This window comes from Neolamprologus brichardi, chromosome 3 (assembly GCF_056152115.1).
Source record: "Neolamprologus brichardi isolate AB-2024 chromosome 3, ASM5615211v1, whole genome shotgun sequence".
Taxonomy (NCBI): domain Eukaryota; kingdom Metazoa; phylum Chordata; class Actinopteri; order Cichliformes; family Cichlidae; genus Neolamprologus; species Neolamprologus brichardi.
The window spans coordinates 52,795,165-52,867,253 of record NC_142106.1 but is presented as its reverse complement, the minus strand read 5'-3'; the positions used below and the strand labels follow the sequence as shown (position 1 = coordinate 52,867,253).

The following is a 72,089-nucleotide window of genomic DNA, read 5'->3' as shown; positions in this document are numbered from 1 at the left end:
TGCAAACCACAACACCACAGCGCACTAGCTGCAAGCTGCAAACCACAACACCACAGCGCACTAGCTGCAAACCACTCACATGGCACTCTGGCCCAGTGCTCACCTTTCCCTGGGCTTAAATACTTTTAATTACTGATGTGAGTCAGCTGTGTAAAAGGGAAAGGTGGCACCTCAGGCAGAAGCGATTGAAGGACACTCCCACACAGGCACCTTCAGGAGGAGGACCTGCTAGGGCTGTAACAGCCCGAAGAGTAAACTTTAAGTAAGTACTGAATATTATGTCACTTATTTATGTGCAAATGTTTAATAACGAAGAACATTAAAACATTACTGTTGGCCACATGTCGGCAAAGTTATGTAACATTAGTGACGTTTGTACTAACTTGGTTTTAAAGCCTTTACTTTAAAATATACGCCGTCCAATAGCTGAGCTTAATCTTACAGAGAATGATCAAAGCTTATGTAGAAAGAAACAAACAAATGAACAAAATATGTTCTCCTTCATTTCTGTCAAACAAAGCTGTATGAAACGTTTCCAGCTGTTAGTATCATGGTTGCTAGACAACCTGGGCAGCGCAACGGAGGCTAGACTGTCCCATTTCACAAGCCTCGCACTTCCGGCCTTAGAGGTCTTTAAGTACACAGCCCTTGAGAATCGTTGACTCTGCGTACTTTAAGGCTGCAGACCCTGAATTGGGATACAGCCTGAGTGTCTGTAGGACTCCTTTGTGCTTTGCTTCAAACACAGTGTAGGGAGGAGCTTCCACTCAGGTGTTTCAGGTGTTGTTGGATGGAGGAGGACAAATAGTTTTTCCCTTCAGTGACACTTCAGCAGCTCAATGTTCTGGGGAGATGTTTGTCTTTATGGAGGTTTATGGATTATTGTTCTTACTTTGGTTAAACTGAGCAATATATTTTCCATCTAACATTTAAAATAAATTTCCAGGTGAAAAAAAGATCTGCAGCTGCAGCCTCTGTGATGTTTCAGTCTGAAAGTAACAAATTCAACCAGAGTTCAAACAAAGGCTTAATATACGTGTGTATTTGATATAATGCCAACAAGTACAAATAGGTGTTCTTACAGGTCTTAATCATAGAGGTCTGATAAGTCTGGTGATTTTCACAGTCATCAATTTTGCTGCCTTTTATTTTATATTGGCCTTTTTAAAGCCCTTCAAATGCTCCCACATTCATACAGAGCTTTTAATAGCAAACTCCTTTACAGTCCTTCTCCTCTCAAACACGATCACATGACTGATTTGTCTGCAGCAGCTGTGTTACTGCTAGTATTTTATTATGTGTGTAATCTCCTCATATTGTTCCTATGGTTTAGTTTGACTTCCTTCTGCAAACTCAGCTGCTCTGTTGCTGATACACGTCTCCATGAATATGATTGATCAGATGCTGCCAACACCATGTGTTTCATGTGAACGCTCAGCTGAAACCCTGGGTTGACTTATCGAGTTAATAACAAGCTTCACGTGACTGTGAATGCTAAAGTGAATCCAGATAAAGGAAAGAGACCCTGCTAATGTTGGACTCACTTCTTAGTGTAGATCCCAGGAGGAAGTTCAACATAGCCAGCCATTCTTTGTGCTAGCTCGACCAAACCTGAGACCACAGGGCAGGATAATGATTATCATCTGTCTCTGTCAAGGATATTTAAAATCCACAAATAACAAAAATAATAATATTTGATCATTAAAAATATGTTTTCAATTAAAAAAGCATGAGCACACTGGTGGATTACAGAAACATGAAAACTCGTTAACAGTAAAGTTAATTTAGGCGTAAACAAAGTGTCAAACATACTTACAAACAAACAAAGACAGTAAAGGAAAACACGTCTCTGCCTAGTCTTGAAAATCTAATCTTATCATCCATTGTTCTTCTAGGGCCTCTTCTTCTTGTGGCCTCAGCTAACTGCTAATATTTAAATGGCTAACATTAACATGTGTGCCAGCCAGGTTAACATTTATGATGAACTATGATTAATTAACTGATGTTGAAACTGGAGATTTACTGACCTCTGAAATTCCTCCTAAAGTGTTATTCAGTGTTGTGACAGTCAGCTGCTTCAGCTGCTGCTGGGATGGGCTGTGGCAAAGAGAACAGAGAAAATCAGAGTTTTTCTCTGAATTAAAAGCAAGGAAACAACAATATATTCTACATGGTGAAACTGATGGTTTATGGTGTTTGGGTCTGTTTTTCTGTATTTATGCAGATAAAGTGTAAACTCAGATGAATTATACCATCAAATGTTAAAGGAAAATATCAGGATGAGTGTCTGTGAGCTGAGAAGGACGTGAAGCGAGCAGTTTATCCCAGAGCTGAAGCTGCTCTGTGTGCAGAGATGAGCTGTGATTGATCAAGACTCACAGAAATCTAGACTTGTAGTTATTACTGCAGTATGGTCAAAGCAGATACTGATAAACATGTATTATGAGGATGGATGATCAAATTTCTCACTCTCTCCTTTAAATCTCAGTTGTTTTCTTCTTCACAGTTTATCTGTTAATTTATTAATGAATAACACTGAAAGAGTTTCTGTTATATTTCCCCTTGAACATCACCTTATTAGGGCGGCATTAGGAAATAGCCCCCCTCCAAAGAATGAATAAATGAATGATGATAATAATAAAATGATTAAAAAGCAGAGCTCAGAGTGGTAGAATGGTCAAACATGGATCCACGGGTGGTTCAACTGCATTTGATGACGTGACTAAAGCAAATCTTTCAAATAATCCCACCATCAACGGGATGTTGTCTCCTTTACTACGGTTACTTTACTTGGTCACCGTGTGAATTTCTTTGAAATGAACCAAATTCTTTTATTTGTTGGTTGTTGCATATTTAACCTCTACAGTCAGGAAAGGAGGAGATGAGGCCTCAACAATGTTGGGTTGTAGCTGTGGTTCAGGTTAGAGTGAGTGTCCATGGAATAAATGTAAGTCAGTGAAGTGGAAACATGACTGTGTTCAAACTTTTTTCCTTTTTATAATGAGTCTAATCAAAGGTGGACAGAAGTATCTCCACTTTGACTTTTCTGTGTCACCATCAGAGCTTCTGCACAGTGTGGAGAAAGATCCAGAAGCAGACCTGGACTGCAGACAGCCAGTCAGAGCAGCTGTGTACAAAGTAAGACTGAACATCTGTCTGCTGATGGACTCATTTCTGAAAACTGGACTTCTTGTGTTGTTCAGACATTGAAGAGTTTTCTTTCTCTTTAGTCTCATTGTTTTTCTTTCTTTCAGCAGATGTTGGTCTGCAGGAGGTTTTAGATGAACATAAGATCAGTCTGAGGAGGAGATGTGAACGTGTGACTGAAGGAAGTGATGAAACAGGAAGTAGAACCCTCCTCAACAGGATCTACACTGAGCTCTACATCACAGAGGGACAGAGTGAAGAGGTTCATACCCAACATGAGGTGAGGCAGCTGGAGACAGCTTCCAAGATGGACGCCCTCCATGACGCTCCAATCAGGTCCAGGACATCTTTAAAGCCTTACCTGACCAACAGAGACCCATCAGAGTGGTTCTGACCAACGGCGTGGCTGGTGTTGGAAAAACCTTCTCAGTGCAGAGGTTCACTCTGGACTGGGCAGAGGGCTTGGAGAACCAACATGTCAGTGTGGTGGTTCTGCTTTCATTCAGGGAGCTGAACCTGATCAGAGATGAGCAGTACAGTCTTCTGGAGCTGCTCCATGTTTTCCATCCAACATTACAGAAGGTCACAGCAGAGAAGCTGGCTGTCTCTCAGCTTTTGTTCATCTTTGACGGCCTGGATGAAAGCAGACTTTCATTGGATTTCACCAACAGGAAGCTGCTGTCTGATGTCACACAGAAGTCATCAGTCAGCCAGCTGCTGACAAACCTCATCCAGGGGAATCTGCTTCCCTCGGCTCTCGTGTGGATAACTTCCCGACCTGCAGCAGCCAATCAGATCCCTCCTACATATGTTGAGAGGCTAACAGAAGTACGAGGCTTCACTGATGCCCAGAAGGAGGAGTACTTCAGGAGGAGATTCAGTGATGAAGAGCTGTCCAGCAAAATCATCTCCCACATGAAGACATGCAGGAGCCTCCACATCATGTGTAGTATCCCAGTCTTCTGCTGGATCACTGCTACAGTTCTGGAGCACATGTTGACTACAGAGCAGAGAGGAGAGCTGCCCAAGACCCTGACTGACATGTACTCACACTTCCTGCTGGTTCAGACAGAGAGAAAGAAGAAGAAGTACCACGAGGGAAATGAGACAAGTCCACAGGAGCTGACAGAGGCTGACAGGGAAGTTCTTCTGAAGCTGGGGAGGCTGGCGTTTGAACATCTGGAGAAAGGAAACATCATGTTCTACCAAGAAGACCTGGAGCAGTGTGGTCTGGAAGTGACAGAGGCCTCGGTGTACTCAGGAGTTTGTACAGAGATCTTCAAAAGAGAGTGTGTGATCTTCCAGAAACCAGTCTACTGCTTTGTTCATCTGAGCATTCAGGAGTTTCTGGCTGCAGTCTACATGTTCCACTGTTTCACCAACAGGAAGACAAAGGTGCTGAAGAACTTTTTGGGAGAAAATTACAACGACTTCTCTCTGGATGATTTCCTTAATCGAGCCATGTATAAATCCCTCCAGTGTAAAAATGGCCACCTGGACCTGTTTGTTCGCTTCCTTCATGGCCTCTGTCTGGAGTCCAACCAGAGACTCTTAGTAGGTCTGCTGGGTCAGACAGAGAACGATCCAGGAACCATCCAAAGAGTCATCAACAACCTGAAGGAGATGAACAGTGATGAAATATCTCCTGACAGAAGCATCAACATCTTCCACTGTCTGATGGAGATGAACGACCTCTCATTATTTCAGGAGATCCAAGAGTTCCTGAAGTCAGAGAACAGATCAGAGAAGAAACTCTCTGAGAGTCAGTGCTCAGCTCTGGCCTTCATGCTGCAGATGTCAGAGGAGGTTCTGGATGAGTTTGACCTGCAGAAGTACAACACATCAGACTGGGGACGACTGAGACTGATTCCAGCTGTGAGGAACTGCAGAAAGGCTCGGTGAGTCCAGATGTGATCATTAACATCATTGATCAGTGTAGGTTAGTAGTTTAATGTTGAAAATAAAATCAGATTGTAACCACAAAGTGTTTGTGTCCGTACGCTGCAACCTTCCACACCATTCCTTTATTGTACAGACTCAGCAGCAGCTCCATGGATCCCAAATCCAAGAGTGGAGAACAGATTTGAAGTGTGTCACATCCATGCAGTCACAGCTGTTTCCACCATGTTTCCACTGATATTAATCCTGTTCAATGACACGTTTCATATCAGTGAATATGTTCTTTAGGACGTCCACTGACATGTTTAAGTGTCCTGCTGAAAATCACTCAAATCATCCATGAAATCCATGAAAAATCATTTTAGTGTTTCTAACTTCACCCTCTGTCCTCTCTCTCTCTCCATCCTCCTCACTGCTTCTTTCACTGATAATCACACAAACATCGTATTCAGCAACAAAATAACACAATAATATCATCTGATGATCATTATTATAAGAGCAGGATCCATATTTGATAACAGAGTAACACACTGCTTGGTTATGTGCAGTCATCATCAGTGACTGTGGGTCAAACAGAAGCTCTCTGATTGGTTGCTGACCTTGGTCACCTGTCCACTCTCACCTGTTTGTGTTTGCTCTCTCTTTGCTGTCTCCATCCTCTCTCTCCTTTCTCTCCCTCTCTGTCTTTGTACCGTCACTCAGGTCCAATGGAAACAGTGACATTTACAAACCAATCAAAGACAAACTGATCCATGTCAGGTTATAACAATATTCAAAGTGAATACAGGCTGCTGCTGGACACAGACAGGTAACATAATTTTGACTTGCTGTCACCTGGATCTGGACTCATAAACACTGAAGCCCTGAACAGGAATACAAATCATTTTCTGCCAACTAGCGACACACCAGCAGATAATGGCTCAGAAAGCTAAAATGAGCCAATCATTTCTGTGTTTAGTTCCCCTGAAATCAGATCTGATATCAGCAGCTCTGAGTTCATTCATCATCATTGTCCAGAGATGAGATTTCTGCTCCATTTGGTAACAGTCAGCAGGTTTTTCCTGCGTGTGGATGTGAACAGTCGTACCTGACAGCAGGTAGCAAACAGAGATCATCTTTCCAGCTGGAACTCTTCACTGAGCTGAACTCATTCAAAATGTTCTGGAGTCAAAACAGGAAACAGTCCATGTGTGTCTTCACTCTGACTCTGGATCAGATCTCAGTGACAGACTGTGGACATTATGGAAGCCTAAATGTGACACCATCTTCCTCCTTCATCTGCAGATTAAAGCCAAACAACGATTCTCATTAAAAGTCTGCAGGTCTGAGAGAGACTTAATCGTTGTGTCATGTCAAACACAGTAAGAGGAGCTGAAGCACAGATGTGAAGAGCAGATTCATCAGATTATGACCTCACTCTGTTTTGTCTTCATATACATTCAGTCTGTGTTTATAATGCAGATTTTCTGCTTTTATAATAACACATTTTATATTTTCTATCATCACAGACTGACTCAGTGTCGACTCTCAGAGTCTCACTGTGAAGTTGTGGCCTCAGCTCTGAAGTCCAACCCCTCCCATCTGACAGAGCTGGACATGAGTAGAAATAAAGACCTGAAGGATTCAGGTGTGAAGCTTTTGTGTGCTGGACTGGAGAGTCCAAACTGTCGACTGGAGACTCTGAGGTGAGTTCACGGACTGCGGCTGTTGTAGTTTTTCTATATTTCAGGTCTTTGATTGATGTTTGAAACTTTCTTTAGTTCCTAAATGTTCAGGATGTGTCTGAAGACAAATGTGAAGAAGTTTGAGTGCTTTCAGAAATGTTGTGTCTTTCCAAACGACTGAACAACAGTTTATCCTTTTGGCTCCAAACAGAAGTGAAAGACTTGGGCAGGGTTCATTTAAAGGCTGACAGAAGTGGAGTGGTGACGGGGAGATGTTTGACAGGACAGTGTTTCAGCCTCCACAGGTTCATGTTGTGCTCCATCAGTCAGTGAAGATGAAGTCAGTGCTGATGAGGCTGTAGAGTGTGTGAGGGATGTGAATGAGGATGATGAAGATCTGATGATAGCAGATAAAAACAGGCTGCAGAGACTTTGAGCCATACAGGGCACACAGTGTGTGGAAAATGGAAGCATCACAGTACAGCTTCAGTGAATCTTTAAAGTCTCTGATATGCAATGAGAAATGAAGCAGCCAGAGCTTTTTCATGTGTGGAAATCCACTGTGACTGTGAGCTGCTGCTACAGCCTCCAGATTAGCCAGCAGCTCATCCTGCTCAACATTTTCTCACCAACTTTAATTGAAGTGTGATGTTTTCAGCTGGAGTGATGGTCAGGGTGGCCACACTCCCCTCTTCTTCTCCTCTTCCTCTTTCATTTGTAAAGCCACTTCTGCTGCTTTCATTCATTTGGAAGTCCTGTAGCTGAGTTTGGGAGAGACTAACAGCCTCGGCAGCAGAGGGGAGAAAGGCTGTAACACCACCACTTTACTCTGTTCTACCTGTCACATCATTTTATCAGGAAACAAATATGCTCATGTTTTTACTATGTTTGTCTTGAAGATGTAAGAAGATCACATGGTGCTTTTTATTATTGTGTTGGTTTGTTTCCTGTCTCTTGGATGGAGCCCAGCTGTGCGTGGTGGTCAGAGTGTGTGCTTGATAATCCGGCCCAGGATGAGGCCAAACTGACATGGGATGAAATGTCTGTCACATAATTGAGCTTAGTGTAGTTTCATTTCTGCACAATTTAAAAACAACCAAAACTTTGTTCTGTCTTTTCTATGTTATACTGTAGACTTTCTTTGATACTGTGTCCAAAAGGAGCAGCTTTTACTTTGAAGGGGAGGCGTCTCTGTTTCCTCTTCAGGTTGGATGATGGAAGCAAATTAGTGTGTGATGTTCTTTCAGTGTTGCACTTTGTAGACGCTCCCTGAGCACTGGTCTCACAGCCAGCTGCACATAGAAACCAGTGTTGTTAGTCCAGGTCAGAAGATGACTTGTTGGAATGAAAATGAGCTTGTAGTTTGTCTGCTTTAATAATATGACTAGAAAAAGGTGTTGGACTTCAAATATGTCCATTTCTTTCACACTTCACCTTTAAAAGTGAAGCCTTGTGGTTCCTGGAAGGAAAAACACGACTTTTCAAGTCTTTGTCCTGTTTTTATGATAAATGTACGACTTTAATGTGAAACATTCAGAGTTTTTTCTCTTGTTGTGTTTGTTTGAAGCTGCTTCCTGTTGGCTTCAGCTGTTTGGAGTTTCCATTTTCTAAACTTCTACATTCTGAACCTTCTTCAGCTCTGAACAGATGATGAAACACTGAATGATTTCAAGCTCACACTTTGTCTAATAAACTTACATCTTTCATTCTTTACACAGATTGAAGGACTGTGGTTTGTCAGAGATCAGCTGTGATTATCTGGCAGCAGCACTGAAGTGCAACCCCTCCCATCTGAGACAGCTGGACCTGTACAACAACAACAAGCTGCAGGATTCAGGAATGAAGCTTCTGTGTGGTTTCCTGGAGAGTCCAGGATGTGGACTTGAAACTCTGAGGTCAGTCAGCATGTTTTAGTTGTGCTGAGATGAATATGATGTGAAAGTTGTGCTGACACTAAACTGCAGACATCAGGCTGATATTATACTGATCCACACTGAGGATCTTCATGGTAAAGTCTGTTTTCTTCTTCTCTGGTTTAGTCCATTGACTGGAGCAGAACAATGTTCACATTTCAAAGAGTGAGACTCAACGTATGGCCCGCGGCCCACATGCGGCCTGCCCACCTTTCCTGATTCAGAGAGAGGGGACCCTGATTAACTGTGTAGTGTTCTTCCTCAAAGTTCTAAGTATCAGACACAACAATGATTAATCCACAGCTGACTGTCTTTAGCAGGTCAAAGGTCACGGCACACAGCAGACAGTGGGAAATATTATAATTCTGATCATTTATCAGCACATATCCATGTGATTACAGACACAGCTGAGAGTTTGTAATCTGTCATCATGTTAAAAGGTTTAAATTTCTTCAGTATTGAACAGCAGAAATGAGGCTTTGTTTTCGGAGGCCGACAGCAGTGAACACAACAGCAGACTGGTGCGTAATAAGCAGTGAATAATGCAGAAAACAGATTTTTGAACGTTAACTGTTCTTGAAGTACACTGAGAGAGAGAGAGCTGTGCAGGAAGTAAACGTCAAAGTCAGAGAGAATTCATGACGATGTTCATCAAACGTAAAGCGTAGTTTGGATCTTCTTTTGCTGCTGGTTCAGTCAGTTTTGGTTGGAGACAGATGAAACCTGCAGCTTCAGGATCTGTGAGCTGTCCACTTTCAGCCCCGACGGCGTGTCCGTGTACGTGCCGTCGAGTGAACGATCCACGATCTGTGTTTCCATCTTTGTGTGTTTAGCTGCTCTCATTTACTGTTTTATCTATTTGGTTGTTGTTGAAATACTTTTGGGAGCTTTAACCTGAGATTCTGGCAAAATACATTTATATTAAAAATCGATTCAGGATTGAATGAATCAACATCGCTTTATTCAGATTAAAACCATTTAAATAGGAAAATACATTTTTTCACACCCGCCTCTAATGCTGGGTAATGTCAGCTGGTCCATGTGCAGCTGGCTGTGAGGCTCAGGGAGCATCTACAAAGTGCAACACTGAAAGAACATATCCATAAATATTGAGTAATATCTGGACTCTCATACAGCGAGACTCAAATGCCTTTAAACATCAACTTATCCTGCTGATCCAAGTCCAACACTGAGTTTGTAAAAACATGTTTGTCAATCATTTTGTTTGGTTTCTGAGGAAAATGATTCAATAACTTGCTGCTTATACACAACATTTCATCATATTTCCTCATAACCCTCTTTTGTCTGACCATTTGATCCCATTTGAATTTGCAATAAAGGATCCACAGAGTTTGGTGAAAATAATGACACTAGATGTTTGTGTAAAAGTACTGGAAGCAAATTAGTGTGTGATGTTCTTTCAGTGTTGCACTTTGTAGACGGTCCCTGAGCACTGGTCTCACAGCCAGCTGCACATAGAGACCAGTGATGTTAGTTCAGGTCAGAAGATGACTTGTTGGAATGAAAATGAGCTTGTAGTTTGTCTGCTTTAATAATGTGACTGGAAAAAGGTGTTGGACTTCAAATATGTCCATTTCTTTCACACTTCACCTTTAAAAGTTAAGCCTTGTGGTTCCTGGAAGGAAAAACATGACTTTTTCAAGTCTTTGTCCTGTTTTTATGATAAATGTACGACTTTAATGTGAAACATTCAGAGTTTTTTCTCTTGTTGTGTTTGTTTGAAGCTGCTTCCTGTTGGCTTCAGCTGTTTGGAGTTTCCATTTTCTAAACTTCTACATTCTGAACCTTCTTCAGCTCTGAACAGATGATGAAACACTGATTAATTTCAAGCTCACACTTTGTCTAATAAACTTACATCTTTCATTCTTTCTACAGATTGTGGAGCTGTGGTTTGTCAGAGATCAGCTGTGATTATCTGGCAGCAGCGCTGAAGTCCAACCCCTCCCATCTGAGAGAGCTGGACCTGAGTAACAACTACAACCTGCAGGATTCAGGAGTGAAGCATCTGTGTGGTTTTCTGGAGAGTACAGGGTGTGGACTTGAAACTCTGGGGTCAGTCAGCATGTTTTAGTTGTGCTGAGATGAATATAATGTGAAAGTTGTGCTGACACTAAACTGCAGACATCAGGCTGATATTATACTGATCCACACTGAGGATCTTCATGGTAAAGTCTGTTTTCTTCTTCTCTGGTTTAGTCCATTGACTGCAGCAGAACAATGTTCACATTTCAAACCTTCAAAGAAGAAGAAAAATCCTCCACTGGATAATTCACTGTGAAACTCTCCAAGTCTTCATTCCACCTTAAAGTCTGTCTGACACTGAAATCCAAAGCAAAATGTGTGTTTGCTCTACAGACAGCAGTCCAACACAAACATACACACATCATCCAAAACACAGTCCAACATCCAAATCTCCTCCCCTGCCAGCATGAATGATGGGAAAGAGAAGGAGGAACACTCTGACATTCAGGGTTAGAATGAGTTTCATAAAGCAGACTGTGAAGATCAAAGCAGCATTAGAAAGCTTACATGAATGAATGAGTGGACAGAAGTGGACAGATCATCTGAAGCACTTCAAAGGCTTTAAATCAGCACATTTCTCTTTATTCTTTATCAACTCTGTTAGTTTCTCTCAGTTTTCTGTGGAATGAACCTAAGCAGCATTTCATTGGACTGTGGGAGAACATCCAACCTCCACAGAAAGGCCAACAAGCTTTAACCTACAACCTTCTTGCTTTAAGGCACTAGTGCTAACCACTTTTCCCCATTTCAGCCCAAATCCTGCATCTTCCTGTTTCTGACTCCAGGCCAGCTCCACTAACACTTTCTCATCAGACACGGCCACCTAGTGGAGGAAGTCTTAGTTCCATTTGAATCTTCAGATTACAGTTAGTTCCTTTACAAAGAGGTGGAGGTGGTGGCACCACAGCACCATCATCACTGAGTGCCATAGGACACTTAACCTTTGTTTCCATATGCTGGGAACTTACTGTTGTTCCAAGGAGGACTGGAAAATGTGTGAAAATCTCCCAGTCAGTTCGTCAAAGCACACTTCAATCATTTCCCTCCCACAGCATCAGGACCAGGGCTTTTTCTCTCTTTGGTCCCACTAAGAGATTTCCACACAAACACCTCATCAGTGGAACTCTCAGAGCTACCAGCCCTTCGCTACAATCACAAAGCTCTTCATTGAAATCAATGATATCAAAGCTGGAATCAAATGAGTCCAAGTCTTCTGCTGATTCAGCATCACATTCATCTTTGCTCTTTGTTCTGCATCCCCACCATGGACTTCATTCCTTTCCAAGCCAGCCTTGAGTGTCCTTTATTCAGCTCATCCTCTGCTTTACTTTTACACCTGATTTTAGCTGCTTTATCTCTCTTTCAACAAGTTTCTGTGCCTCGATCGTTTTCTTCTCTCCCTCATAACAAGACAGCTTCTTCTGCCTGAGAACATGTTGGAGTGATTTAATAATCCAGGGCTGCTTATTGGGGAAAATAATTCCTGTTTTCAAAGTAATCCCCATATTTCCAGAAACAAATGTAAGTAGAAATCGATGATCTAAGTGAGAACATGAGCCTTTAAAAAGTCCCAGTGGGTGCAGTCAAAGCAGTCCCTCAGTCCCAGTATAGAATCTTTGGTCCAGACTGGAACAACTGTGTGCCCAGTTTGAGCTCTGTTCAGTGCTGTGACCTGACAGACCCAGAGGGGCCATCACATCACATTTAGAAGCTCCCCTAATGGAGCCACAACACATGTCCAATACTTAGTCTGTCTTGTTGGACGAACTGGAAGAAATGATTCAAGGACTTAGTCACAGAGCAGAGATTCAAATCTCCAAAATCCAACTGGCTGCATCAGGACATATAGTCTGAAACTCTGCACAGTTGTTTGAAGCTGCTTCCTGTTGGCTTCAGCTGTTTGGAGTTTCCATTTTCTAAACTTCTACATTCTGAACCTTCTTCAGCTCTGAACAGATGATGAAACACTGAATGATGTCAAGCTCACACTTTGTCTAATAAACTTACATCTTTCATTCTTTATACAGATTGATGAGCTGTGGTTTGTCAAAGATCAGCTGTGATTATCTGGCAGCAGCGCTGAAGTCCAACCCCTCCCATCTGAGAGAGCTGAAGCTGAGCTGGAACAACCTGCAGGATCCAGATGTGAAGCAGCTGTCTGATCTTCAGCAGAGTCCAGACTACAGACTGGAGAAACTGGGGTCAGTAGAGTGATGGAGTGAGTGGGTGGTGCTGTCAGCAGTATTGTACTAAACACAGTCAGTATGAAACAAAGATCCAGTGTTTCCTGTAAAGCTGCAGCTTCTCAGTGAAGCTGTGAGAGGAGAATGGTGACAGGCTTCAGGATTGGACACAAACACTTCCTGTTTCTGACCTTTATGGTCACCATAGTAACGGCTGACACGCTCTGATCAAACGCTGTCAACAGCCAATCAGCTCTCTGAACAAAGCAGCACGCAGACCAATGACTGCATTCATTTCCAAGTTTAAAGCAGTGAAGAACACAGTCTGTAGGTGAGGAAGAATTTAGTGAGAGCAGATTTTTGGATGGAATTCCTCCAGTTAACAGTTGGAACCGTCCATCTGGATTGTTGGGCTTGTTGTTGGGGTTCATACAAAGCTCAGAGTGGACACACCAAGGTTCTTCTAATGAATGAAAGTCCAAACTCAAACTAGGAGTGAAAAACATTTTCATCAACTTCAATAAAAATCCAAAGATTAGAAAAAGTGAAGCAACAATGAGTCCTAGTACAGTCCCAGCACTGAAGTCCCTGCTGCTCTTTATACTGGATGTGCTGCATCACTGACTGACGGTTGATGAAGAGTCTCTGGAAACACTCGTTTATCTCCTCTGCTCTTCCTTCTTCTCTCTGCAGGTGGAGCTGATGATGGTAAACAGGACGGTGTGTATACTGAGAGAGGAGGAGCTGTGTCCTGATGATCCAGAGAGGTTGAAGCAGCAGCAGCTTGTGTGTAGAGATGCTCTGACTGGGCCATGTTACTGGGAGGTGGAGAGGAGAGCTTCATCCAGCAGTGACTGACAGAGCAATGAGAAGAAGTGCAGATGACTGTCAGTGCTGCAGAGTGAACTGCTCTGAGAACAGCTCCACTGTCAGACACAATGTAGAGTCCAGCATCATCCCTGTGTGTCCCTCTGGATCTGACAGAGGATCATCAGTGTATCTGGACTGCTCTGCTGCTGCTCTGTCCTTCTACAGTCTCTGCACAGTCTCTGTCTGACTCTGGCTTCAGACCCTCCTGGATCAAACTCACCTGGAAAGACTTTCAAACATCACTCAGTAGATTTGAATACAGAGTATATTTGATATATACTGTAGATGTACTGTAGAGTTGCAGTTTGTCACTTGTAAATACAGTCTGTGAGCAGCTATGAGCTGAAAGATCTTTCTAGAAACATGAAATGTTTTCACTCTTCTGTTGCTTTTTCATATATTTCCACAACATTAATATTGATCCCACCTGTCTCACCTGTTTCATGCTTTTATACATAATAACAGGACACGTGTGATCTGAGCACTGCTGTGGTTGCTGTGCTGCACGTCTTCATTTAGATAACAGAGACATCTAGTGGTTCAGAGGGAGAACTGCAGGAGGTGGAGCTGTGTTTTAGTATGGAAAACTTTTTATCTTTTAGGCGCAGATACAAATATGACAAGTATCAGTGTAAGAAACAAAAGGTCAAATCAGTTAGCAGAGGGAACAGTGATCACACAGCAATGTAAGAATAGAAACATAACAGTGAATCTGGACATGTATACGGATGGAAGCAAACAAACAGGATGTAACACTACATTAAAGCCACAAATGGGAAGAAAACAAACCCAAAGGAAAATATATTTGATCTCAGGAATCCAAATCAGATGCTTTAGAGCAGGGGTTGGTAACCCTGGGCACGCGTGTCACAGCTGGATGTTTCTAAACCCACAAATTCAGCCTCAATGTTCAACCCAATTTTCCTATGCTGTCACTTTAACACGTCCAGCCTTCACCTCTCACCGGTCCTCGTCCCCTCTTCTCTCAACTTCCTGTGTGGCCTCCCAAATCAAACACAGGCCCAAATCAGCTGTTTCTTCTTCTCTCTTCATTCTCTCTTCCTCTTTTCAGTCTTTTCTTGGCGCTTAACTCCCAGCATGGCAAATATGAACTCAGACAGTCCCATCCAGTGGTTTCACACAGTCATGTCACTGGTACACTTTCCAGCTTGTAATTCAGAGCGCATGTTTCCATCAACATACATGCTGCTGGACCCTTCAGTGTTTTAGGTCAGTTGCACTGTCTTTTTGCCTGCTGTTAATTCTTCAAGTCCACGGTGTTGTTCTGTCTGTCTTCTCTCTTCATCAGGAGATTAACTGTCCTTTAAGCTTCTTCTCAGGATAAGGACAGGATGAGAGGTGAAGCTGTGAAATTTTAAACCAAAGCCTGTTTTCATCCCAATTCTGTTAATCTATCATTTTTCTGCTGTATTCTTCCAGGAGGTTGAGCAAGTCCATGGGCACCTGTATTAACACAGACATTTATTTAATATCATTTTCATTACTATTACTTAGCACTTTCATTCTCTAATTCCTCTGTTTTCATTTTGAAACGTCTCTCACAAGCTATATTCAGACTTCCTGCTTCACTTCCTGCCAGACACACACACACACCCACACACACACTGTTCACTTTGCTGGATTTTCATCCGTTTCTACAGCCTAATCAAGCTCTTATTTTATGTTCACCCTCTGACCTAGTTCTTTCTCACATCTGGGCTTGGTTTATAAAAGCCTCTCTTATTAAAATACATAAAACAATCTAATCAGAAAATAAGCACTAAGAATATATATTTATCTTGTAACATTGTTTAAGTTAATGAACAATTGTGTTGAAAACTGAGATTACAATATCAATCAAGATCATTATAATTATGTTTTTTTGCTGTAATTAAACAGTCATGCGGAAATGTGGCAACCACAGAACTTTAGAGGCCTTTTGTTCAATTATGTGTGGACTGTTTCTTTAGTCTCATACAGAAATTGTTCTCAGTGTCTATGAGACTGATGAAATATCCATGTGTGCTGAAAGAGACTGTGCTGGTCTGACCCCCTCAACCTAGGAATTGTGGGTAATGAAAGAGCAGATAGGTTGGCTAAAGCAGCTGTTAAAAAAGTAGACATAGATGTGCAGATACCATTGTTGAAATCTGAGGGAAAAGAATAGTTTGGACACAAAGTAAGAACTTCTGGACAATGGCATGGGATAATGGAACAACAGGGAGACATGGGGTACAAAACACAATAGAAGTTAAGAGGAGTAGTGGGTTAAATAGGCAGCAGGAGAATACAAACAGGTCATTGCTTTCTGAATGGTTCTCTTTTTATGATGGGGAAACATCCGACTGGGTTATGTGATGGTGTAATGCTATGGAGACGGTTGAACATGTGGTTATTAGTTGCAGGAAGTATAGAAGTGAAAGGAGAGTGTTGAAGGTGGGAAATGGTGGTGAAATGAAACTTACGTTTGAAAAAGTGGTTAATCAGTTAAGTCATGATGAGGTGAAAGGAGTGGTTTTTCATTTTTGAGAAATACTGATGTCATCAAGAGGATCTGAGGATCTGGAAGAGAAGTAAGAGTAAAAGCCAGGAGATGGCAGTAGTGCAACATCTTTGGATGCAAGCTGCTGTTAAAAATGACAGAAGAAGAAGTTTGCTTGATCATTCCTCAGCTCGTCTGTGTGAAGTTGAGTGTAAAGAGGCTCCTGCTGTTAGAGAAACACTCTGACTGTTTAACAGAGTCAGACATGTTCAGACTGAATTTCAGTCAGAAACTCAGCATCACATTGATGAAGCTGCAGATTAATTGTGGTTAATTTCTGATTCATTTCTTTGCTACCAGCTGAAATTTAAATGTAATTTAAAAGAAGGATTCAAGGTTATTGGGTTTTTTGAACCCAAAGATTTCACATAAACGTATATGAATTGTATGATACGTCTCTTCTATTTTTCCATCCATCCGTTCGCTTCCACATATCCTTTTCAGGGTCGTGGGGGGTGCTGGAGCTGTCATCTTCTTCTTCTATTTTTCTATGATCATATTTTGATGTTGATTGTGATTGGTTTCATTTGTTTCTTCGGCAGTTGTAGTGTTTTAATATTTAGACGTTAGAATTCCTGTTTCATGCACAATACATTTGTAACTTTTAATTTTTTCTGCTTTTGTGTCTTGTCTTGTCTTATCACCTGTGGCCAAGTGCCATAGCCTACTACTAGATGAACTTTTGACACACATCTGCAGTAGAAGCTGAGTGGCTGCTCTTACACCTGGAGCATCCAAATCGACCCACAAACACGTTGAAAGATGCAATGCCATCAATGTGGATTGTCAAGACTGAGAGACCTCTTCCCTCTGACCCCTCCCCAAACCCTCAAACCCTCCTACCCACCTCGACATACAAACTCTGTGTGGCTTCACGTGTTCTGTTGATGTTCAGATGATCGAAATAACTTGAACACAAACAAACAAAGAGGAAGACCGCACCGGAAGGACAAAACTACAAGTCCCAGCATCCTCTGTGTTTAGGGAGCAGCAGTGAAAGCGAAAGTATTGAGCCTCCGTTTAGAGCAGCAGGAGGAGGAAGGTGGAGCTGAGGCAGGTGAGTGTTAACATGAATATGTTTCTTCTTATGACATAAAATAATTCCACGCTGTTCGTGTCTGTGGGTGAAATGTGAGGCCGGTCGGCTCTGAGCTCTGGTTTCCTGTAAGTAGAGAGGAAGTGAGTTTAGCTGAGCCTCCGTTTAGTGTGAGAAAGCAGGAGGAGAGTGAGAGCTGTGCTGAGGCAGGGTGAGTGTTAACACCGCTCTGACATTACTGTGTCTCTGTGGCGGGAACAACAGGCTCCGTCAGTGGAGGCAAAAATAATCAGACTTTGGTTTTTCAAAGGAAACAACTTTAAGTCGGAAGTTCCCGCACGCTCATTGGATAACGATGTGTCAATCTCGAGCTATTAGCCAATGAGCGTGCGGATTCACAGAAAGACCCGCCTTTATCACGGGACTTTAAAAACTACAATGGCGACAGAAACTCCGTGAGTGGAGTTCAGGGTGACGTTATGAAACTGTGACGTTTGAGCCACTTCCTGTTCTCAGTCCCAGCGTCCTGATCACCGAGGTTTCTGTTGCTCTGATATCTGATATTGATTATATTGGTAAACAGGCTGTAGCATAAACATCAGGTCTGTTCTGAAAACTGGCTTTATTTTTTCAAAGTAAGGGAATATCTGTGGTCTGATACCGCGGCCTCATGGGCTAAGGACTTGGATTGACAAGTCAACCGCAGATGATTGTGTTGTTTCTTATAAAGGCTTGGGTGTGTGTGCCTTCCTGTGTGTGTCCTTGTGTCAGTGGAAGTGAATCAGTGTGTTAGAGAAAGTGCTCCTCTGCTGTGCCGTATTAAACCCAATTCTTTGATCCCCATGAAAGAACAGACAAAACCCGACTCATAGTGGTCAAAACATTTATGATTCTTTATTCAATCATCTTCCGGAAGAGAGAGAGCCCTGCACAGCCCAACGGCAGTTGCAGGATCTCTAACATTAGAATCATAAAATGTGTCTCATACTGGTGTTATTTTGGTACTTTACACATCACACAGTTTCGATACAAACACTCCTTATATGTTACTATTTCCTCTTTCTTGACTGGCTTCCCGTATTTATTAATATGCTTGTATATTTCTACACTAACTTCCTGTTTTTCAGTCTGGTTGAGCACTTAGTTTGTGAGTCAAGAGTGGCCTTGCTTTACAAACCTTCATTATTAAAATACATAAAACAATATAATCAGAAAAAAGCACTAAGAATATATTAATTACATGACAGTTCTCCCCCTTTTTGTGTTTCCTAAGAAACACGACATAATTCCTAATTTATCCCATTAAGTTTACTTGCATGTTAAAAGGCTAAAATATAACAAAAGAGATTATACTAAACAAAATGAAACCTTTCAATTGCCCAACCCTATCTGTCCCCTCAACGGGTTGTATGTTTTCAATGTTTCCTTATTATTTTGTCATAATTACTACTATCCACAACAAATAAATCAAGCTCTAAGACAGCACCTGTGAAATGTGAAATGTCCTAAATCTACTTCCTACACCCCCTTTTTTACCCAGAATCCCAATTTAAACCACACTTCTGAATTTCTTTTCCAAATCTGGACTACTGCACTTAGTCACAGACCTGACCACTTTATTTAATTATCCTGTCTGTTACCAAGCCTTTCTTCTCACACAGTCACAGTGTCTCTTTCAGTGCAAGCTTCACTCATCCACTCAGACAGGAAACTTAAGTTCTTCTTTTTCTTTTCCTGTCCCCAGTCATTCAACTAATTTGCATACTGAGTCATATCTCAAGAAGTTGCCGTGACAATGCATATTTAAACATTACCACATTATTGAATTGTTTTTATTTTCTTTCTACAGTAATCACTTGTTTTGATCCATCTGTACAGGAGCACTCCTAATTCACTATTCTAAAAACTACTTTAAGCTTTAATCACTTTTTTCCTTTTCACAAAAATCACTCTGTTGTCATGGAGCTTGCCTGAGTTATTCCTGAACTTCAGGGTTTAAGTGTGTTAAATTCACACTATTTTAACACTGATGAAAGATAACAAGCTGATTTTCATTGCATGTGTGTTATTGTCTCTTAATATATGCACACTTGTGATACGTCATATCACTCACAGACCAAATACTGTTCCAATTCAAAGTACGCTATGTACGTTAAAAAGAGTCTCCGTGCGTCGAGTTCAGGCGTCTGGATTTCTCCAGACGCTTTTCTTGGACTGTTGGTTTCAGTGTTTAGTCTCATTCACACACTCCCTCAGACTCTTCACACACACTGATTTGCTGACATAAACACACTCCTGTGTGCTTTCTTGGCTTCACACACACACTGAGGACCATCTACAGACTGTGAGCTCCGTCTTCTTTGTCTTTGGAGCCGAACTCTGACAAAGTCAGGAACAAAACTTTCTCCAGCGTGTGAACTTTCCTCCTAGACTCAGTCTGAGCAGTCAGACCACATATTTCTAAAGCAGCACATGAAGGTGTGGCTCACACACACACAGGTGAAGGAAACAGCTGCAGTATTAAAAACTGCTTCACTGTCTACAAATATATGAACTGAATGTTTCTTTCAGGCTGTAAAAACCTTATTTATCCTCCATTACAGTCCTGCATTCAGAGTATTACTTCTGTTATATTAGTACATGTATTTTATTCTGATGAACACATGAAACTCTGAGCTGGATTGAATCCATTGAATCAGAGTCCAGGACTCAGACTAAACACACTGAATGTGTCCTGAGCTCGGCCGCTGTTCCACAGTAACTGCTGTCAGAGTCACTGTTACTGAGTTAGCTTAGCTAGCAGAGCAGCTAGCAGTTAGAGTATGAACTCTGTAAGCAGTCAGCTCGGTCCTGGACATTGTTACTGACATAAAGCTGCTCTCTGCAGCCATGTGTGACCTGCTGCTTTGTAGGACTACAGTAATGGAGGATTTGGAGGCTGAACTCGGCTCTGTGACACTTTTTGTAGTGAACTGATGAAAGCTGCGTCTCCGATGGATGTTAGTCCAACACATCAGACACGACCTCTGCAGCTCTCAGTTGATGTGCACATGAATGTTTTGTGTTTCCTCTGCAGGTGAAGGTAGAAAGTGTGTGTGAGCTGATGTGAATTGAGCAGCATGGATCAGTGTGAGGACAGAGAGGAGGGAGTCCCTCCCTCTAAAAGCACTCTGTGTGGGGAACATGAGAGCCAGACCAAAGCTCAGAGGTGAGATGACCATCTCTAACTGTCCATGACTCTTCTCCATGTCACAGCTCAGCACTCACATCACTGCTCCATCATTATTCACAGGAACCAGCCTGGACCTCCACCCAGCTCTGTGTCCTTACAGAGTGACGCGCCTGGAGGTTTCCTCATTGATTTTAAAGTCTCTGCTGCAGAGAGGTGAGCTGTGAGTAACAAGAACTCTCTGATTTAAAGGATTTTGATGTTTCCTGGTTTCTAAAATGCATCTCTGTAGCAGAGCAGTGTCTCCAAGGACACACAGGCTCAGCTGTAACTGTCAGTTTAAATGGTTTTAAGACACATTTTTACTCATTTGGCTGTTTTTAACTATTTATTTTAATCAGAGGTGTAAATTTGGACCTCACACATCTGGATCCTAAACTATGATAGAAACAGCTGCTAGCAGTGGGTAGTTTGACTTTGATACGCTGCTCTAGAAAGCAAACAAAGGTTTGTGCAGCTCCTCTTCAGAAAAGTGTTCAGAGAGCAGCTGCTGTATTAGACAAAGGCTCGTCGTGTGAGCCCAGATGTGTGTAACAGCTGGATGAAGGAGAACCATCACAGTCACGTCTCCATCCCGCATTTATTAATGAACTTCCTGTTGCTCGCAGATGACAGGAACACAAAGTGTTTGTGCCACGTGATGCTGCAGGATTTGTTAACATGTCCATGATGGTAACATCTCCTTGTCTAACTGCAAACACATGAGCGCTCCTAACGGCAGCTATCACAGCCACACAGGCAGACTGTGTCTCACTGTTGCATTCAGGGACATTTGTTTTCCTGTAAAAAGCTGAACTCTAATCTAAGAGGACTGTTACTGACAGGAAACAGCTGCATTATCTGCAGTCTGTGTGATCACAACTGCTTCAATCACTTTATCAGAGAATTGATCATTGAATAAAACATGTTTATGTCTGCAGAGGTCAGAGGTCACAGTCTGCAGGATCCAGCTGTCAGTCGGTGAGGAGTGACTGGTCCAAACATGAACCTCCAGACTTCAGTGCTGAACCTGGACCAACTAGGTCAGAGAACTGTGATGACTCCTTTACATGTTTGTGTTTTCCTGGATAAATATGACCAAAGATTCATTAAAAAGATAAAAAATATTAGACTTTGTCCTGTAGCGCTGTGTGGCAGGCAGGATTGGACCCAAACACAACAGGATGAAGTCAAAGAGGCAGCTTTATTTCAGCTGTGAACATGTAAACACCAGAAATAAGAAAACATAACTGTAGGTTTGCAGTGAATGAAGCCTCAGCTCGACGCTCCACTTTGTCCCTCTTTTCCTTCTCCAAACAGCCACATCAGGAGTCTTTGATGGAGTTTTAAAATATTTAATTACAAATGTCCAAAGATGGGTTCAGGATACCTGAATCCACAATTATTAAAGCTAAAATAGTTCACAGGGTTTGGACTTTGTTAGGTGACGAGAGAACATCAAAGTGTTTTTATCTTTAAACAGTATTTTTATCACTTCAGTTGCTCTCACAGCCCTGTTTGTTATTTTACCAGAGCTCTTATGTTTCACTCAGTGCTCCCACCAAACACCTTGGAGGACACATTAGTGTGATTTAGATTTCATTGGTGTAAACACCAGTCACACAAGCTAACCCATGGAGGCAGCAGCAGGCTTTGTGTTTGGTAAAGTCTGTTGGCTTAAACTAAGAGAGTTTAGTTTGTTAGCACAAAGAGCTGTCAGCTAAAGCCCCGAATGCACTTTGAATATAGACGAACTGAGAAAAACACTTTAAATACAGCAAACAGTCAAACTGACAACATCTTTTTCTGCTGATCATCCACAGCAGTACATTTAGCATTCATGCTAGCAGCAGGCTATGACTGTCCACTCAGCACCAACACAGGTAGGAGTGAGCAGTGATGAAGCAGGACTGTGGGCAAGTTTGAGCTACAATCCTATTGGCTTCTCAGTTTCTCCAAAGAAAAGGGGAAAAATTCTTGTTGTTGTGAAGATGTGAGTTGGTCTTGTTGTCGTGGGGCTGGAAGGATGCTGGCAGTGAGAGGCTTTTCATACAGTGTTCAGTAACAGAATGAGAAGAAAGTCACTGCACATGAAACAAGGTGCTCGTAGTGTTTGTTTACTGTGTTTGTGCCACAATGTCAGATCAGTTGTAGATTCACATGCAGACTTGTCCAGTGAAACCAATGCAAGTACTGCAGTACAGAGCAAAGACTAAGCAAGCCAGGAGAGCTCTCCAACTTTCTGAAAGTATCAGGATATTTGAGTGATAAGAAAAAGTGGATCATGCAACAATGTCCCTCAGCACACAAAACAATCAAAGTAGAATAAATATAATGTTTTAGAAAGGCCGATCAAACACTTACAGGGACCTGAAGAGAGAGAACCAACAAAATGTCATGGCTAACAGAGGAACTCAAGCACAGACTGAGTTCTGACAAACAAAAAGGTGACAGTTTATTTACCAAAGGGGTGAAATACACAGTGCTCTATATATGTACAGTGAGTTGGGGAGGGGGTCCAGGGCTTCAGAGAAAAGAGGGAAGGGAGTCCACACTCACTCCTCTTCAGTCACTCTTGTCCTGCTCTCCACTCACGCAGCCACACACGGGAGTCACAGGTAAGCGTCTGTAACCAGGTCTGGGGAAATATATACTCAAAGTATACACAAAGTTAACCCAACTGCTGAATTTAGAGATATATTTCTCAACAAGGAGCTGAGATCATGAACACAGGAGATTCAATGTCCCAGCAACAAACCGCTCCATGCCGCAGCGTTAAATGGTTACCGGTAAGCCCAGGTGAATCAGCAACAGGTGGTGTAATCATCATAACTGTGTGGACCAAGAGCGAGAGGCCATTACAAGCTCCACGCAGGAAGGCAAAACGCTAGCAGGAGAGAGTAAAACATAAAACATGAAAGCCATCATGAGCCAGCCAGAGAGAGTCAGAGTTTTATACTAGAAGAGAAACCTGCTCATCTTCATCATGTTTGTTTAAATAGAGAAAATCAGAAGTCTCTGTGTGTCAGACCAAGGCTCTACACGGACACTTCTAAGCTGCTTCAGAGTGAACTGATCCAGATAATATGCACAGAGTGGCTGTAAAACAGTGAAAGTCATAACTGTCTCTTTCTGATGGAAAGCTTTTATTGTGAAGTCAGGAAGTCTGCAGGAAGTGTTGAGTTTGTATTCATCACTCAGTGTTTAATGAGACAGGCAGACTGGAAGAGCAGCTCATTAGTGTTGATGAAATCAAAGGAACTGTGAGGAACTGCAGTTTGGTCAAATCTGGATGTTTTTCACTGACAGTAAATGTTTTTAGTGATAAAGAAATGTGTTCACAGAGAGAGGCAGAGGAGTGGTGTTTGTGAGGAGGAGCAGCCGTCCTGCTGTGCTTTGTGTCAGGATGTCTTGAAGGATCCGGTCTCTACCAGCTGTGGACACTGGTTCTGCAGACAGTGCATCTCCTCATACTGGGACCAGTCTGCTTCATCAGGAGACTCCTCCTGTCCCCAGTGTGGAGAAAGATCAAGAAGCAGAGCTGGACTGCAGACAGCCAGTCAGAGCAGCTGTGTACAAAGTAAGACTGAACATCTGTCTGCTGATGGACTCATTTCTGAAAACTGGACTTCTTGTGTTGTTCAGACATTGAAGAGTTTTCTTTCTCTTTAGTCTCATTGTTTTTCTTTCTTTCAGCAGATGTTGGTCTGCAGGAGGTTTTAGATGAACATAAGATCAGTCTGAGGAGGAGATGTGAACGTGTGACTGAAGGAAGTGATGAAACAGGAAGTAGAACCCTCCTCAACAGGATCTACACTGAGCTCTACATCACAGAGGGACAGAGTGAAGAGGTTCATACCCAACATGAGGTGAGGCAGCTGGAGACAGCTTCCAAGATGGACGCCCTCCATGATGCTTCAATCAGGTGCCAGGACATCTTTAAAGCCTTACCTGACCAACAGAGACCCATCAGAGTGGTTCTGACCAACGGCGTGGCTGGTGTTGGAAAAACCTTCTCAGTGCAGAAGTTCACTCTGGACTGGGCAGAGGGCTTGGAGAACCAACATGTCAGTGTGGTGGTTCTGCTTTCATTCAGGGAGCTGAACCTGATCAGAGATGAGCAGTACAGTCTTCTGGAGCTGCTCCATGTTTTCCATCCAACATTACAGAAGGTCACAGCAGAGAAGCTGGCTGTCTCTCAGCTTTTGTTCATCTTTGACGGCCTGGATGAAAGCAGACTTTCATTGGATTTCACCAACAGGAAGCTGCTGTCTGATGTCACACAGAAGTCATCAGTCAGCCAGCTGCTGACAAACCTCATCCAGGGGAATCTGCTTCCCTCGGCTCTCGTCTGGATAACTTCCCGACCTGCAGCAGCCAATCAGATCCCTCCTACATGTGTTGACAGGCTAACAGAAGTACGAGGCTTCACTGACGCCCAGAAGGAGGAGTACTTCAGGAGGAGATTCAGTGATGAAGAGCTGTCCAGCAGAATCATCTCCCACATGAAGACATCCAGGAGCCTCCACATCATGTGTAGTATCCCAGTCTTCTGCTGGATCACTGCTACAGTTCTGGAGCACATGTTGACTACAGAGCAGAGAGGAGAGCTGCCCAAGACCCTGACTGACATGTACTCACACTTTCTGATGGTTCAGACAAAGAGGAAGAAGAACAAGTACCATGAGGGACATGAGACAAGTCCACAGGAGCTGACAGAGGCTGACAGGGAAGTTCTTCTGAAGCTGGGAAGGCTGGCGTTTGAACATCTAGAGAAAGGAAACATCATGTTCTACCAAGAAGACCTGGAGCAGTGTGGTCTGGATGTGACAGAGGCCTCGGTGTACTCAGAAGTTTGTACAGACATCTTCAAAAGAGAGTGTGTGATCTTCCAGAAACCAGTCTACTGCTTTGTTCATCTGAGCATTCAGGAGTTTCTGGCTGCTGTCTACATGTTCCATTGTTTCACCAACTGGAAGACAGAGGTGCTGAAGAACTTTTTGCGAAAAAAATACTACATTTTCATATCTCTGGATGATTTCCTGAACAGAGCCATGTATAAATCCCTCGAGAGTAAAAATGGCCACCTGGACCTGTTTGTTTGCTTCCTTCATGGCCTCTGTCTGGAGTCCAACCAGAGACTCTTAGTAGGTCTGCTGAGTCAGACAGAGAACAGTCCAGGAACCATCCAGAGAGTCATCAACAACCTGAAGGAGATGAACAGATATGAAATCTCTCCTGACAGAAGCATCAACATCTTCCACTGTCTGATGGAGATGAACGACCTCTCATCATTTCAGGAGATCCAAGACTTCCTGACGTCAAAGAAGAAACTCTCTGAGATCCAGTGCTCAGCTCTGGCCTTCATGCTGCAGATGTCAGAGGAGGTTCTGGATAAGTTGGACCTGCTGAAGTACAAAACATCAAAGCGGGGACGACACAGACTGATTCCAGCTGTGAGGAACTGCAGAAAGGCTCGGTGAGTCCAGATGTGATCATTAACATCATTGATCAGTGTAGGTTAGTAGTTTAATTTTGAAAATAAAATCAGATTGTAACCACAAAGTGTTTGTGTCCGTACGCTGCAACCTTCCACACCATTCCTTTATTGTAAAGACTCAGCAGCAGCTCCATGGATCCCAAATCCAAGAGTGGAGAACAGATTTTAAGTGTGTCACATCCATGCAGTCACAGCTGTTTCCACCATGTTTCCACTGATATTAATCCCGTTCAATGACACGTTTCATATCAGTGAATATGTTCTTTAGGACGTCCACTGACATGTTTAAGTGTCCTGCTGGAAATCACTCAAATCATACATGAAATCCATGAAAAATCCTTTTAGTGTTTCTAACTTCACCCTCTGTCCTCTCTCTCTCCATCCTCCTCACTGCTTCTTTCACTGATAATCACACAAACATCGTATTCAGCTACAAAATAACACAATAATATCATCTGATGATCATTATTATAAGAGCAGGATCCATATTTGATATCAGAGTAACACACTGCTTGGTTATGTGCAGTCATCGTCAGTGACTGTGGGTCAAACAGAAGCTCTCTGATTGGTTGCTGACCTTGGTCACCTGTCCACTCTCACCTGTTTGTGTTTGCTCTCTCTTTGCTGTCTCCATCCTCTCTCTCCTTTCTCTCCCTCTCTGTCTTTGTACCATCACTCAGGTCCAATGGAAACAGTGACATTTACAAACCAATCAAAGACAAACTGATCCATGTCAGGTTATAACAATATTCAAAGTGAATACAGGCTGCTGCTGGACACAGACAGGTAACAGCATTTTGACTTGCTGTCACGTGGATCTGGACTCATAAACACTGAAGCCCTGAACAGGAATACAAATCATTTTCTGCCACCTAGCGACACACCAGCAGATAATGGCTCAGAAAGCTAAAATGAGCCAATCATTTCTGTGTTTAGTTCCCCTGAAATCAGATCTGATATCAGCAGCTCTGAGTTCATTCATCATTATTGTCCAGTGATGAGATTTCTGCTCCGTTTGGTAACAGTCAGCAGGTTTTTCCTGCGTGTGGACATGAACAGTCGTACCTGACAGCAGGTAGCAAACAGAGATCATCTTTCCAGCTGGAACTCTTCACTGAGCTGAACTCATTTAAAATGTTCTGGAGTCAAAACAGGAAACAGTCCAAATGTGTGTCTTCACTCTGACTCTGGATCAGATCTCAGTGACAGACTGTGGACATTATGGAAGCCTAAATGTGACACCATCTTCCTCCTTCATCTACAGATTAAAGCCAAACAAAGATTCTCATTAAAAGTCTGCAGGTCTGAGAGAGACTCAATCGTTGTGTCATGTCAAACACAGAAAGAGGAGCTGAAGCACAGATGTGAACAGCAAATTCATCAGATTATGACCTCACTCTGTTTTGTCTTCATATACATTCAGTCTGTGTTTATAATGCAGATTTTCTGCTTTTATAATAACACATTTATATTTTCTATCATCACAGACTGACTCTGTGTGGACTCTTAGAGTCTCACTGTGAAGTTGTGGCCTCAGCTCTGAAGTCCAACCCCTCCCATCTGACAGAGCTGGACATGACCTGGAACAAGCTGCAGGATTCAGGTGTGAAGCTTCTGTGTGCTGGACTGGAGAGTCCAAACTGTCGACTGGAGACTCTGAGGTGAGTTCACTGACTGCAGCTGTTGTTGTTTTTCTATATTTCAGGTTTTTGATTGATGTTTGAAACTTTCTTTAGTTCCTAAATATTCAGGATGTGTCTGAAGATAAATGTGAAGAAGTTCGAGTGCTTTCAGAAATGTTGTCTTTCCAAATGACTGAACAACAGTTTTTCCTTTTGGCTCCAAACAGAAGTGACAGACTTGAGCAGGGTTCATTTAAAGGCTGACAGAAGTGGAGTGGTGACGGGGAGATGTTTGACAGGACAGTGTTTCAGCCTCCACAGGTTCATGTTGTGCTCCATCAGTCAGTGAAGATGAAGTCAGTGCTGATGAGGTTGTAGAGTGTGTGAGGGATGTGAATGAGGATGATAAAGATCTGATGATAGCAGATAAAAACAGGCTGCAGAGACTTTGAGCCATACAGGGCACACAGTGTGTGTACAGAACAGCTGAAATCATTATGGAGGCCTCACTGGAATATGGAAGCATCACAGTACAGCTTCAGTGAAGCTTTAAAGTCTCTGATATGAGATGAGAAATGAAGCAGCCAGAGCTTTTTCATGAGTGGAAATCCACTGTGACAGTGAGCTGCTGCTACAGCCTCCAGATTAGCCAGCAGCTCATCCTGCTCAACATTTTCTCACCAACTTTAATGGAAGTGTGATGTTTTCAGCTGGAGTGATGGTCAGGGTGGCCTCCCTCTCCTCTTCTTCTCCTCTTCCTCTTTCATTTGTAAAGCCACTTCTGCTGCTTCCATTCATTTGGAAGTCCTGTAGCTGAGTTTGGGAGAGACTAACAGCCTCGGCAGCAGAGAGGAGAAAGACTGTAACACCACCACTTTACTCTGTTCTACCTGTCACATCATTTTATCAGGAAACAAATATGCTCATGTTTTTACTATGTTTGTCTTGAAGATGTAAGAAGATCACATGGTGCTTTTTATTATTGTGTTTGTTTGCTTCCTGTCTCTTGGATGGAGCCCAGCTGTGCGTGGCCCCTGAGCCTGTGGTCAGAGTGTGTGCTGGATAATCCGGCCCAGGATGAGGCCAAACTGACATGGGATGAAATGTCTGTCACATAATTGAGCTTAGTGTAGTTTCATTTCTGCACAATTTAAAAACAACCAAAACTCTGTTCTGTCTTTTCTATGTTATACTGTAGACTTTCTTTGATACTGTGTCCAAAAGGAGCAGCTTTTACTTTGAAGGGGAGGCGTCTCTGTTTCCTCTTCAGGTTGGATGATGGAAGCAAATTAGTGTGTGATGTTCTTTCAGTGTGTCACTTTGTAGACGGTCCATGAGCACTGGTCTCACAGCCAGCTGCACATAGAGACCAGTGTTGTTAGTCCAGGTCAGAAGATGACTTGTTGGAATGAAAATGAGCTTGTAGTTTGTCTGCTTTAATAATGTGACTGGAAAAAGGTGTTGGACTTCAAATATGTCCATTTCTTTCACACTTCACCTTTAAAAGTGAAGCCTTGTGTTTCCTGGAAGGAAAAACACGACTTTTTCAAGTCTTTGTCCTGTTTTTATGATAAATGTACGACTTTAATGTGAAACGTTCAGAGTTTTTTCTCTTGTTGTGTTTGTTTGATGCTGCTTCCTGTTGGCTTCAGCTGTTTGGAGTTTCCATTTTCTAAACTTCTACATTCTGAACCTTCTTCAGCTCTGAACAGATGATGAAACACTGAATGATTTCAAGCTCACACTTTGTCTAATAAACTTACATCTTTCATTCTTCATACAGATTGATGAACTGTGGTTTGTCAGAGATCAGCTGTGATTATCTGGCAGCAGCGCTGAAGTCCAACCCCTCCCATCTGAGAGAGCTGGACCTGAGTAACAACTACAAGCTTCAGGATTCAGGAGTGAAGCATCTGTTTGGTTTCCTGGAGAGTCCAGGATGTGGACTTGAAACTCTGAGGTCAGTCAGAGAGTTTTAGTTGTGCTGACACTAAACTGCAGACATCAGGCTGATATTATACTGATCCACACTGAGGATCTTCATGGTAAAGTCTGTTTTCTTCTTCTCTGGTTTAGTCCATTTACTGCAGCAGAACAATGTTCACATTTCAAACAGTAATATTCAACGTATGGCCCCACACGCGGCCTGCCCACCTTTCCTGATTCAGAGAGAGGGGACCCTGATTAACTGTGTAGTGCTCTTCCTCACAGTTCTAAGTATCAGACACAACAATGAATAATCCACAGCTGACTGTCTTTAACAGGTCAAAGGTCACGGCACACATCAGACAGTGGGAAATATTATAATTCTGATCATTTATCAGCACATATCCATATTTATAAAAACAAAGCTGACACTGTGAGACTTGATCAGAGGTGTGATCATCACAGCAGAGGCCTTTGTGTCAAAGTCACTGAGGATCAAACAGAAACACATGAAGCAGATTTTCCTGTTCTGGCTTTTTATAGCAGATAACCTTCAAAATATTGTGCAGTCGATCAAAAACTGAAGCAAACCATGAATCAACATGTGAACATGACCTGATGCTGCTGAAGTGAAGCAAAGTTACAGAGGTTTGATTACAGACACAGCTGAGAGTTTGTAATCTTTCATCATTTTAAAAGGTTTAAATTTCTTCAGTATTGAACAGCAGAAATGAGGCTTTGTTTTCGGAGGCCGACAGCAGTGAACACAACAGCAGACTGGTGCGTAATAAGCAGTGAATAATGCAGAAAACAGATTTTTGAACGTTAACTGTTCTTGAAGTACACTGAGAGAGAGAGAGCTGTGCAGGAAGTAAACGTCAAAGTCAGAGAGAATTCATGACGATGTTCATCAAACGTAAAGCGTAGTTTGGATCTTCTTTTGCTGCTGGTTCAGTCAGTTTTGGTTGGAGACAGATGAAACCTGCAGCTTCAGGATCTGTGAGCTGTCCACTTTCAGCCCCGACGGCGTGTCCGTGTACGTGCCGTCGAGTGAACGATCCACGATCTGTGTTTCCATCTTTGTGTGTTTAGCTGCTCTCATTTACTGTTTTATCTGTTTGGTTGTTGTTGAAATACTTTTGGGAGCTTTAACCTGAGATTCTGGCAAAATACATTTATATTAAAAATCGATTCAGGATCGAATAAATCAACATCGCTTTATTCAAATTAAAACCATTTAAATAGGAAAATCCATTTTTTACAACCGCCTCAAATGCTGGGTAATGTCAGCTGGTCCATGTGCAGCTGGCTGTGATGCTCAGGGAGCGTCTACAAAGTGTAACACTGAAAGAACATCATCCATAAATATTGAGTAATAACTGGACTCTCATACAGCGAGACTCAAATGCCTTTAAACATCAGCTTATCCTGCTGATCCAAGTCCAACACTGAGTTTGTAAATACATGTTTGTCAATCATTTTGTTTGGTTTCTGAGGAAAATGATTCAATAACTTGCTGCTAATACACAACATTTCATCATATTTCCTCATAACCCTCTTTTGTTGTCTGACCATTTGATCCCATTTGAATTTGCAATAAAGGATCCACAGAGTTTGGTGACAATAATGACAGTAGATGTGTGTGTGAAAGTGCTGGAAGCAAATTAGTGTGTGATGTTCTTTCAGTGTTTCATTTGTAGACAGTCCCTGAGCACTGGTCTCACAGCCAGCTGCACATAGAGACCAGTGTTGTTAGTCCAGGTCAGAAGATGACTTGTTGGAATGAAAATGAGCTTGTAGTTTGTCTGCTTTAATAATGTGACTGGAAAAAGGTGTTGGACTTCAAATATGTCCATTTCTTTCACACTTCACCTTTAAAAGTGAAGCCTTGTGGTTCCTGGAAGGAAAAACATGACTTTTTCAAGTCTTTGTCCTGTTTTTATGATAAATGTACGACTTTAATGTGAAACATTTTGAGTTTTTTCTCTTGTTGTGTTTGTTTGAAGCTGCTTCCTGTTGGCTTCAGCTGTTTGGAGTTTCCATTTTCTAAACTTCTACATTCTGAACCTTCTTCAGCTCTGAACAGATGATGAAACACTGAATGATTTCAAGCTCACACTTTGTCTAATAAACTTACATCTTTCATTCTTTATACAGATTGATGAACTGTGGTTTGTCAGAGATCAGCTGTGATTATCTGGCAGCAGCACTGAAGTCCAACCCCTCCCATCTGAGAGAGCTGGATCTGAGAGGAAACAACCTGACGGATCCAGATGTGAAGCAGCTGTCTGATCCTCAGCAGAGTCCAGACTGCAGACTGGAGACTCTGAGGTCAGTAGAGTGATGGAGTGAGTGGGTGGTGCTGTCAGCAGTATTGTACTGAACACAGTCAGTATGAAACACAGATCCAGTGTTTCCTGTAAAGCTGCAGCTTCTCAGTGAAGCTGTGAGAGGAGAATGGTGACAGGCTTCAGGATTGGACACAAACACTTCCTGTTTCTGACCTTTATGGTCACCGTAGTAACGGCTGACACGCTCTGATCAAACACTGTCAACAGCCAATCAGCTCTCTGAACAAAGCAGCACGCAGACCAATGACTGCATTCATTTCCAATTTTAAAGCAGTGAAGAACACAGTCTGTAGGTGAGGAAGAATTTAGTGAGAGCAGATGTTTGGATGGAATTCCTCCAGTTAACAGCTGGAACCGTCCATCTGGATTGTTGGGCTTGTTGTTGGGGTTCCTACAGAGCTCAGAGTGGACACACCAAGGTTCTTCTAATGAATGAAAGTCCAAACTCAGACTAGGAGGGAAAAACATTTTCATCAACTTCAATAAAAATCCAAAGATTAGAAAAAGTGAAGCAACAATGAGTCCTAGTACAGTCCCAGCACTGAAGTCCCTGCTGCTCTTTATACTGGATGTGCTGCATCACTGACTGACAGCTGATGAAGAGTCTCTGGAAACACTCCTTTATCTCCTCTGCTCTTCCTTCTTCTCTCTGCAGGTGGTGATGATGGTATACAGGACGGTGTGTGTGCTGAGAGAGGAGGAGCTGTGTCCTGATGATCCAGAGAGGTTGAAGCAGCAGCAGCTTGTGTGTAGAGACGCTCTGACTGGGCCATGTTACTGGGAGGTGGAGAGGAGAGCTTCATCCAGCAGTGACTGACAGAGGAATGAGAAGAAGTGCAGATGACTGTCAGTGCTGCAGAGTGAACTGCTCTGAGAACAGCTCCACTGTCAGACACAATGTAGAGTCCAGCATCATCCCTGTGTGTCCCTCTGGATCTGACAGAGGATCATCAGTGTATCTGGACTGCTCTGCTGCTGCTCTGTCCTTCTACAGTCTCTGCACAGTCTCTGTCTGACTCTGGCTTCAGACCCTCCTGGATCAAACTCACCTGGAAAGACTTTCAAACATCACTCAATAGATTTGAATACAGAATATATTTGATATATACTGTAGATGTACTGTAGAGTTGCAGTTTGTCACTTGTAAATACAGTCTGTGAGCAGCTATGAGCTGAAAGATCTTTCTAGAAACACGAAATGTTTTCACTCTTCTGTTGCTTTTTCATATATTTCCACAACATTAATATTGATCCCACCTGTCTCACCTGTTTCATGCTTTTATACATAATAACAGGACACGTGTGAGCTGAGCGCTGCTGTGGTTGCTGTGCTGCACGTCTTCATTTAGATAACAGAGACATCTAGTGGTTCAGAGGGAGAACTGCAGGAGGTGGAGCTGTGTTTTAGCATGGAAAACTTTTTAGATTTTAGGCGCAGATACAAATATGACAAGTATCAGTGTAAGATACAAAAGGTCAAATAAGTTAGCAGAGGGAACAGTGATCACACAGCAATGTAAGAATAGAAACATAACAGTGAATCTGGACATGTATACAGATGGAAGCAAACAAACAGGATGTAACACTACATTAAAGCCACAAATGGGAAGAAAACAAAGCCAAAGGAAAATATATTTGATCTCAGGAATCCAAATCAGATGCTTTAGAGCAGGGGTCGGCAACCCTGGGCACGCGTGTCACAGCTGGCACGTGAAGGGTTAACTGATGGCACGACCATAGCTGGACTGGCCATCGGGCATACCGATGGTGATTTCTCGTTTTCATGGGCCGATGATGTTTTTTTATGATTATTTTATATTTTATTATATATTTATATAAGGGAGAGAGACGATATCTTCTTGGAATAAACTCCGTATTCTCTTATTGCTGTTACCAAGTTCCTGTGAAAAGCAGATTTTTCCTACTGCTGACTCAGCACTGATCAGGGAGAGTGACTGAGGTAGATATTGAGCTGTCAGTGTTTTTATATAACATTAAAGTCCCTGAGGGTATGGCACCAAGCACCATTGAGAATTCCTGAACACTGATTGAAAAATTATATTGTGCAATAAAGTCATTGTAAGTAAGTAGTTGTCCCTCTTTATTAACCAGCTGAGCCACCAATAGTAAAAAATTTAAGTGTAAATGTAACAGCATTGTTTATACTTGTAACTTCAGTTTAAAAAGCTTATTGTTGATATTAACATTAATGTATTATCCTGTAATCAATAATATTTTTATACATTTTACGCATTAATCCTCTGATCTATATCCTGGCAATTTGGGGCCACTTCACTTCTTCTCCTTCTTGTTTGACTGCTACGCTGCAGTGGACCAAAAGAATGACGCAGGTTTGATCTTAAGGATCTAATAGTTCTGTGTGTTTGTGCATGACATTGCAACGCAAACATGTATTTGCAAGATAGACTGGAATAAATTACGATGCATCAAATATTACACAGGCTGCAGTGAATTTTTGTTGATACAGGTTATTGAGCTTTGAGTTTCCCAGTCAAACTTAGCTTTGACACACATGCTAACACTTTTACTCTTGTACATTTCATAACAAGACACCATAGCCAAAATATTAACTCTCAAAAAAAAATTCAAAGCTGCAGCTGCAGCACAGTTTCTGCAGGTGCAAAAAGTGCTGCTGCTGTAAGTAAACCTAACAGCTTCCAGATCACTTATATTTCTGGAAAGATGGCAAGAAGGGCATCACTGCTCATCTCTACAATGTCCCAGATCTTTGAATACAAGCCCCTGTCCCATGAAAACCACTTCACAGTAGTAGGAGTCCACTAAAACCTACAAATGAAGAGTGATCCTGGAAGAAATAGCGCGCACACTAGTGACCTCAACAATTGCAAGACAGCCTTGTCCCTGATGCTTATATGAAAAAAAAATGAAGATTTATGAAACCATTAGGACCTTATTACTGTTTTATCTGAAAAGCTACTGGTAATATATAACCTAACTGGGATTTAAAGTGTAAAAAACAGAATGTAGATAAAATTTTGGTTTTGATGAAAAGGACTGGAGCTAATTTAAAGTGTCGGTTTAAAGTCAGTAAAAGTAGATAAATGTTTTAATAAATATACATTTTACAGCATTTTGTGAACATACACAAAAGTGGCCATTTTTGGCAACGGACAAGCTGAGAGAGAGTTTTATATTTTTTGCTGTCCTTGAACAAAAACAATAGTGCACAATAATCAATGTTGATGTTAATCAATTAGATGCCCCAGACTCTACTGTTAATAATACAGCGGTCCCTCGTTTATCGCTGGTGTTACGTTCTAAAAATAAGCCGCGGTAGGTGAAATCTGCGAGGTAGCCAACTTTATTTTTTACAGTTATTGTAGCTGTTTTAAGACTGCAAAACCCCTCACTACATGCTTTATACACTTTGCTCAGACAGACACGAACATTTTCACACTTTTTTCTTTTGTTTAAACACTCTTAAAGTTCAAACCTTTGTAGAAACATAAGTCCATTATAAAATTAAACCGTGCAAAACGTTTTGTCGGCATTGTTGTGTTTGTCGGGAAGAAAACGTACAAACATACAGTGCAGAACTTTGGAGTTACACTGCTAGCGATCGAAGATTTATATAAATTCGACAAACTAATCTCATTATGTACTGTACAGCAGCGGTCTCCAACCTTTTTTGCACCACGGTCCAGTTTAATGTCAGAAAATATTTTCACGGACCGGCCTTTAAGGTGTCGCGGATAAATACAACAAAATAAAATGATACAGACAAAGACAAGAACTGTGGTATTTTGTAAATATAATAATAAACGCAAATTCATTGTGTGATTGTCTAACTTTATTAGCAGGGTCCTCCTGAAATGTACCAACAACATTGAGAGTAACATCCTCCTCTCTGCTTCTTGATGCTGTCTGGTCGCTATGGTAACGCGTAAATAGTTCTTTCAAAATAAGACACACGACTACACGGGAAAAAAGACCCAGGGAACCCAACTTTACGATTAAAAGCCCTGAAAACCATACACTTTACACCCGAACCTGAACTTTCGGTACCAAACGGGCCCGGGTGTTGGGGACCGCTGCCATGCAGAAGACACGGCACTGGATTGATTAACAATGGTCTACAGCAATCAGAACGCACAAAACAATTTGCTGTTACAAATTTGCTCTACAGAGCATTTAATAATAAGAAGGATTATTAATAAACGTCTTTCTCTCCTGCTTTTGGTGGAGTGAAACAATAACTCAAACAATCTCCAGAGGTCCACAGGTCCACTGGCACCTGGTCCTAACTTCACCCACATCTGCACCCTCAGACATCCCACTGTGGAGGCATCCTCGCCTGGACCAGTGGCTGCCCTTGTGAGACAGACTTTATGGTCACAAACGGCCCTAATCTGAGAATGAAGGCTCCTTTACATAGAAAGCAGTATGTGGTGTGATGACCGCTGCATTAGCTCAAAATATGTGATGCACTGGCTGCTGCACTCTACCTGTACTGGATCAGTTTTTGTAGCCAGTCCCAGTCTTTACATTTAATATGCAGCCACTCCCTGACAGCATGAATGTCACAGTGTGTTGAACCTTGACTGTGGCACATGTCAATGCTCCCTGGACATCGTGCTTAATAAAGGAGATTAAATGTGATGTGATTATGAGTTTTGCTCTTTTGAAGTTTAAACATTTATGTGTCAAAATGTTGGACTGTTCCTTTATCAGTGTGTAACAGTGTGTGTATGAGAGCCATGTAATGTCCATGTGTGCATGCTGACTGTGCTGCTCTGACCCCCCTCCTCCTTTCAGGGTGGAGCCTGCTGGAGTCCGATGGTTGAGACCAGGTCTGAGGAAGTGTAAGTGTGTTTTTAATGGGATTCATGAAAACAAAGCAGCACACATTCAACCATCTTCATCATGTCAGGAGTCATCATCAAAGTGTCAATCAATGAACAGATGATGGATCAATAACTGCAGCTGGATTGTGTTTGTTCTCTCCATCAGATTCCTGTCAACTCACAATCGACACAAACACAGTGAACACAAAGCTCCAACTGTCTGACAACAACAGGAAGGTGACACACGTGGAGGAGGTTCAGTCATATCCTGATCATCCACACAGATTTGATGTTTGTCAGCTGCTGTGTAGAGATGGTCTGACTGGTCGCTGTTACTGGGAGGTCGAGTGGACGAGGAGGGCTTGGATATCAGTGAGTTACAGAGGAATCAAAAGGAAAGGAAGGAGTGATGAGTGTGAGTTTGGTAGAAATGATCAGTCCTGGAGTCTTTTCTGCTCTGATCATTATTCCTCTGTGTGGCACAATAACAGAAAAACACCCATCTCCTCCTCCTCCTCCTCCTCCTCTGTCTCTAACAGAGTAGCAGTGTATGTGGACTGTCCTGCTGGCACTCTGTCCTTCTACAGAGTCTCCTCTGACTCTCTGATCCACCTCCACACCTTCCACACCACATTCACTGAACGTTTTTATCCTGGATTTACAGTCTCATGTGGTTCCTCAGTGTGTCTGTGTGTAGTTTTGTTTAAAGAGTGTCATGTTAGTGTCCTCTAACACTCTGATTGTTGAACAGATAGTTCAGTCTGTACATGTCTGTCTCTTTCACTCAGAAACACATTTTTAGATTCATGGATTTAAACTGTTTTTCTGTCAAAGCTTCACAGACATCAGTATGCAGTGTTTCTCTGAAGCTTAGTTCAGCTGAGATGATGAAGTTCATTTCAATGTGGGAACTGAACTTATTTGAAACATATTTGAACACAGATATTATTAAACTGACAGAAACGCTGATGTCAGTAAAGAGGAACTGACTAATGAGTGCTCACTGCCCTCCGATGGTCACAGATGTAAATGCAAGCTTGGAGCTATATTTTAAAAAAAGCAGGTCTCTTCACATATAATTATCATCCTTTAGCTCTGTAACTGTTAGCTAGGCAATTTCGTATTTGTGTCTTTTTGTGGAATCAGTGTGTTTGAACAACACAAATTCTGCCTTTTCTAACTTTGAAAGACTGAACATGATATAAACAAAATAAATCTGATCTGTCCCTCTACAAATCTGGACAAATGTCAGATTCTGAAGTTCTCAGCGCTTACATTTTGTCCTCTCTACACTTCTGCTGACAACTGACATGTGATGTGTTTGTACAGCTTCCTCTGTCGGTTTTTAACAAACTAACAAATTATCCAACAGAAGAGTATACCTTTGAGACAATGGTGTAGGTCTACATTCCAAACTGAGAGGATGGATGAGATGATAGTGCAGGTTTCCAGTCTTAATTCAGTCTTGTTGCCACATTGTGGTCACCTGTCACCTTACTTTTGCTGTGGGAATTATGAAATGATAGCTAGACTTTAGCTTGCCTGTAGTGGCATTAAATGATCCTTTAGAAAATAGTTATGAATGTATTAGTTCCCAACTTTGTACATTGCTGAATCTTTGAATTTTTACTGAAAGTCTGTTCAGTTTCCAAACTAAAAATAAAATTGAGTGTGACTCGCCGGCACATTACAGTGAGACTCTCCAGTTTGATCAGCAGAGAAAATAGATACAGTGGGGCAAAAAAGTATTTAGTCAGCCACCGATTGTGCAAGTTCCCCCACTTAAAATGATGACAGAGGTCAGTAATTTGCACCAGAGGTACACTTCAACTGTGAGAGACAGAATGTGAAAAAAAAAATCCATGAATTCACATGGTAGGATTTGTAAAGAATTTATTCGTAAATCAGGGTGGAAAATAAGTATTTGGTCACCTCAAACAAGGAAAATCCCTGGCTCTCACAGACCTGTAACGTCTTCTGTAAGAAGCTTTTCTGTCCCCCACTCGTTACCTGTATGAATGGCACCTGTTTGACCTCATCATCTGTATAAAAGACACCTGTCCACAGCCTCAACCAGTCAGACTCCAAACTCCGCCATGGCCAAGACCAAAGAGCTTTCGAAGGACACCAGGAAAAGAATTGTAGACCTGCACCAGACTGGGAAGAGTGAATCTACAATAGGCAAGCAGCTTGGTGTGAAAAAATCAACTGTGGGAGCAATCATCAGAAAATGGAAGACATACAAGACCACTGATAATCTCCCTCGATCTGGGGCTCCACGCAAGATCTCATCCCGTGGGGTCAAAATGATCATGAGAACGGTGAGCAAAGATCCCAGAACCACACGGGGGGACCTGGTGAATGACCTGCAGAGAGCTGGGACCAAAGTAACAAAGGTCACCATCAGTAACACACTACAACGGCAGGGAATCAAATCCCGCAGTGCCAGACGTGTTCCGCTGCTGAAGCCAGTGCATGTCCAGGCCCGTCTGAGGTTTGCCAGAGAGCACATGGATGATACAGCAGAGGATTGGGAGAATGTCATGTGGTCAGATGAAACCAAAGTAGAACTTTTTGGTATAAACTCAACTCGTCGTGTTTGGAGGAAGAAGAATACTGAGTTGCATCCCAAGAACACCATACCTACTGTGAAGCATGGGGGTGGAAACATCATGCTATGGGGCTGTTTTTCTGCCAAGGGCACAGGACGACTGATCCGTGTTAAGGACAGAATGAATGGGGCCAAGTATCGTGAGATTTTGAGCCAAAACCTCCTTCCATCAGTGAGAACTTTGAAGATGAAACGAGGCTGGGTCTTCCAACATGACAATGATCCAAAACACACCGCCCGGGCAACAAAGGAGTGGCTCCGTAAGAAGCATTTGAAAGTCCTGGAGTGGCCTAGCCAGTCTCCAGACCTCAACCCCATAGAAAATCTGTGGCAGGAGTTGAAAGTCCGTGTTGCTCGGCGACAGCCCCAAAACATCACTGCTCTTGAGAAGATCTGCATGGAGGAATGGGCCAAAATACCAGCTACTGTGTGTGCAAACCTGGTAAAGACCTATAGTAAACGTTTGACCTCTGTTATTGCCAACAAAGGTTATGTTACAAAGTATTGAGTTGTATTTTTGTTATTGACCAAATACTTATTTTCCACCCTGATTTACGAATAAATTCTTTACAAATCCTACCATGTGAATTCATGGATTTTTTTTTCACATTCTGTCTCTCACAGTTGAAGTGTACCTCTGGTGCAAATTACTGACCTCTGTCATCATTTTAAGTGGGGGAACTTGCACAATCGGTGGCTGACTAAATACTTTTTTGCCCCACTGTATCTCAAACAAAATATGATGGAATTTCAGGGAATGTCTGAATGTGAAACTGTTTGACTCTAAGTTGATGATTTGTCCCTTTGCAGGTATAAAATAAACTACATTCTGATATTCATGACTGGCTTTCATTAAATATCTAGATCATTCCTTCATTTACTATCTATAGACATGGATTTATATATCATTACATGAAATAATGTCTTATTACATCATCATCAAATCCAAAGAAACAATTATAGGAAAACATTTACTCACCTCTAAGAGATTTCTTGATCTGAGTTTTATTCTTTGCATCCGACAGACCTGAACATGTTCACAGTGCAGTTTTTCAAAGGTTGTTCAACTTCATCAGTAAACTTTTCTTTTTAAGCATAGATACAAATGCATCAGTGATTTTCTCCCTGTATAAAATCCCTTGTCTCTTCCTGTCTTAACACAGTAAACAAGTATTACAACCGAAAAAGAAAAACACTCACCATCTGGACCAGAGAAACTCATTTTCATTTTTTCAGGTGTTTTCTGCTCAATTGCCATAGGTGTGTAAAATCAAGCTCTTAAGCATGCAGTCTACCTCTGCAAACCTTAGTGGATCCTAAAGAGCTTACTAAAATTAAATATGTTTGCTTTGATTCCTGCTTTGCTCACTCTTGGCGTTCTCTCCATGAGCTTCATGAGGTCGTCTCCTGAAATGGTTTCCAACAGTCTTGAAGGAGTTCCCAGAGATGCTGAGCACTTGTTGGTCCTTTGCCTTCACTCTGCGCTCCATCTCATCCCAAACCATCTCCACTGGGTTTAAGTCAGGTTACTGTGGAGGCCAGACCATCTGGTCAGCACTCCATCACTCTCCTTCTTGGTCAAACAGCCCTCACACAGCCTGGAGGTGTGTTTGGTGTCATTGTCCTGCAGCAGGAGGAGCAACCCACTGCACCAGCGTAGAGTTTGACAATCAGTCCAGAGGTCCAGAAACTTCATCCTGATGCCTAATTCCAGTCAGGGTGATGCTGCCAGCCCATAGATGTCTGTGCCTCCCTCCATTGATATGCCTCTTGGGTCATTACTGACCCACTATCAAACTGGCCATGCAAAACGATGTTACAACTTCTCCGGACCCTTTCATATCTGTCATATGTGTTCAGAGTGAAAAACACAGTCTGCCAGTGGTGGCCTGATAATTCTGGTATTCTATAGCAAATGTCAATCATGCATGGTTCCAGTCAGTGAGTACAGGGCCTGCTAGAGGACATCAGGCCCTCAGGCCACCATTATAAAATCTGTTTCTGATTGTTTTGTCAGATACATGTACAGGGTCCTGGTCTCTTCTCATACCAGTAGTGACACTGACCCTAGCCAAATGCAAAAAAAAAAGCTGTCAGAAAAGATGAGGAGGAAAAATATCAGTGTCCTCCACCTGTAAAACCATCCCATAATGACTGTAAAAAGTCTGTAGGATCTGGTCACGAAACAATCACAAATTAATATATTTTTTACAATAATTTCCAGAGTCATAACACACAGCCAGCAAAACGTGGCAAGTAAATTCCAGGGGAAAAAAATGAAATCTTTCATAAAATGCAGTTAAAGTCCAAAACTCTGTGACATGACCCCAGCCACAGTGTGGGCTGTGGACTATCTGGAGGTTGAAGTGTGGACCCAGAAGCAGACGCGTGGAAGTTAACTTTAACCAAAAGCAAATTGTTTATTCAAGGCTGGTGAGCAAAACAAAAGAAAATGCAAGAGTAAACTAAAGGAAAACTAACCAAGACTGAAGTGGGGAAACTAAACACTGGGAACATGGAAAACTTGGACATAACTGTCATGGTGGGGTACACCGGTGTGATGATGAAGTGGACCCAAGTGCAGACAGGGAAGGAGGCAGAACTAAGTTTTGAAAAAAAAGGCAAGCCGTTTATTTAGGCTATAAACTTGAATACAAAATGAAAGCAGCATGAACAGTGGAGAAAACTAAACTGAAACCTAAACTAGGAAAACTAACTGTCTGTGACAAAACTGTGATAACTTTGAGTAAACTATTATAAGACCTGAAGGGAGGCAACACAGATAACCTGACACTGAATAAAGAAAGACAGAGGACTTAAATACAGACAGGAGGTGATCAGGGGAAGTGGAAACACACGGGGGAACAGCTGACTGAAATGAACATAATGATGCCATGGCTAAAGTGAAACTAAACACAATCATCATAATTTATTTATTTATATAGCACTTTAAAAACACACCTGGTAGACCAAAGTGCTGTACAATACTAATATGCACATAGTAATAAAACCAGACATGGCAATAAAATAAAAAATAAAAAAATATATCAGTTACCCACAGAGTTAAAAGTGAAAAGAGAGTTAAAAGTTTAAAAGTTAAAAGAGTTAAAAAGGGAATAAAAATAGGTTTTTAATAAAGACTTAAAAACTGGCACTGATGTAGCCTGTCTAATATGGAGAGGAAGGTTATTCCAAAGCATCGGCGCAGCAACAGAGAATGCTCGGTCTCCTCTAAGTTTCAGCCGTGACTTTGGGACCGAAAGCAGCAACTGCTCAGCTGACCGAAGGGAACGAGTGGGGACGTGGGGCTTCAACAAGTCAGACAAATAAACAGGTGCCAGACCATTTAGAGATTTAAAAACCAATAAAAGGACTTTAAAACGGTTCCTGATTTCAATTGGAAGCCAGTGTAAAGAGGCCAAAATTGGAGTGATGTGATCAAATTTTCTTCTGCCAGTTAAAAATCGTGCCCGCAGCATTTTGCACTAATTGCAAGCGTGACAAAGTGCCCTGCCCAACCACTATTAAAAGAGAATTACAATAATCTAAATGTGAGGTAATAAAGGCATGAATAAAACTTTCCAAGTCACGCTTGGAAAGAAAGGGCTTAACCTTTGATAAACGTCTGAGGTGATAAAATGCTGATTTTACCACCCCGTTTACATGGTCATCAAAGGTAAGTGCAGAATCAATTTAAACTCCGAGATTTGTGATCGAACTCTTTAGTTGGGAAGTCAAAGCTGCAAGATCAACATCCGGAGTATGAGAAGAACGATTTGGGCCAAATAAAATTGCTTCTGTCTTCCGATCATTAAAATTTAAAAAAAATTTTGCCATCCATTTTTTGACATCAGTAAGGCAGTCAAGCAGAGGTCCAGTTGGGAGACTATCAGAATGACTAGAAGGTAAGTAGAGCTGGCAGTCATCTGCGTATAGATGGAATGGCACTTTATGTTTCCTGAAAATCGCGCCAAGAGGCAAAAGGTACAGTGAAAACAATAACGGCCCAAGAATAGATCGCTGTGGCACACGTCAAAGCAGAGGGGCCACAGAGGATGAAGCCGACCCCAAATTAACACAAAAGGTCCTATTTAAGATATAGGACTTTAACCACAAAAGTGCCGAACCAGAAATTCCCACACAGTGCTGTAAGCGGGAGATCAGCAAATCGTGATCCACTGTGTCAAATGCAGCGGTCATGTCCAACAAGACCAGCACTGCATATTTACCACGGCCTGTCGCTTCAGGATGTCATTCATAACTTTTACGAGGGCTGTCTCCGTACTGCGGAATGGCTTAAAGACGGACTGAAAGATTTCTGACAATCTAGAGTCATTCAAGTAGTCCATCAACTGAGTATAAACAATCCTTTCCAGAATCTTACTAAGAAAGGGAAGCTTAGAGATGGGTCTAAAATTTGATATGGCTGAACTGCCTAAGCCTGGTTTCTTAAGTAAAGGATGTATGAACAATGAACAAAGAAACAAGACTCTTTCAAAATAAACCAAGAAAAAACTGAGAGATGTAGACATGACAATTACCACAGAAGACAAGAACAGACTCACAGAAGGGGACATAGATGGAAAGCTAAGCTAGAATAACACCCAACTAAATCCTAACTAATAATGGCAACACAAGAACTAAGCATATATTCAATAAAATATAAGACCTCCAAAAACACACACAGTGAACTCAAAATACTGGGTCACAGATCCAGCCCCCGACACATAACGCATAATAAACAGACAACCTGACAATGAACAAAAGGAAAGTCACACACTATATACACAGAGGGATGATAAGGGAAATGGAAACACATGAGGACACAGCAGGAACAAATTAGATGTGATGAGAAAGGAGAAAGCAAAACTGAACACACTGAAGACAGGACGTGAGACTGTCCAAATAAAACAGGATACAAACTGAGAGACACGGCTCGACACACAGGGACGAAACAGACATGGGAACACTGAATGAATCACAAGGAGGGGAAACATCAACAAAACACAATGATGTGACTATGGCGACTATGGAGAAAGACCAAATACAGACGGGAAATTATTTTCGATAAAAGTAATATTAATTTGACTAATGGACAGGCAGTGATAAACAGCCTTCAAACAAACTGCTTAGCTTTACAGTCTTTGTTTTATCATCTGCAACTCCTGCAGTGTGAAACAGTCTTGGTATGTCAAACATAAAAACATTTTAGATAACGCTTCATCAGGTTGCATATATATACCGTATTTCTTCATCAGAGAATCTATAATGTATTAAACTAAAAGTGTATACCTGGTTTGAGGAGTATTAACTAAATAAGAATGTGACAACTTTCAGTCATTAATGTAGCAGAGACAGAGTCTGACTAAAGGGACATCACAGTGAGACCTGTTTGATCTGCAGACACAGTCTCTCTCTACTAAGAGTGTGTTTGACTTTAACTTTCACACAAAATGATTCAGCTCCTCTAAACCCTCCAACAAACATTTACAAATGCTTAGAAACATTTTGTGTTTCTAATTACTAATGTTCCCCAGCCCCAGCATTCCCACAAATCTGTCTGTTTCCTTTTTTTAAGTTTCACTTTCTGTCTTCTAAACTTCGCTGATGCAGCTGGTCGTCTTTGTGTGAATCTCCATGTGAAGGTAATTGAATCAGTATGTATTTTTTTCTGATAATATCAGCTGTGTGCAGCTTCGCTCCAGCACAAATCATAGCATTGTTCATGATGACAGATATGAACGAGGTTGACTTGTAACACCGCAGTTATGTGAGCCGTCATTTGTAAGCCTCTTAAACTTTCCTGCACACAAAGTTTTATGGTAGTGCTTCTTCTTCTTTGGGGATTTTTGTTCAACAGACTGAAAAAAGCTGTAATATATTTTTGAAATATATTTAAATTGGTATTTAAAGGACTATAGCATATTCTAATTAGATTTATGATACTGTGTTAAGACAGTAAAATTGTGCATGTGTGTGTTTGTGTGTCTGTGTCTGAATTTTGCTGGTACTGCACTGATTGATGACCGTTGATGATCCACCTGACTAATATAAATTACAGTTTTATATAACAGAACAAATTTGATATCTGTAAAAATATTTTTTTAAATTCATGCTTACTAGCTGACACTAAATTTTTAACTGATTTCTCTTCTGGGACACCCACACTGTGTGCAGTTTCATCTCAGCCCACTGTGTGATTCCACATTAAAGGACATTTCTCCCCAAATTCAATAAGCTCAGTGGATTATCATAACAGCGTATCAACAATTCATTTAAGAAATCCTTCTTAGTTATTGTCATGAAAATCTCAGTGGATTCTTGATTTTGCTCGTCTACTCTACAGCCTGGATAGTTTCATTTCAAACTGCTGCCGTGTTTCTGCCAAATTAAAAAAAAATAGTTCTACTCAAATTCAACAAGGTTCAGTTAATAAACAATGATTAACAAACAATTATGTTCATATTTCATTATATAATTCTGATCCATCAAAGATATTCCTTCTTAGAATCCTTTCTCTTATTGAAGATCGATTTATTTTTCTCATTTTGGTCATTCCTATTAACCCAATCATTTCCTTAATCAATCCCACACCACCGAACACAGAGCAAGGAAAGCACAAAGTACAACAGAAGATGGGGGCAATAAATACACACTGGATAATGAGACGAGAGGCAACAGGTGGGAGACATGATGCAGGAGAAAACTACAATAGTCACAGGAAGCAACAGTTAAAACAATAAAACATGAGAACATGGAGAACAAGGGTTAAATTACATAGAGGGGAAAAGACTGGACAGGGGAACATGAGATAGATAAATGCAGATGAGACTGAGACACTGATGGGAGCAAATCATTAACCAAATGGGGGAAGTAAAACTCAAAACTAAGTATACAAGACATGAGACGATAAAAAAAGAGGAAATGATACACATGACATACGCAGATATGTTGAAAACAGAAAGGAAAATATAAGTAAATGGGAAACATGACAGATAGGGAAATCAGACAATGACAGACAAACAGAGAGACAAGACAGACAAAGGGACATAACTGAAGTTAAGAAAGGGATCACAAAAGCAGATATTTAGTGTTACAAAACCAAGAAGACAAACTACAATACGAAAACAGGATATATGGGATATAGTAAATCCTAAAGCAAACTATTAACCATCCTTATATACAAAGAGCCAAAGTAAAACACAAAAGACTCTCAAAAACAAAAAGGCATCACAAAACCCTGGGAAAAAAAACAGCGATCCTCCATCCACTTCCGCTTCTCCTTTTCAGGGTCGCGGGGGGCGCTGGAGCCTATCCCAGCTGTCATAGGGCGAGAGGCGGGGTACACTCTGGACAGGTCGCCAATCTGTCGCAGGGCCAAGACACAGGGACAGACAACCATTCGCACTCATATTCACTCGCACATTTAAACACAGTGGCAATTTGGATTATCAAATTAACCTATCCCCACAAGCTGCATGTCTTTGGACGGTGGGAGGAAGCCGGAGTACCCGGAGGGAACAGCGATCCTAACAAATAATATTGCAGTGGTTGGAGATGAAACTTTGCTGACATGTAGTAAATGGACTGATTCTTATATAGTGCTTTTCTACTCTCCTGGAGTTCTCAAAGTGCTCTATACAACAGGCCTCATTCACAAGTGCAAACTAATCTACATTCACACTCCGATGGACGCATCAGAGGGGAACTTGGGGTTAGTATCTTGCCCAAGGATATTTGGCATGCAGGCTGGGGAAGCCAAGGATCGAACCACCAACCTTCCAATCAGTAGCTGATCTGCTCGACCACCTGAGCCACAGCCACCCACCCATTACAAGTGGGTGAGACTGGTTCTGATATGGTGCTTTTCTACTCTGAGCATTCAAAGTGCTTTATACAAATGACTCATTCAAGGACTTTTCCTGTGCAGTTTTCTATCTTGGGGTTAGTATCTCGTATCAAACAACCAACCTTCCAGTTAGTTCGTGACCTGCTCTAACTCCTGAGCTACAGACAGAAGAGGAGTTTGTTAAGAATTTTATGACAACTGTCTTTTTTTTCTATTGTTTATTAAATTAATCTTATTAAATTTGAGTAGAACGTTCCTTTTATTTCTCTGAAACCTTGCAGCTTTTGGTGGTTAAACTGAAAATATATGGAGAAGTTAACCCAGAGGAAGAATGCAGACTTTTAGGTCAGCTATCAAGAATCGTTTTTATGCATTTTGATGCAATGTTATGATATTTGATGTTGAAATTGATTAGAAATGACTAATTTCATCTCTACAGAATTATGCAGTGTGGGTGTCCAAGAAGATGAATTCAGAATTTCATGTCAACTATCATAAATGATTTAATACAGAACCTTCATACACCTACTTGAAACCATTTAAATGACATTATCGAGTTCCTTTGAAGTTTCTCCGTTTGAACAGAGTTGTTCTTTAATTTCTCGTGTCTCAAGCAGCAGTCTGAGGTGAAACTATGGATGCATGAAAGAGCAGCTGAGCCAAATGACAACTGAATTTCAACTATAAAAGATGATTTTCAGAAATATTTGAATAGATTTGAATGAATCATGAATGAAGAAGCATTACCAGAAAAATTAAGAAGAGAAGACAACTTGAGTGAAAAACAAATGACACTGGGGCTTTATTTCTGTTAACTTCCTGAAAATCATGTGTGTTGTTATGTGTGTGATCAGCAAAAAGGGATAAGAAGCAGCACTACCGTAAAACTTAGCGTTGAAGCGCAAGCTTGGCAGATAACGGGTGGCAGGCGTGACTCACACTTGAAACTCTGAGCTCCGGGTCTTTATAATCACTCTGCTGCGCTCACAGCGACTGCAGGGAGGGCAGAGCAGACTTTGTGAATTATTTTTTTATCATAGATGTAATATAAATTCAAAACAGGCCTCTGAGGAAAAGGATCGTGCTACAAACTTTTGTGTCTCTTCCAACAGAAAGCAGAGGAGTGGAGTTACTCAGAGACTGACTGGATTAAGCACACCAAAGGTTCATATTCCAGTTGGACCGTATCTCTTACCAAGGTCTGCACTACGTATCAGGATTTGATCTTATTCAGGTAATATCAGGGTTCTTATAGGGGTTTGTTCACAATAGTAACTTATGCAGCCATTTTTCAGTCTCACTGACCAAACTTTTTACAACATGCTGCATTTTTAATAGTAAACTTCTGTTCAGTGCTTTTCCTGTCACACACTCATACATGTGTTTTGTCTGCTGTGTTGTTGTTGTTAGCTTGTATTATCTGTTTAATCTCTTCAACATGGTTTTAGCTTTCTTTGTAAAGTCAGCAGCTCTGTCACTTCTCTGACTCCTCTTCTGCTCGACACTCAGCTGACACTCAGTTTCATTTCCATATTCATGAAGTTGTTGTCAAAGCGAATCATAGGCTCCATGATTGGTCAGCAAACTGTGTCCAGGCAGACAGGTTGGATAAGAATAACAGATTTATGTTTGATTACGCCCATTTCCAATTCAGTTCCAGTCATTCCTGGCCCCAGGAGGTTGATGGGGGTGGAAGATGGGGGGCAATGGGTTGTAAGTACAATGTAGATGAGTGGAGGCTTATTGTACTTAAACTTCCATTCACAGTGAATCAGTGTGTGTCAGTGAATGCATCATGTGTGCTTCCTGGCTCCATCTAGTGGACTGATAGTAGAAGTAGAGCAGCTGATGGCAGCTTCCTCTGCCTCACACTGCTGTCTGACTGCATTCAGCTGATATTTGGACAGCACACATGATGGAAAAGAGGATTTCAGCTGATGTGCACATGAATGATTTGTGTTTCCTCTGCAGGTGAAGGTAGAAAGTGTGTGTGAGCTGATGTGAATTGAGCAGCATGGATCAGTGTGAGGACAGAGAGGAGGGAGTCCCTCCCTCTAAAAGCACTCTGTGTGGGGAACATGAGAGCCAGACCAAAGCTCAGAGGTGAGATGACCATCTCTAACTGTCCATGACTCTTCTCCATGTCACAGCTCAGCACTCACATCACTGCTCCATCATTATTCACACTCATACCTCTGTGTGTGTTGTTTTAAAGCCCAGAGCTGTGGGGCGTACCAGGCTCAGCTGGACATAACCTTAAAACTAATCCAGAACCTGGACCTGAACCCAGCTGTGTTTCCTTAAAGAGCAACGACTCGAAGTATATTGCTGTAAACTTTAACAAAAGACTGTTATGTGACAAAGAGTAAGTACATTATTTTTATGAGATTGTTCATCATGTCTTTAATTTAATATTTCCAGTTTTTCCTTCCTATCTCATGAAGCTGTTACATTTATTGTTTTTCTTTTAGGATCAATAAGAGGCCAGAATCTCCTGGACCTGAACCCAGCTGTGTTTCCTTAAAGAGCAACGAGTCGAAGGGTATTGATATAGACTTTAAAGGATGTTCTTCTGCTGCTGAGAGGTAATGTGTGTCTAGATGTTGTTCCTGACTCTGTATTTTTGAATAAATCCTCATGTTTAATATCAGCTCAGCTCTTTTTCACACATTTCTATGTTGGTATGTGAAGCGGTGTGTGTTGGAGTGTTTCCACAAACACAGCAGTCAGAGTGGAAAGAGTGGATGTTGTAGGAGGTGTTTGTGTAGTGAAGAGGCTGAGTGTCTGTAGGACTCCAGCTGCTCCAGCAGGTGTCTCCTTTGTGCTTTGCTTCAAACACAATGTAGGGAGGAGCTTCCACTCAGGTGTTTCAGGTGTTGCTGGATGGAGGAGGACAAATAGTTTTTCCCTTCAGTGACACTTCAGCAGCTCAATGTTCTGGGGAGATGTTTGTCTTTATGAAGGTTTATGGATTATTGTTCTTACTTTGGTTAAACTGAACAATACATTTTCCATCTAACATTTAAAGTAAATTTTCAGGTGAAAAAAAAGATCTGCAGCTGCAGCCTCTGTGATGTTTCACAGTCTGAAAGTAACAAATTCAACCAGAGTTCAAACAAAGGCTTAATATACGTGTGTATTTGATATAATGCCAACAAGTACAAATAGGTGTTCTTACAGGTCTTAATCACAGAGGTCTGATAAGTCTGGTGACTTTCACAGTCAGCAATTTTGCTGCCTTTTATTTTATATTGGCCTTTTTCAAGCCCTTCAAATGCTCCCACATTCATACGGAGCTTTTAATAGCAAACTCCTTTACAGTCCTTCTCCTCTCACACACGATCACAAGACTGATTTGTCTGCAGCAGCTGTGTTACTGCTAGTATTTTATTATGTGTGTAATCTCCTCATATTGTTCCTGTAGTTTAGTTTGACTTCCTTCTGCAAACTCAGCTGCTCTGTTGCTGATAAACGTCTCCATGAATATGATTGATCAGATGCTGCCAACACCATGTGTTTCATGTGAACGCTCAGCTGAAACCCTGGGTTGACTTATCGAGTTAATAACAAGCTTCACGTGACTGTGAATGCTAAAGTGAATCCAGATAAAGGAAAGAGACCCTGCTAATGTTGGACTCACTTCTTAGTGTAGATCCCAGGAGGAATATAGGATACACAGGCAGGAAAGATTTCCTGTGTCGTTCAGTGGTGCTTTTCAGTAATCTCAGTATCTCACTGAACGAGCTCCTGTGACTGACCAGCATGTCATGAAGTGGGTGGGAGGTGTTATCCAACATTTCCAACATCCGCTTCTCCGACACCACCTTGAGGGAGTCCAGCTCCATCCCCACAACATTACTGGCCTTACAGATTAGTTTATCGAGTCTGTTGGCATCTGCTACCCTCAGCCTGCTCCCCCAGCATGCAACAGCATAGAGGATCGCACTGGTCACAACAGACTCGTAGAAAATCCTGAGCATTTTCTGGCAGATGTTGAAGGACCTCAGTCGCCTCAAAAAATAGAGACGACCTTTCTGTAAAGTGCTGTGGTGTTTTTAGCCCAGTCCAGTTTATTGTCAATGTGTACTCCAAGGTATTTATAGTCCTCCACAATGTCAACACTGACCCCCTGATTGAAACAGGGGTCAAGTGTTTCCTGGTCTTCCTGAAGTCCACTATCAATTCCTTGGTCTTAGCCACGTTGAGCTGCAGATGATTCTACTCACACCACGTAACAAAGGAGTCGACCACAGCCTGGTACTCTGTGTCATCATCCCTCCTGATGCACCCAACCACCGCAGAGTCATCAGAAAACTTCTGAATATGGCAGGTCTCTGTGCAGTGGCTGAAGTCTGTGGTGTAGAGGGTGAAGAGGAAGGGGGAGAGGACAGTCCCCTGTGGTGCCCCTATGCTGCTGATTACCTTGTCAGACACACACTGTGGGAGACGTACATATTCCTCACCTCCTCTTTATTGCCCCCTCTGAAAGCCCTCTTCTTGTTGTTGAGGAGGGCTTTGATGTCCTCAGTCACCCATGGCTTGTTATTTGGGTAACAATGAACAGTCTGAGCTGGAACAATGGAGTCGGTGCAGAAAGTTATGTAGTCTGTGATACACTCAGTAAGCCCATTGATGTCCTCGGCGTGAGGCTCACAGAGTGTTTCCCAGTCAGTCACCTCGAAACAGCCCTGTAGTTCCGCTAAGGCCTCCTCTGACCACCTCCTAATACTCCTCGTGGTCACAGGTTCCATCCTCACAATTGGCACATAGCGGGGGGGTGAGGTGAATCAGGTTTTGATCTGACCTACCAAGTGGGGGGAGGGAGGAGGAGCTGTATGCATCCTTGACATTAGCATACAGTAGGTCTAGAATTTTTTCTCCCCTGGTGGGACAGTCCACATATTGTCTGAATGTTGGTAGTGTATTGTCCAGTGATACATGGTTGAAGTCACCCGAGATCACAATAAAGGCACTCGGGTGCTGAGTCTGTAACCGGGCTACAGCAGAGTGGATAGTGTCACATGCAGCTGTGGGGTTAGCAGAGGGAGGAACATAAACAGCCACCAAGATGACATGAGAGAATTCCCTGGGTAAATAATACGGCCTGAGTCCTACAGCACATAGTTCAATGTCTGGGCAACAAATCCTTTCTTTGATTGTTATGTTGGCAGGGTTACACCACCGGTTGTTAACTAAAACAGCAAGCCCACCTCCTTTCCGCTTACTGCTAGCGATGCTGTCCCTGTCCGCCCTAACAGTGTGGAAGCCTTCCACGGAAGCATTCTCGTCTGGAATGTCCTGGTGCATCCATGATTCAGTGAAACACATCAGGCTACACTCTCGGTATTCCCTCTGACTCCGTACCAGTGCTGAGAGCTCGTCGATTTTATTCGATAACGATCGCACATTTCCCTTTACGATAGACAGCAGACACGGTTTATATCTCCTCCTCGCTTCGAGCCTCCGCTGTCTCACAGTCTCCTTCTTTCTTCTCTTCTGTCCTTGACCTCTGCATCCCCGATGTGTTTTCCTCCAAATTTCAGCTGGTACTTCTGCAGGTCTGGCCAGTGAGCTGGCCGGCATCAGGGCGATCAGCTGATCTCTGGAGTAAACAGTCCGTGAGTGTAGGAGATGTGCCGCGGTCCCGTTCCTTGATAAAAGTAATAGTTCCACGGCCACCAGAAGAACAAAAACTCTCTCAATCCACATGATTGAGTAAAAGATAATAAACGGATGAAAATACAAGTCAGAAAAAAAAAAGAATACGTAAGAAAACAGAGCTAAACTAAGAGAAAAAGCAGGAGCGACTGTAACAGGCTGCACGCTGGTTGGCGCATGCGCACTATATAATGGCTGATTTCCATATAACGGTGGAATTCAGGGACTTAATCGTTAAGTAAGAAAAAAGTTTGAAGCCTAATCTTGAAAGTAGAGATAGTGTCTGTCTCCTGAATCCAAACTGGAAGCTGGTTCCACAGAAGAGGGGCCTGAAAACTGAAGGCTCTGCCTCCCATTCTACTTTTAAATACTCTAGGAACAACAAGTAGGCCTGCAGAGCGAGAGCGAAGTGCTCTAATAGGGTGATATGGTACTACAAGGTCATTAAGATAAGATGGGGCCTGATTATTTAAGACCTTGTATGTGAGGAGCAGGATTTTGAATTCAATTCTGGATTTAACAGGAAGCTGCAGCATTTTGGATTAGCTGAAGGCTTTTCAGGGAGTTTTTTGGACATCCTGATAATAATGAATTGCAGTAGTCCAGCCTGGAAGTAATAAATGCATGAACTAGTTTTTCAGCGTCACCCTGAGACAGGATATTTCTAACTTTAGAGATGTTGCACAAATGGAAGAACGCAGTCTTACATATTTGTTTAATATGTGCATTGAAGGACATGTCCTGGTCAAAAATGACTCCAAGGTTCCTCACAGTGTTACTGGAGGCCAAGGTAATGCCATCCAGAGTAAGAATCTGGTTAGATACCATATTTCTAAGATTTTCAGCGCCGAGTACAATGACCTCAGTTTGATCTGAATTAAGAAGCAGAAAGTTAGCGGCCATCCAGGTCTTTATGTCTTTAAGACATTCCTGCAGTTTAACTCATTGGTGTGTGTTATCTGGCTTCATGGACAGATAGAGCTGGGTGTGCTATGTCTTCTGATGATGCTGCCTTTGTGATTTCAACATCCATGTCTGCTGTGACTCTAAACTTCTGGTCAAGGACTTTTTAAATATTATTGACTCTTTTAACTTGACCCAGTGGGTTACTGGTCCCACGCATGAAAAAGGTCACACACTAGACTTGGAGCTTTCCCACGGGCTGGATGTGTGCATCACTGAAATATCTGAGTTTGGCATCTCCGAACATTTTCCTGTGTTGTTCACTCTAACGCTGCACTGCTCAGTAGATAAGCCGTGCGCCTCAGTGCATAAAAAGCGAGACAGCTGGGTCTAGGGATGCTTTTTAAGTAAAGGTTTAACTACAGCCAGCTAGGGATGGGTACCGTTTAGACTTGAAAACCTGCTAAATCAGAATCAGTTGCTGATGATGGCTTTTTTCTTTTACATTAATCACGTATAATCTTAACTCAAAGTGAACATAGACTTGATTGAAGTAACTCAGATCAGCCAATTCAAAATGCTAATTCAATCAACTCTGAGTTTATGGCTAGACTCAGTTTGTTGGCCCTGCACCTTAAAACTATTCCCTGTTTGTCCCTCATGTTTTTTGGATATTGTTTTCACATCTTATGTCACGGCTAGCGGGGCGAGCCATGTTGAATTTAATAAAGGACCCAAGATGCCGACACTGCTGTGAAGTGAGTGAGCTTTATTGAAACAGTGAAGTGCTGTGGAGATGGCCTGTGCAGAAGCTAAGATAATCTCTACTGAAAAAACTAAAAAACTAACCTGAAACCTTAAACGGAGACACGGGGAGATAACACAGACGAACCAGCAACAAGCAGGAGAAAACAAAGGGCTCATATACACAAAAGAGCAATCAGGGAACGAGAAAAGGGAGGGAGACACAGCAGGATTAATTGGACATAACCAGACAAGGGGAAGCAAAAGTAGACACACTAACGTAGGACATGGCACTGTCAAAATAAAACAGGAAGTGAACACAGAGACACAATACTAACACAGTACAGAGGGAACACAGAAACCAAAACCTCAGAACTAGAAAATCTTAACCAGAATGAAATTGTAACAAAAGACAATAACAATCAAAACAAAACTACTGAGTCCACAGACTCGGGACATACATCGGCTCAAATTGTGGTCATAAATATTTTGTACTTGTAAATCAGACTGTGTAGTTGTGAACTGAGTTTTGTAACAAATTGTAATGTAAAAAATGTAAAAAATGTAAGAAACATTAGGACTAGTTTTGCTGACACAAAGTTTGGCGAGCACTGCAAGTTGTCACTTTAAACCAGTCACTGATATAAAGAGAGCACCTTGTTCCAGGGCATCTGAGCATGGAGGGAAAGCTTTATGCAGGAGATGGTAAGAGCTGTTGGGACTAAAGAAACTGAGCAGAAAACTACAGACATCTGGAAACTGAGTTGTTAATTCTCAGTGGGATCACCAGGACTAGCAAAGCTTCACCATGACAGTCATCTGATTGACTGAACCCATCCAAACATCACTTCATGGACCTTTAGCTTGTGTCTGTGTGTGGACAGACATAACATGAGCTAATTATACATTACTCCTCCACAGAGTGGACCAGGAGAGAGCAGAGGTTTCCACTGGTCAGTCTGCACAGCAACATCAAACACACCTGGACTCTGTGGTTATGGTTTGTAGTACTACATTTACATTTGTTCTTTTCAGTCACCTCTATGCTGCACTTTGTGGACCAGAGGATTGTCAGTGTGTCCAACATAAATCAGAGTTTGGGCTCCATGATTTCAGTCAGATTGGGGTGACTGTAGCTCAGGAGTTGAGCAGGTCAGCTACTAGTCAGAAGGTATGTGAATCAAACCCTGGCTGGCAAATGTACTGGGTAACGTACTAAACCCAAGCTGCCCTCTGATGCATCCATCAGAGTGTGAAAGAAAGTATTTAAGCATAGAACAATGTGCTTGGTTGAATGAGGCATGTTGTATAAAATGCTTTGTGTGCACAGAGTATCAAACAGAGCTATATAAGAACCAGTCCATTTACCACTGGGTAATTCATATAGTCTTCTTTTCCAGCGGCTGGAAGATAACATCACCATGTTTGTGAAGAACGAGCTGAAGAAGATCCAAAAGGTTCTGAGTCCAGATCACCCAGAAACATTAAAGAGCCAGATGGAGGATGAGGAGATGTTTGAAGATGAGGATGAAGATGAAAGAAAGAGCTGCAGAGAAGCATTTCTGAAGATCACACTCCACTTCTTGAGGAGCCTTAAGCAGCATGAGATGGCTGACCATCTGCAGAGCAGTAAGAGAATTTCTCTAAAGACTTAATATTGATCTTTCCTAATAGCTCAAGAAATGGACCAATAGACATTCATCCTTTCAGGGTACTGAAAGGCTATGATATTTATTATATAATATTTGTTTCTGAATTTCTTACCTTCAGAAATATTTGCTCCACTCTGTAAACGTGAACTTAAAGCCCAACTGAAGAAGAAGTTCCAGTGTGTGTTTGAGGGGATCGCTAAAGCAGGAAGCCCAACCCTCCTGAATCAGATCTACACAGAGCTCTACATCACAGAGGGAGGGACTGCAGAGGTCAATGATGAACATGAGGTCAGACACATTGAAACAGCATCCAGGAAACCAGACAGACCAGAAACAACAATCAGACAAGAAGACATCTTTAAAGCCTCACCTGGAAGAGACGAACCAATCAGAACAGTGCTGACAAAGGGAGTGGCTGGCATTGGGAAAACAGTCTTAACACAGAAATACAGCCTGGACTGGGCTGAAGACAAAGCCAACCAGGACATCCAGTTCATATTTCCATTCACTTTCAGAGAGCTGAATGTGCTGAAAGAGGAAAAGTTCAGCTTGGTGGAACTTGTTCATCACTTCTTTAATCAAACTAACGAATCAGGAATCTGCAGGCTTGAAGACTTCCAGGTTGTGTTCATACTTGATGGTCTGGATGAGTGTCGACTTAATTTGGACTTTAACAAAACTAAAATCCTGACTGAAACAAGAAAGTCCACCTCATTGGATGAGCTGCTGACAAACCTCATCAGAGGGAACCTGCTCCCTTCTGCTCGCCTTTGGATAACAACACGACCTGCAGCAGCCAATCAGATTCCTCCTCAGTGTGTCGACATGTTGACGGAGGTCAGAGGGTTCAATGACCCACAGAAGGAGGAGTACTTCAGGAAGAGATTCAGAGATGAGGAGCAGGCCAGCAGGATCATCTCCCACATCAAGAAAGCTCGAAGCTTCCACATCATGTGTCACATCCCAGTCTTCTGCTGGATCACTGCTACAGTTCTGGAGGATGTGCTGGAAACCAGAGAGGGAGGAGAGCTGCCCAAGACCCTGACTGAGATGTACATCCACTTCCTGGTGGTTCAGACCAAAGTCAAGAGTATCAAATATGATGGAGGAGCTGAGACAGATCCACACTGGAGTCCAGAGAGCAGGAAGATGATTAAATCACTGGGAAAACTGGCTTTTGATCAGCTGCAGAAAGGAAACCTGATCTTCTATGAACCAGACCTGACAGAGTGTGGCATCGATATGAGAGCAGCCTCAGTGTACTCAGGAGTGTTCACACAGATCTTTAAAGAGGAGAGAGGACTGTACCAGGACAAGGTGTTCTGCTTTGTTCATCTCAGTGTTCAGGAGTTTCTGGCTGCTCTTCATGTCCACCTGACCTTCATCAACTCTGGACTCAATCTGCTGGAAGAGGAACAAACAACGTCCATGTGGTCTAAATTATTTGATAAACCAAAACTCCAATCTCTCCACCAGAGTGCTGTGGACAAGGCCTTACAGAGCCCCAATGGACACCTGGACTTGTTCCTTCGCTTCCTCCTGGGTTTTTCAATGCAGACCAATCAGACTCTCCTACGAGGTCTGCTGACAAAGACAGGGGGTAGCTCACTAACCAATCAGGAAGCAGTTCAGTACATCAAGAAGAAGCTCAGTGACAATCTGTCTGCAGAGAAAAGCATCAATCTGTTTCACTGTCTGAATGAACTGAATGATCGTTCTCTAGTGGAGGAGATCCAACAGTCCCTGAGATCAGGACGTCTCTCCACAGATAAACTGTCTCCTGCTCAGTGGTCAGCTCTGGTCTTCATCTTACTGTCATCAGAAAAAGATCTGGATGTGTTTGACCTGAAGAAATACTTTGCTTCAGAGGAGGCTCTTCTGAGGCTGCTGCCAGTGGTCAAAGTCTCTAAAAAAGCTCTGTAAGTTATAAAGTTTTTATTATTTAATTTGGTTGGTATGTTATGGAAAAACACACTGCCATGAACTTCTGTTTTGTTTTTGTCAAAATCACTGTAATATAATCACTGTACCTTTATATACATGTGAATTATATTAATGCTGCTGCCCTCTTGTGGCTAAAGTGTAATTATCTTATTGTTATTAGGGAGGATTTGAGAGTAACATGCCAAGTGAGTCAGCACCTTCGCTTTAGCTTGAAAAATCCAAATTCTTATGTCATCAGTTATAGTTGCATGTATTCATTATCATAATTTAACCTTTAATATTGATGTCTTAAATTTATTTTGAGTAAACTAGCAATAATTTTATGGTTGTATTAAATAAATACATCACTAATGAATTATTTATTTCAATAATTAATAAAAAATGGACATAATTAATTAAAAAAATATATTGATAATGACTTATCAGTTAATTTCATTTAAAATAATCCATTATTTATTGATGTACAATTCTAATTAGTTAATCACATATTTAATCAATTATTGGTTTGTTTTCTATTTTAATTATTTTACTGACACATTTAATGAATTATTTAATGATGTATTTATTTAATTCACGTTGCTACTCCTGGCCCTGCATCGGTGTTCATAAATACATTTTATTTGTCAGCTTCACCCGTCAAAGTCATGGTTAATGCTGATCAAGTCAAAACCATTGCTTTGGTCTGGTGGGCGTTCTTTTAGTGGGCTTTTCTCAATACTAAGTAGGCCTACACACCAGGGTTTGGACATGTGTGGACCCAAACGATACTTAAACTTTACCCTTTTTTTTGTATCACCAAATACACTTTTAATATTTTCTAGACAAGAATGTAGTGGCATAATCTTTAACCTCTTTTGGCTCCAAACAGAAGTGACAGACTTGAGCAGGGTTCATTTAAAGGCTGACAGAAGTGGAGCGGTGACGGGGAGATGTTTGACAGGACAGTGTTTCAGCCTCCACAGGTTCATGTTGTGCTCCATCAGTCAGTGAAGATGAAGTCAGTGCTGATGAGGCTGTAGAGTGTGTGAGGGATGTGAATGAGGATGATGAAGATCTGATGATAGCAGATAAAAACAGGCTGCAGACACTTTGAGCCATACAGGGCACACAGTGTGTGTACAGAACAGCTGAAATCATTATGGAGGCCTCACTGGAATATGGAAGCATCACAGTACAGCTTCAGTGAACCATTAAAGTACGGCTGGGCACACTCTGGACTTGGTCTTCACCTATGGTGTATCCCTTGACCACTTGAATTTAAATGAAGTTGTTTTTAGTAACCATAAGTCAGTCTCTTTTACTGTATCTGTTAATTCAGAGTCCCATCTTCAAGGTTCTACTAGGCGCAGGCGCTTTATTGATGACTCTATAATTTCTGAGTTTTCCTCTCTTTTTAATTTTAAAAGTTCCTCTAACGAGGTTGAGCTTCTAACTAATTCTTTTAATGAACACTGTCTTGCCATTCTAAATCAGGTTGCTCCTCTCAAAACCAGTTATTGCTCTGTTAGTTCCCGGACACCATGGTTAAATAATCAGACTCGTGGTCTTCGACGCTCCTATCGGAAAGCAGAGCGTCTGTGGAAGTCCACCGGTCTGACTGTCCATCGTGAGCACTTCAAAGAACTACTTTGCCTATATAATGAATCAGTCAAAGAGGCCAGATCCTCTTACTTCAATAATCTTATAAATCATCACAAAAATAATTCAAGAATTCTATTTGATGCCATCAACAGTATTGTTTCTCCTCCAACCCAGCATGCTCTTTTGCTTTCTGATGAAGATTGTAATACTTTCCTTAATTACTTTGTAAATAAGGTGATGGACTTGAAATCCAAAATTTCCTCAAATGCCTCCCCTTATGAATATACCCCTTGCTGTCTTGGATCATTTACCTCCTTTTCTCCAACCACACTAAATGACTTAATTATAGTTTTAGGTAAAATGAAATCCTCATCATGCTCTGTAGATATATTACCTCCCTCTGTCCTGTCCGGGTCTATCACCAGCATTGGTCCCACATTACTATCCATCATCAACAGTTCACTGAGGCAAGGCTGTGTTCCATCTTATTTTAAACATGCTGAGGTAACTCCTCTGTTAAAAAAACAGAATCTTGATCCTAGCTCTGCTAGTAATTACCGACCTATTTCAAAATTGCCATTTGTAAGTAAATTACTTGAAAAAATTGTTGAAAATCAGTTCAGGTCTCTATTATGTAAATTACACATTCTTGACCTTTTTCAGTCTGGCTTTCAAAAGCAGCACTCTACAGAGACCGCTCTCTTAAGAGTCTATAATGATCTATTAATGGCATCTGACGCAGGGAACTGTTCTGTGATCATTTTGCTTGATCTTAATGCAGCCTTTGACACCATCGACCACAAAATCCTACTTAACAGGCTCAAGGTTCTTTCTGTCCATCTGTCAAGTCAAATATTCGAAATCTTGGTGTAATATTTGACTCTTCTCTGGGCCTTGACTCTCATGTAAAACCTTTGTCTCGTTCCTGTTTCTATCATTTAAGAAACATATCTAAACTACAACATATGGTTTCCTCAGCTGAACTGGAAAAACTCATTCATGCATTTGTGTCATCACGCTTAGATTACTGTAATTCCGTTTACTAGCTTGGATAAATCATCTCTTTCTCGCCTCCAAGCTATACAAAACACAGCAGCCAGACTACTAACTCGCTCTACCAAGCGTGTTCACATTACTCCCATCTTATATTCTTTACATTGGCTCCCAATAGAGTTTAGAATTCGCTTTAAAATTCTTTTTTTAACATACAGAGCACTAAATGGCCAGGCTCCCGATTACTTATCCAAGCTTCTTATAAAATACACTGCTGCTCGTCATCTCCGCTCACAGACTCAGAGTCTCTTAGTTGTTCCCCGTACACGACTGAAGACAGAGCCTTTCAGTCTGTTGGACCAAGGCTGTGGAACAGTTTACAACTACAATTATGTTTGCTTGACTCTGTGGATTCATTTAAAAAACAGTTAAAAACTCTTCTGTTCAAAAAAGCCTTTTGTTGATCTACATATTTTTTATTTTTTCCATTATTTACATTTGATCTTTTACATTGTATATATTGTCTATTGATTTTATTGTTTATTTTAATATTTGTGTACAGCGCTTCGTGATTGTCTGTCTGTGAAAAGCGCTTAATAAATAAAGTTTACTTACTTACTTACTTACTAAAGTCTCCTCCAGATTAGCCAGCAGCTCATCCTGCTCAACATTTTCTCACCAACTTTAATGGAAGTGTGATGTTTTCAGCTGGAGTGATGGTCAGGGTGGCCTCCCTTCCTCTTCTTCTCCTCTTCCTCTTTCATTTGTAAAGCCACTTCTGCTGCTTTCATTCATTTGGAAGTCCTGTAGCTGAGTTTGGGAGAGACTAACAGCCTCGGCAGCAGAGGGGAGAAAGGCTGTAACACCACCACTTTACTCTGTTCTACCTGTCACATCATTTTATCAGGAAACAAATATGCTCATGTTTTTACTATGTTTGTCTTGAAGATGTAAGAAGATCACATGGTGCTTTTTCTTATTGTGTTGGTTTGTTTCCTGTCTCTTGGATGGAGCCCAGCTGTGCGTGGCCCCTGGGCCTGTGGTCAGAGTGTGTGCTGGATAATCCGGCCCAGGATGAGGCCAAACTGACATGGGATGAAATGTCTGTCACATAATTGAGCTTAGTGTAGTTTCATTTCTGCACAATTTAAAAACAACCAAAACTTTGTTCTGTCTTTTCTATGTTATACTGTAGACTTTCTTTGATACTTTGTCCAAAATGAGCAGCTTTTACTTTGAAGGGGAGGCGTCTCTGTTTCCTCTTCAGGTTGGATAATGGAAGCAAATTAGTAGCTGTGTCCCAAAACAGCCGACAAATGCGTCCTTCATTTCCCCGAATTTGAAGGATGTGTCGGGTGTGTCCTTCGTGGCCCACCATATCCCAGAATTCATAGCGCGGCCCAGCCAAATTTCAGGTGCCAACAATGGTGGCCGCTACTAAGTTTTAAAATGACTCTTATTAATCTTTCTGGGTCACAAAAAAAACTTTTTGCATATTTTCAGGTGAGAAAGTAGCTGTGTAAATTACAAATATCTGATTGGTTTATCAAGCCATCGCAAATTTGCAAAAGTGTGCCGACGTTTTCGGAGACGTCTGTTCCCCAACCGCTCGATAGCAAGACGGGGGGTTCAATGGTCAGTCCGGCCGGCGAGAGCAGCGGACGACCTGCTTCATTGTTTTCAGACCCCCGCTCTTTCGCTACTCAGGTTAAACATACAAGTCACTCGGATAACTTAAAAATTTAATTGTTTGCCTTTTTTCAGTGTTTTATTTGTTCTGGAGTAAATCAGTTTGGCTGAGATCAAAGTTATTAGATTAAATAAAACTTCGGGTGGGTTCCCGCGGGATTTTCACGATGCTGAAAAAATGTAAAGCAGAAAACTGATTAAACCGAAGTGTGAGACGGTCGAGAATTTACGCCAGTGTGCTGTTATATTTTAGATAGCAAGAAGCAGACGGCCGAGTTTATTAAACTCCACCGACACAGCGGTGACGCAAATCTGAAAGCTAGACCGTCCAATTTCACAGCCTTACACTTCCAGCTTTTTCAGTCTTTGAAGGACCTGGCCCACGTAGACCGCGAACACCGGGACCGGTAAAAACATGACTTTTTCAAGTCTTTGTCCTGTTTTTATGTTAAATGTACGACTTTAATGTGAAACATTCAGAGTTTTTTCTCTTGTTGTGTTTGTTTGAAGCTGCTTCCTGTTGGCTTCAGCTGTTTGGAGTTTCCATTTTCTAAACTTCTGCATTCTGAACCTTCTTCAGCTCTGAACAGATGATGAAACACTGAATGATTTCAAGCTCACACTTTGTCTAATAAACTTGCATCTTTCATTCTTTATACAGATTGATGGGCTGTGGTTTGTCAGAGATCAGCTGTGATTATCTGGCAGCAGCACTGAAGTCCAACCCCTCCCATCTGAGAGAGCTGGAGCTGAGTAACAACAACAAGCTGCAGGATTCAGGAGTGAAGCATCTGTGTGGTTTTCTGGAGAGTCCAGGATGTGGACTTGAAACTCTGAGGTCAGTCAGCATGTTTTAGTTGTGCTGAGATGAATATGATGTGAAAGTTGTGCTGACACTAAACTGCAGACATCAGGCTGATATTATACTGATCCACACTGAGGATCTTCATGGTAAAGTCTGTTTTCTTCTTCTCTGGTTTAGTCCATTGACTGCAGCAGAACAATGTTCACATTTCAAACAGTGATACTCAATGTATGGCCCGTGGCCCACACGCGGCCTGCCCACCTTTCCTGATTCAGAGAGAGGGGACCCCGATTAACTATGTAGTGTTCTTCCTCACAGTTCTAAGTATCAGACACAACTCAAAGTCACTGAGGATCAAACAGAAACACATGAAGCAGATTTTCCTGTTCTGGCTTTTTATAGCAGATAACCTTCAAAATATTCTGCAGTCGATCAAAAACTGAAGCAAACCATGAAACAACATGTGAACATGACCTGATGCTGCTGAAGTGAAGCAAAGTTACAGAGGTTTGATTACAGACACAGCTGAGAGTTTGTAATCTGTCATCATTTTAAAAGGTTTAAATTTCTTCAGTATTGAACAGCAGAAATGAGGCTTTGTTTTCGGAGGCCGACAGCAGTGAACACAACAGCAGACTGGTGCGTAATAAGCAGTGAATAATGCAGAAAACAGATTTTTGAAGGTAAACTGTTCTTGAAGTACACTGAGAGAGAGAGGGCTGTGCAGGAAGTAAACGTCAAAGTCAGAGAGAATTCATGACGATGTTTATCAAACATAAAGCGTAGTTTGGATCTTCTTTTGCTGTTGGTTCAGTCAGTTTTGGTTGGAGACAGATGAAACCTGCAGCTTCAGGATATGTGAGCTGTCCACTTTCAGCCCCGACGGCGTGTCCGTGTACGTGCCGTCGATTGAACGATCCACACTCTGTGTTTCCATCTTTGTGTGTTTAGCTGCTCTCATTGACTGTTTTATCTGTTTGGTTGTTGTTGAAATACTTTTGGGAGCTTGAACCTGAGATTCTGGCAAAATACATTTATATTAAAAATCGATTCATGATTGAATGAATCAACATCGCTTTATTCAAATTAAAACCATTTAAATAGGAAAATCCATTTTTTTACACCCGCCTGTAATGCTGGGTAATGTCAGCTGGTCCATGTGCAGCTGACTGTGAGGCTCAGGGAGTGTCTACAAAGTGCAACACTGAAAGAACATCATCCATAAATATTGAGTAATAACTGGACTCTCATACAACGAGATTCAAATGCCTTTAAACATCAGCTTATCCTGCTGATCCAAGTCCAACACTGAGTTCGTAAAAACATGTTTGTCAATCATTTTGTTTGGTTTCTGAGGAAAATGATTCAATAACTTGCTGCTAATACACAACATTTCATCATATTTCCTCATAACCCTCTTTTGTGTGACCATTTGATCCCATTTGTATTTGCAATAAAGGATCCACAGAGTTTGGTGACAATAATGACAGTAGATGTTCGTGTGAAAGTGCTGGAAGCAAATTAGTGTGTGATGTTGTTTCAGTGTTTCACTTTGTAGATGGTCCCTGAGCACTGGTCTCACAGCCAGCTGCACATAGAGACCAGTGTTGTTAGTCCAGGTCAGAAGATGACTTGTTGGAATGAAAATGAGCTTGTAGTTTGTCTGCTTTAATAATATGACTGGAAAAAGGTGTTGGACTTCAAATATGTCCATTTCTTTCACACTTCACCTTTAAAAGTGAAGCCTTGTGGTTCCTGGAAGGAAAAACACGACTTTTTCAAGTCTTTGTCCTGTTTTTATGATAAATGTACGACTTTAATGTGAAACATTCAGAGTTTTTTCTCTTGTTGTGTTTGTTTGAAGCTGCTTCCTGTTGGCTTCAGCTGTTTGGAGTTTCCATTTTCTAAACTTCTACATTGTGAACCTTCTTCAGCTCTGAACAGATGATGAAACACTGAATGATTTCAAGCTCACACTTTGTCTAATAAACTTACATCTTTCATTCTTTATACAGATTGAAGAGCTGTGGTTTGTCAGAGATCAGCTGTGATTATCTGGCAGCAGCACTGAAGTCCAACCCCTCCCATCTGAGAGAGCTGGAGCTGAGTAACAACAACAAGCTGCAGGATTCAGGAGTGAAGCATCTGTGTGGTTTTCTGGAGAGTCCAGGATGTGGACTTGAAACTCTGAGGTCAGTCAGCATGTTTTAGTTGTGCTGAGATGAATATGATGTGAAAGTTGTGTTGACACTAAACTGCAGACATCAGGCTGATATTATACTGATCCACACTGAGGATCTTCATGGTAAAGTCTGTTTTCTTCTTCTCTGGTTTAGTCCATTGACTGCAGCAGAACAATGTTCACATTTCAAACAGTGATACTCAATGTATGGCCCGCGGCCCACACGCGGCCTGCCCACCTTTCCTGATTCAGAGAGAGGGGACCCTGATTAACTGTGTAGTGTTCTTCCTCACAGTTCTAAGTATCAGACACAACTCAAAGTCACTGAGGATCAAACAGAAACACATGAAGCAGATTTTCCTGTTCTGGCTTTTTATAGCAGATAACCTTCAAAATATTCTGCAGTCGATCAAAAACTGAAGCAAACTATGAATCAACATGTGAACATGAGCTGATGCTGCTGAAGTGAAGCAAAGTTACAGAGGTTTGATTACAGACACAGCTGAGAGTTTGTAATCTGTCATCATTTTAAAGGTTTAAATTTCTTCAGTATTGAACAGCAGAAATGAGGCTTTGTTTTCGGAGGCCGACAGCAGTGAACACAACAGCAGACTGGTGCGTAATAAGCAGTGAATAATGCAGAAAACAGATTTTTGAAGGTAAACTGTTCTTGAAGTACACTGAGAGAGAGAGAGCTGTGCAGGAAGTAAACGTCAAAGTCAGAGAGAATTCATGACGATGTTCATCAAACGTAAAGCGTAGTTTGGATCTTCTTTTGCTGCTGGTTCAGTCAGTTTTGGATGGAGACAGATGAAACCTGCAGCTTCAGGATCTGTGAGCTGTCCACTTTCAGCCCCGACGGCGTGTCCATGTACGTGCCGTCGAGTGAACGATCCACGCTCTGTGTTTCCATCTTTGTGTGTTTAGCTGCTCTCATTTACTGTTTTATCTGTTTGGTTGTTGTTGAAATACTTTTGGGAGCTTTAACCTGAGATTCTGGCAAAATACATTTATATTAAACATCGATTCAGGATTGAATGAATCAACATCGCTTTATTCAAATTAAAACCATTCAAATAGGAAAATCAATTTTTTTACACCCCTCTCTAATGCTGGGTAATGTCAGCTGGTCCATGTGCAGCTGGCTGTGAGGCTCAGGGTGCGTCTACAAAGTGCAACACTGAAAGAACATAATCCATAAATATTGAGTAATAACTGGACTCTCATACAGCGATACTCAAATGCCTTTAAACATCAGCTTATCCTGCTGATCCAAGTTCAACACTGAGTTTGTAAAAAAAAATATTATTTTTTTTATTAAACCTTTATTTAACCAGGAAGATCCCATTGAGATTAAAAACCTCTTTTTCAAGGGAGACCTGGCCAAGATAGGCAGCAGCAAGTGTCTCACAGTTACAGAAATTACCCAAACAAACACAGGCAGCAACATCACACATGCAACAATAAGTGAAAGAATACAAATAAAATAAAATTCAATAAATTTCAAATAAAAATAAGATGTCACTTAAAATGACAATCAAACTAATTGAAACAGTTGCATGTCATGGACTTGGCCTCAAGAATTCGTAGTTTAGATTTAAAAGCACTTAATGAAATTAATTCAGTCACTTTCCTTCTGCAGTTCGTTCCAAGCCGAGGGTGCTAAATGGACAAAAGCTCTTTTACCAAGTTCAGTTCGGGCAAATGGAACAGAAAGCAACAAGTAACCATGCGGACGAAGAGAATACCGACCAGCATGTTTCATTGCTAGCAGGGAACATATATAGGAAGGCAACAACCCAAGTATCGCCTTATATATAAAACTGTATAAATGAGAGTTCCTCCGACTTACCAAAGCAGGCCATCCTACCTGAGAGTATAACTCACAGTGGTGAGTCTGAAATTTACAGTTAGTGATGAACCTCAGAGAAGCACGATACACAATATCAACCATTCGAAGACATTGAGCAGAAGCATTCATATATAGAATATCACCATAATCCAGCACAGGCAAGAATTTTGCAGCAACAAGCCGCTTCTTTGAATTAAAAGAGAAACACAACTTATTTTGAAAATAAAATCTCAGTTTTAACTTCAGGTTTTTCACAAGATTCTCTACATGTGGTTTGAAGGTGAGCGAGTCATCAATTAAGATTCCCAGATATTTATAGGTGTGAACCAACTCTATTTTATTACCTTCAAGAGTGGTTACTGATGGGATTATTTGGGCCAAATGCCTTGATTTAGAAAACAGCATGAGCTTTGTTTTGTCTGCGCTGAGAACAAGTTTAAGCTGAAGTAATAAGTGCTGGACAGCAAAAAAGGCTTTCTGCAAGGAGTCAATGGCTTGGACAAGAGTTGAACCACAGCTGTAAATAACTGCATCCTCAGCATAGAAGTGCAAGTTTGCATCTGGCACATTTAGACTAAAATTGTTTACGTAAATGATAAATAGAAGGGGACCTAATACAGAACCCTGTGGTACTCCGTTGTGCACTGTAACAAAGTCAAAACATAGACTGTCAGATTTAATCCACTGAGTCCTGTTACTGAGGTAGTTTGAGAACCATGCCACTGCTCTCTCAGAGAGTCCTGACTGGAAGAGTCTAAGTTTTAAAATACAATGATCAACAGTGTCAAATGCTTTTGACAAATCAATAAAAAGGGATGTACAGTGTTGTTTTTTATCAAGTGCAATAGTAATATCATTTACCACTTGCAGCTGTGATAGTACTGTGATTCTTCCTAAAGCCTGATTGATATTCAGATAAAATGGTATTTGTGTAAAAACTCCTTTAACTGCTCGCACACAAGAGCTTCAAGAACTCTGGCCAGCACAGAAAGATTAGATATTGTTCTGTAATTAGTTAACACTGCTGGGTCGCCCCCTTTTACTAGAGGAACAACAAAAGCTGATTTCCATACTGAGGGAATTTTATTCGTATCCAGTGTGAGGTTGAAAAGTGTTGTGAGAGGCTCTGTCACAAAATCAGCTGCCAGTTTCAAGAAGTAAGGATCTAGTAAGTCTGGCCCTGGAGATTTTCTAGGATCTAACAGTTTAAGAGCTTTACAGACCTCCTGCACAGAGAAAGGAACAAAGTTAAATGGCTGACCAGTGTACACCAGAAGGTTTGTGCCGGATTTTACAGAGACTGGGTTCAGAGAGTCAAACAAAGAGCCAGAAGATATAAAGTGCTTGTTAAAGCAATTCATCATCTCCTTCCTATCATAAACAGGAACATAATCCTTAAAAATATAGGTGGGTAGAGTGTGGGAGCTTTTACTCACTGAAAGAGACTTAATGATTTTCCAGAACTTCTGTGGATTATTTAGGTTCTCAGTGGTGACAGACAGATAACAGATAAAAACATGTTTGTCAGTCATTTTGTTTGGTTTCTGAGGAAAATGATTCAATAACTTGCTGCTAATACACAACATTTCATCATATTTCCTCATAACCCTCTTTTGTCTGACCATTTGATCCCATTTGAATTTGCAATAAAGGATCCACAGAGTTTGGTGGCAATAATGACAGTAGATGTTTGTGTGAAAGTGCTGGAAGCAAATTAGTGTGTGATGTTCTTTCAGTGTTGCACTTTGTAGACGGTCCCTGAGCACTGGTCTCACAACCAGCTGCACATAGAGACCAGTGTTGTTAGTCCAGGTCAGAAGATGACTTGTTGGAATGAAAATGAGCTTGTAGTTTGTCTGCTTTAATAATGTGACTGGAAAAAGGTGTTGGACTTCAAATATGTCCATTTCTTTCACAATTCACCTTTAAAAGTGAAGCCTTGTGGTTCCTGGAAGGAAAAACACGACTTTTTCAAGTCTTTGTCCTGTTTTTATGATAAATGTACGACTTTAATGTGAAACATTCAGAGTTTTTTCTCTTGTTGTGTTTGTTTGAAGCTGCTTCCTGTTGGCTTCAGCTGTTTGGAGTTTCCATTTTCTAAACTTCTACATTCTGAACCTTCTTCAGCTCTGAACAGATGATGAAACACTGAATGATTTCAAGCTCACACTTTGTCTAATAAACTTACATCTTTCTTTCTTTATACAGATTGAAGAGCTGTGGTTTGTCAGAGATCAGCTGTGATTATCTGGCAGCAGCACTGAAGTCCAACCCCTCCCATCTGAGAGATCTGCACCTGTACAACAACATCAAGCTGCAGGATTCAGGAGTGAAGCATCTGTGTGGTTTTCTGGAGAGTCCAGGATGTGGACTTGAAACTCTGAGGTCAGTCAGCATGTTTTAGTTGTGCTGAGATGAATATGATGTGAAAGTTGTGCTGACACTAAACTGCAGACATCAGGCTGATATTATACTGATCCACACTGAGGATCTTCATGGTAAAGTCTGTTTTCTTCTTCTCTGGTTTAGTCCATTGACTGCAGCAGAACAATGTTCACATTTCAAACAGTGATACTCAACGTATGGCCCGTGGCCCACACACGGCCTGCCCACCTTTCCTGATTCAGAGAGAGGGGACCCTGATTAACTGTGTAGTGTTCTTCCTCACAGTTCTAAGTATCAGACACAACAATGAATAATCCACAGCTGACTGTCTTTAGCAGGTCAAAGGTCACGGCACACAGCAGACAGTGGGAAATATTATAATTCTGATCATTTATCAGCACATATCCATATGTATAAAAACAAAGCTGACACTGTGAGACTTGATCAGAGGTGTGATCATCACAGCAGAGGCCTTTGTGTCAAAGTCACTGAGGATCAAACAGAAACACATGAAGCAGATTTTCCTGTTCTGGCTTTTTATAGCAGATAACCTTCAAAATATTCTGCAGTCGATCAAAAACTGAAGCAAACCATGAATCAACATGTGAACATGAGCTGATGCTGCTGAAGTGAAGCAAAGTTACAGAGGTTTGATTACAGACACAGCTGAGAGTTTGTAATCTGTCATCATTTTAAAAGGTTTAAATTTCTTCAGTATTGAACAGCAGAAATGAGGCTTTGTTTTCGGAGGCCGACAGCAGTGAACACAACAGCAGACTGGTGCGTAATAAGCAGTGAATAATGCAGAAAACAGATTTTTGAAGGTCAACTGTTCTTGAAGTACACTGAGAGAGAGAGAGCTGTGCAGGAAGTAAACGTCAAAGTCAGAGAGAATTCATGACGATGTTCATCAAACGTAAAGCGTAGTTTGGATCTTCTTTTGCTGCTGGTTCAGTCAGTTTTGGATGGAGACAGATGAAACCTGCAGCTTCAGGATCTGTCAGCTGTCCACTTTCAGCCCCGACGGCGTGTCCATGTACGTGCCGTCGAGTGAACGATCCACGCTCTGTGGTTCCATCTTTGTGTGTTTAGCTGCTCTCATTTACTGTTTTATCTGTGTAGTGGCAATTCCTTTTGTTTGACAAACCAAACATCCCACAATTAAAAGTCCAGAAGCCACTGCTGCACTGAGATACTATTTTGTACGCAGGCAAAAGAAGTCCACTGTCCAAACTTGAAAGTTGCGTTTTTATGGTTTATTTATCCAGTTTGGCAAGCAATAACAAGATCCATTTTTTGTTACTTCCTGCTGCTTCTCCTGCTCTGGTAAAAAAAAACCATAAGCCCACCCCAGTGCATGCTGGTCCTATACCAGTCTCTTTATTTATAGAAACAAAATGGCCCTACAGCTCTTACTGACTAATTTAACAAAGTAACATCAAACAAACATTGAAACAAAATGTTAACCGACAAATAAACTTGTAAATAAACCCCAAAATATAAGTAAACTAACAACAAACTTTAACTAATTTCAAAATAATAAAAAATAAGAACAAATAGCTCCAACACTCCGGCCCGTAATTGTTCATACAATCACAATTACTTTAAAGTCCCAAAAGGAGGAGCTATTCCCTTAAGCAGGTCCTTAATCTTTTTTAATGATCTTCTTCACGATGAGGTTTCCAGTAGCAAAATAAGTTTTGTCACTGGCCTTTCCAAAACACTGGTCTTTGTTTGTAGTCTCACAGAACGCACCAAGCCTTTTGCACCCTGGTTTACAAGTAAGACCTTTGCCATCATCCACGATCCTCTTGGAGCTGTAGTGTCTGCAATTAAAACAACATCTCCACGTATAAGACATCTTTTAGTCCTCATCCATTTTTGTCTTTCTTGCATCAGAGGTAGGTACTCAGAAAGCCATCTCTTCCAGAACAACTCTGCCATGTACTGTACCTGTTTCCACCTTTTCCTGACATGCAGATCACTTGGATCAAACAGTCCTGGTGGTAAAACTGGTTTATTTTTCAGCAACAACAAGTGATTGGGTGTCAGTGCTTCAAGATCATTTGAGTCATCTGAAACTCTGGTAATGGGTCTGTCGTTCAATATAGCTTCAACCTCACAGAAGACTGTTTGGAGTCCTTCATCATCCAAAACTTGCTCTTTGAGAACTGAGGCTAAAATACTCTTTATTGAACGAATAAGGCGCTCCCACACACCACCTTGGTGAGAAGCTGCTGGGATGTTAAAGTTCCATTTCATGCCATCCTGAACAAAAGCCTTTTCAATTTTAGCATGGTTCAGCTCAGTCAAACTTTCTTTCAACTCTCGATTCACCACAACAAAATTTGTAGCATTATCAGATCTGATGGTCGAAACTGGGCCTCGTCTACAGATGAACCTCTGCACAGCATTTATACAGGAGTCTGTATCAAGTGTACATGCAATCTCCAGATGTACTGCACGACTGGTGAAACAAGTAAAAAGAACTCCATACCTTTTAAGGAGACTT

The 72,089-nt window shown here is 41.6% G+C and overlaps 3 protein-coding genes across 3 annotated transcripts; all 3 read left to right on the top strand.

Annotated features, from left to right (window-relative positions):
* Window positions 1-23,817: 23,817 nt before the first annotated feature.
* Window positions 23,818-29,606, top strand: LOC148105799 (protein NLRC3-like). The gene is made up of 4 exons (XM_087838968.1): window positions 23,818-24,085; window positions 24,202-25,984; window positions 27,493-27,666; window positions 29,411-29,606. The coding sequence occupies exons 1-4, from the start codon at window positions 23,818-23,820 to the stop codon at window positions 29,604-29,606; spliced, it is 2,421 nt and encodes an 806-aa protein (XP_087695094.1).
* Window positions 29,607-30,826: 1,220 nt separating this feature from the next.
* Window positions 30,827-37,461, top strand: LOC148105798 (stonustoxin subunit beta-like). Its single transcript, XM_087838398.1, has 4 exons — window positions 30,827-30,838; window positions 32,253-32,323; window positions 36,701-36,747; window positions 36,896-37,461. The coding sequence occupies exons 1-4, from the start codon at window positions 30,827-30,829 to the stop codon at window positions 37,459-37,461; spliced, it is 696 nt and encodes a 231-aa protein (XP_087694524.1).
* An 11,677-nt stretch (window positions 37,462-49,138) lies between these two features.
* Window positions 49,139-65,369, top strand: LOC148105797 (NLR family CARD domain-containing protein 3-like). Its single transcript, XM_087838946.1, has 8 exons — window positions 49,139-49,292; window positions 49,405-49,554; window positions 49,661-49,774; window positions 55,416-55,494; window positions 55,895-56,123; window positions 56,265-58,065; window positions 63,015-63,191; window positions 65,174-65,369. The coding sequence occupies exons 1-8, from the start codon at window positions 49,204-49,206 to the stop codon at window positions 65,367-65,369; spliced, it is 2,835 nt and encodes a 944-aa protein (XP_087695072.1). The 5' UTR covers window positions 49,139-49,203.
* The last annotated feature ends 6,720 nt before the right edge of the window (window positions 65,370-72,089 follow it).

Excerpts from the sequence above, each read along its gene's own strand:
- LOC148105799 (XM_087838968.1), top strand. The coding sequence starts at position 23,818 with ATGTTTTTAGTGATAAAGAAATGTGTTCACAGAGAGAGGCAGAGGAGT. Across the intron at positions 24,086-24,201 it reads TCAGAGCAGCTGTGTACAAA|CAGATGTTGGTCTGCAGGAG; the intron begins GTAAGACTGAAC and ends TCTTTCTTTCAG. Across the intron at positions 25,985-27,492 it reads AGGAACTGCAGAAAGGCTCG|ACTGACTCTGTGTGGACTCT; the intron begins GTGAGTCCAGAT and ends CTATCATCACAG.
- LOC148105798 (XM_087838398.1), top strand. Across the intron at positions 32,324-36,700 it reads CTCAGAGTGGACACACCAAG|GGTGGAGCCTGCTGGAGTCC; the intron begins GTTCTTCTAATG and ends TCCTCCTTTCAG. Across the intron at positions 36,748-36,895 it reads GAGACCAGGTCTGAGGAAGT|ATTCCTGTCAACTCACAATC; the intron begins GTAAGTGTGTTT and ends TCTCTCCATCAG.
- LOC148105797 (XM_087838946.1), top strand. The coding sequence starts at position 49,204 with ATGGATCAGTGTGAGGACAGAGAGGAGGGAGTCCCTCCCTCTAAAAGC. Across the intron at positions 55,495-55,894 it reads ACCTGGACTCTGTGGTTATG|CGGCTGGAAGATAACATCAC; the intron begins GTTTGTAGTACT and ends CTTCTTTTCCAG. Across the intron at positions 63,192-65,173 it reads TGTGGACTTGAAACTCTGAG|ATTGAAGAGCTGTGGTTTGT; the intron begins GTCAGTCAGCAT and ends TTCTTTATACAG.